This window comes from Rhinoderma darwinii, chromosome 11 (genome assembly GCF_050947455.1).
Source record: "Rhinoderma darwinii isolate aRhiDar2 chromosome 11, aRhiDar2.hap1, whole genome shotgun sequence".
Classification (NCBI taxonomy): Eukaryota; Metazoa; Chordata; class Amphibia; order Anura; family Rhinodermatidae; genus Rhinoderma; species Rhinoderma darwinii.
This window is the reverse complement of record NC_134697.1, coordinates 59,904,570-59,976,658: the sequence shown is the minus strand read 5'-3', so window position 1 is coordinate 59,976,658 and position 72,089 is coordinate 59,904,570. Positions and strand designations below refer to the sequence as shown.

General features: G+C 42.0%; 1 protein-coding gene and 1 pseudogene across 2 annotated transcripts; one reads left to right on the top strand and one right to left on the bottom strand.

Moving 5' to 3' along the window:
* Positions 1–13,197: 13,197 nt before the first annotated feature.
* On the bottom strand, positions 13,198–15,597 carry LOC142662960 (protocadherin gamma-B7-like; annotated as a pseudogene).
* A 5,673-nt stretch (positions 15,598–21,270) lies between these two features.
* Positions 21,271–63,900, top strand: NOLC1 (nucleolar and coiled-body phosphoprotein 1). Of its 2 annotated transcripts, none has more exons than XM_075841623.1 (20): positions 21,271–21,485; positions 25,961–26,016; positions 28,574–28,692; positions 28,813–28,931; positions 32,554–32,692; positions 34,656–34,747; positions 34,834–34,987; positions 35,737–35,865; positions 36,220–36,300; positions 38,127–38,282; positions 43,909–44,121; positions 54,086–54,178; positions 54,795–54,908; positions 55,156–55,281; positions 55,539–55,649; positions 56,739–56,906; positions 59,827–60,357; positions 61,027–61,121; positions 62,301–62,390; positions 62,758–63,900. In XM_075841623.1, the coding sequence occupies exons 1-20, from the start codon at positions 21,375–21,377 to the stop codon at positions 62,914–62,916; spliced, it is 2,856 nt and encodes a 951-aa protein (XP_075697738.1). In that variant the 5' UTR covers positions 21,271–21,374; the 3' UTR covers positions 62,917–63,900. The 2 variants fall into 2 exon arrangements, with proteins under 2 accessions (XP_075697738.1, XP_075697737.1); XM_075841622.1 differs by having other exon boundaries at positions 34,653–34,747.
* Positions 63,901–72,089: the final 8,189 nt, after the last annotated feature.

Genomic DNA, 72,089 nt, shown 5'->3' with positions numbered 1-72,089 from the left:
TGCTCTCCCAGCTGACACACGTCAGAAAGGGAGCAGCGTCTATCTCTGCTACTGCTCTCACAGCTGACGCACGTCAGCTATTCAAAGGGAGCAGCGTCTATCTCTGCTACTGCTCTACCAGCTGAGAGACGTCAGAAAGGGAGCAGTGTCTATCTCTGCTACTGCTCTCCCAGCTGACACACGTCAGCTATTCAAAAGGAGCAGCGTCTATCTCTGCTACTGCTCTCCCAGCTGACACACGTCAAAAAGGGAGCAGCGTCTATCTCTGCTACTGCTCTCCCAGCTGACACACGTCAAAAAGGGAGCAGCGTCTATCTCTGCTACTGCTCTCCCAGCTGACACACGTCAGCTCTTCAAAGGGAGCAGCTCCTATCTCTGCTCCTGCTCTCCCAGCTGACACACATCAGAAAAGGAGCAGAGTCTATCTCTGCTACTGCTCTCCCAGCTGACACACGTCAGAAAGGGAGCAGCGTCTATCTCAGCTACTGCTCTCCCAGCTGACACACGTCAGAAAGGCAGCAGCGTCTATCTCTGCTACTGCTCTCACAGCTGACACACGTCAGAAAGGGAGCAGCGTCTATCTCAGCTACTGCTCTCCCAGCTGACACACGTCAGAAAGGCAGCAGCGTCTATCTCTGCTACTGCTCTCCCATGTAGGCAAGAATGCCGGTACTCATGTGTATTGGAGGTAGGTAGCAAGCCGTGCCCTCAACTTTCCCTGGAAAAAGCTGCCTGACGTCAGCGAAACGCGCGTCAGGATGAGCCCGGCTCTAGTTCAGGGATTGTACAATTGAGGGAAAGTTTAGGGCACGAATTGCTACCTAGCTCCAATACACATGAGTACCTGCATGCTAGCCTGCAGTGATCGCTAAGTGGGAGAGCAGTAGCGGCGTCAGATTCTGCTCCCATTGAATAGCTTACGTGTGTGTCAGTTGTTTGAGCTCACAGCTGGGCACTGACATGTTCGTTTACTGCGAACGCTTAGTGGGAGAGCGACAGTTGAGACCGCCGCTGCTCTCACTGAACAGCTGACGTGTGTCAGCTGTTTCGTTTACAGCCGGGTACTGGCATGCTCGCACACTGAATGAAATTGCCAAGCAGGAGAGCGGTAGCAGAGATCGCCTCTGCTCTCACCTAGTAGCCTACGTGTGTGCTAGCTATCTAGGTCTGCAGTCGGGCATCATCACTAGCACGGAGCTCGGTTTTCCTGACTCAGAGTTCACTGTGAGCCGGCCATTCAGAGCTTTCGTGCTGCTCGGCATGTGGACTGTGATAGATGTGCAATACAGGAACCCTTTCATGATCTTAGATGCTACACACTTGCCAGATCAAAGCCACAAACAGGACTGTCTGGCAACTTAGTATACAACTGAAGTTCATACACAAGAGCAGCTAGACCTGCGAATAGGAGATATACTAATGTGTTTAAAACAGAAAAATATGAATTAAATATACACATTATAGCTTCAATTGAGAGCGTTCTCATCACAATGATTAAGATCAATGAACCCACCCTTCCCTTTTTATTCCCATTCAATTGTTTATTATAACCATTTCCTGCCTAAAACAAAAAATCCTAAAATTGTTACTTAGCAGTGGAAGAAAAATTAATAAAAAATATTAATATACTAATAATTTAAAAATAAATAATAAATGGGATTTGGAAACTCACAGTAGGCTGTTGTAAACCAAGGGACCGCTCACCCTATATCCCTGCTAGGCAACTTATGCCTACTAAGTGCTGGCATTATTAATTAAAGAGATCTAGAAATCCAACCACTTCTTTGCCCTCCTTTACTCTCATCCATATTCCCTTTTCTAGGGATATGCTTTCAGCAGCCACATGGACCATAGGAACATGCGAACAGGAGGGAAAACATTGACTTCTATGGGAGAGTTCTCTAGACATGATCTGTGACCTGTGCACAGAGCCAGTTTTAGACAAAATGTGGCAATGGGCAAAGTTAAAAGGGGGGGGGGGCAAATGCTGAATTACTGTATTAATAATGCAGTCAATTCAGAAGTCGATGTGCAGAGAACTGCATCGCTGATTTCTAGCATGTCCAGGAGTGTTGCAAGCCCCAAAGCATATGTTCCCCCACACACAAAATAATTATCTATATACATTTACAGTTATTAAATCAACTATACCATATGAAATATTACCTGCATACTGTTACTGAACACAACTCACTATTATAAGACCAATATTACCAATAATAATACAATGCAAGGTCCAAATAGTACAGCCACACCATAACCACATAGTGACTGAATAATACCCCCATACTGTTACTGAACACAACTCACTATTATAAGACCAATATTACCAATAATAACACAATACAAGGTCCAAATAGTACAGCCACACCATAACTACATAGTGACTGAATAATACCCCCATACTGTTACTGAATAATACCGCCACACTATAACCACCTAGTGACTGAATAATACTCCCATACTGTTACTGAATAATACCGCCACATCATAACCACATTGTGACTTAATAATACCCCCATACTGTTACCGAATAATACCTCCACACCATAACCACATACTGTTACTGAATAATGCCCCCATACTGTTACTGAATAATACCTCCACACCATAACCACATAGTGACTGAATAATACCACCATACTGTTACTGAATAATACCGCCACACCATAACCACATAGTGACTGACTAATACCCGATACTGTTATTGAATAATACCACCACACCATAACCCCATAATGACTGAATAATACCCCCATACTGTTACTGAATAATACCGCCACACCATAACCACATAGTGACTGAAAAATACCCCCATACAGTTACTGAATAATACCCCCACATCATAACCATATACTGACCAAATAATACCCCATACTGTTACTGAATAATACGGCCACATCATAACCACATAATGACTAAATAATACCCCCATACTGTTACTGAATAGTACCACCACACCATAACCAAATAGTGACTGAATAATACCCCCATTGTAATGACAAGGTAGGGAGACAGACAGGTGAGCCCTAATCTACCCGCCACTCAGTCCCTGCCTACTTGCAACGACCCGTCCTAAGCGACGGGGTACAACTGGGCGACGGTCCCTACGCTCAGTAAGTGCAAGACAGACAAAACAGACAGGGGTACACAGAAGCTAGGGAAACGGGGCAGCTTCCCACGGAGACACCGTGAGCAACAAGAGTGGTGAACGAGCCGAGTCAAACCAGGAGTGAGCGAGGTACAAAACGCTGAGCAGGAGAGTGGTCAGAAAGCCAAGGTCAATAACAAGCAGAGGATCAGTAGTACAAGCAGCAGCAGCAAGCCAGGAAACAAGCATAGAAGAATCACAGGCAAAGGAGGAACAGGAAAGGCAGGTATAAATAGACAGTGGGCGGGAACTAGCTCCGTCTGGCCAGGCTGTGATAGGCTGTCCCACTCCTAAGCCTGCCATCCTGAGTGGTGGAAGATGGAGTCAGTCTCACAGACATAGGAGCAGGTGCAGACTGATTGCCCACGGGCGTCGACACAGAACCTGTGTCTGGCAAATCCTTTACACCCATACTGTTACTTAATAATACCACCACTCGAACATATACATGGTGTGGTGGGAAGAAAATAATACATTTTTCCGCTACATTCTTTACTTTGGAAGATATATTGACGACATCCTTATTATATGGAAAGGACCCGTCTCAGAAATCTCCCACTTTAAAAAATATCTGAATACCAACCCCCTAAATTTTACATTTGAGACCTAATACAGTAAAAAAACAGATCAACTTTCTCGATCTAAGGCCTCATGCACACGACCGTATTTTTTCCCACCCGTAAATACTGGCGTAAATACGGGTCCGGTGTCACACGTATTCGACCCGTTTTGCACCAGTATTTATGGACCCGTGCCCGTAAATACGGTTCCGAAATCACCCGTACTCCACCCGTTTTTCCGGGCACGTTTTCGATGCAAAATTGCACTGCACTAATCGGCAGCCCCTTCTCTCTATCAGTGCAGGATAGAGAGAAGGGGCAGTCCTTTCCGAGGTAAAAGTAAAAGAAATTCATACTTACCCGGCCGTTGCCTTGGTGACGCGTCCCTCTCTTGACATCCAGCCCAACATCCCTGGATGACGCGGCAGTCCATGTGACCGCTGCAGCATGTGATTCGCCTGTGATTGGCTGCAGCAGTCACATGGGCTGAAACGTCATCCAGGGTTGTCGGGCCGGATGTCGAGAAGGACGCGTCACCAAGGCAACGGCCGGGAGACCGGACTGGAGGAAGCAGGAAGTTCTCTGTAAGTATGAACGTCTTTTTTTTTCTACAGGTTGCTCTATATTCTGATCGGAATTCACTGTCCAGGGTGCTGAAAGAGTTACTGCCGATCAGTTAACTCTTTCAGCACCCTGGACACTGACTATTTACTGACGTCGCCTAGCAACGCTGCCGTAATGACGGGTGCACACATGTAGCCACCCGTCATTACGGGATCTCCATAGACTTCTATTGGCTGTCCGTGCCGTTATTACGGCCTGAAATAGGACATGTTCTATCTTTTTCAACGGCACGGGCACCTTCTCGTAAGAAAACGGGAAGGTACCCGTGGCCAATAGAAGTCTATGAGCCCGTTATTACGGGTTGTAATTACGACCCGTAATAACGGGAGTTTTTACGGTCGTGTGCATGAGGCACTGACTATAAACGAAACAGCAATACTAATTGAAACATATTCAAAACCGACTGATGCAAATAGCTATCTCCATTTCCACAGCAGCCACGTTACAAGATGGAAAACCAACATTCCATACGGGCAGTTCAATCGCAACAGCAGGAACTGCACCAATACGAATGACTGCATACACCAAATAAATAAGATGATAAAATCCTTTAAAGCACAACAATATCCAAGGAAACTACTATTAGGAGCAAAAAAGAAAACCCTAGAAGGAAGAGAAAACAAAAAAGAATTTACCAAGAATGTTTCTGACAAAACAACAGAAAAATAAAAAGATATCCATAAAAAAAACTAGAATAAAAAAAGGATGTGACCTACCCTTCATCACGCAATACTGCAACCAAGTGGGTACCATCAAGAAAATATTGGAGAAAAACTGGTCCATTCTACAAAGTGACCAAATCCTCCACCACAGACCCCCCGAAAAACCACGTATCATATAGAAAAAAGGAAAATCCCTAAAGAACATCCTAGCCCCAATGCTTAAATCAGATAAGAAAACACACAACGATAAGGGCTGCCACATAAAACATAAAAGAAACTGTATTACTTGCTCCCATATGCAAGAATCTATAAAAGAATACTCATCCAACACAATAAAAGAAAAACATCCTCTGGCTCAACACATGCTCATTAAACATCAAGAAAAAAATAAGAAATTACTGTCCACACAGCTTACTATTGAAACACATGAAGGGAACAAGTCACGCCCGCACAGCTTACTATTAAAATACATGTAGAGAACATGGCGGTCGCACAGTACAGCGCCTGCGATGTTCTCTTCCTTCAGTGACCGCAAAGCTCCTCCCTCCTTTCCTATTGCCACCAATGTTTCCACAGCAGCCACGTTACAAGATGGAAAACCAACATTCCATACGGGCAGTTCAATCGCAACAGCAGGAACTGCACCAATACGAATGACTGCATACACCAAATAAATAAGATGATAAAATCCTTTAAAGCACAACAATATCCAAGGAAACTACTATTAGGAGCAAAAAAGAAAACCCTAGAAGGAAGAGAAAACAAAAAAGAATTTACCAAGAATGTTTCTGACAAAACAACAGAAAAATAAAAAGATATCCATAAAAAAAACTAGAATAAAAAAAGGATGTGACCTACCCTTCATCACGCAATACTGCAACCAAGTGGGTACCATCAAGAAAATATTGGAGAAAAACTGGTCCATTCTACAAAGTGACCAAATCCTCCACCACAGACCCCCCGAAAAACCACGTATCATATAGAAAAAAGGAAAATCCCTAAAGAACATCCTAGCCCCAATGCTTAAATCAGATAAGAAAACACACAACGATAAGGGCTGCCACATAAAACATAAAAGAAACTGTATTACTTGCTCCCATATGCAAGAATCTATAAAAGAATACTCATCCAACACAATAAAAGAAAAACATCCTCTGGCTCAACACATGCTCATTAAACATCAAGAAAAAAATAAGAAATTACTGTCCACACAGCTTACTATTGAAACACATGAAGGGAACAAGTCACGCCCGCACAGCTTACTATTAAAATACATGTAGAGAACATGGCGGTCGCACAGTACAGCGCCTGCGATGTTCTCTTCCTTCAGTGACCGCAAAGCTCCTCCCTCCTTTCCTATTGCCACCAATGTTGAGCTGAGTCCTCCCTCCTGTTTCCGCTGCTACCAATGATGATCTGCTTCTGTGTGTAGGGGCATTCCGCTGAGATTGGAGAGACACACGCAAACAGTCTAGCTTGAGCAGCGAGAAGGCAGGAACCAGCATGTCTATGCCAAAAATGGTAGATGCTCTCTCATGTCCACAACTTGTTGAAAAAAAGTGTTCAAGGAGTGAAGTGTGGGCATATTTTACCTACATTGCTGATGAAGACCGACAGCCAACAGAAATGACAAAACCAGTGGGCAAAGGCAACACCAGCAACTTGGCTAAGCATTTGGCCAACAATCACCCCGAGCTGAAAAGTCGACAGGTTAGCAAAGTTACGCTTTCTCAAGCGATTAGTGAAATGTCAGAACGTTTATAATTTGAGGTTAAGCTGCACACCCCATGGTTGCTGCATTGTAAACACCAATATTTTATATTTAAAGTTAGCCCACATGAAATGTAACAATTATGTGGGCTATGTGCTTAATAGACTTTTAGCAATGGAAACACAAATATGTGGAGCATCATCATGAGTTCACAAAATCACATGGTAAGACGAATAATTAGAACTGTTGAGAATGTAACCGTTTTTTGGGTCAAGCTAATTATTCGTCTTACCATGTGCTCCACGTATTTGTGATTCCATTGCTAAGAGTCTATTTAGCACATAGCCCACATAATCGTCAAATTTCATGTGGGCTAACTTTAAAATGTGAAATATTGGTGTTTACAATGTAGCAATCACGGGGGTGTGCAGTTTAACTCCAAGTTCTGAATATTCTTCTCACACTTTATTTTCCTTACACAGATGCAGAATTCAACTTCTACCACTCCGTCAAGTTTATCCAGTCAGGCTACCATTGTCTCTATGCTAGACAGAAACAGAAAATATGGCAAAAACTCCAAAGAAGCTCAAAGGCTAAACAGAGCTGTAGCTGAGTACATCTGCATGGACCAAGTGCTTATGTTTACGGTTGAGAAAACTGGATTCAGAAATCTGATACAGCAGTTAGCAGTTACTGCATGCCGATTTTCGCGGTGATTTTCGCGCCGTTTTTCGCCCGCGGCCATTGAGCGCCGCGGGCATAAAACAGCAAGAAATACGCTTTCTCCTGCCTCCCATTGAAGTGAATGGGAGGTCAGAGGCGGAAGCGCCCGAAGATAGGGCATGTCGCTTCTTTTTCCCGCGAGGCAGTTTTACTGCTCGCGGGAAAAAGATGCCGACGCCTCCCATTGAAATCAATGGGAGGCGTTCTCGGGCCGTTTTTGCCGAGTTTTGCGACGCGGTTTCCGCGTCAAAAAACTCGGCAAAATACCCCGTGTGAACATAGCCTAAGGCTTGTACTACAGACCTCTGGACAAGCAGAGCTACAGTTGCATACATGGCTGTCACCAGTTTGTAACAGATCGATGGGAAATGCAATCTTGGTGTTTAGGCTGTACAAGCTCTGCACACAGATCATGCTGCGGAGAGTTTACATGAGGCACTTCAGGAAACAATAACTGAAGAGTGGAACCTCGACATATCCAAAATGGCTGGAATAACAACAGATAATGAATCTAACAATATCAGAACATTTGAAGAATATAACTGGGTCCCATGGTTCGGCCACAATTTGCACCTGGAAGTAGACAAAGCCTTAGATATTGACAGAGTGGCAGCATGTCTGTCCAGACTACATAAGACGGTCTCAGCCATCTGCAGATCAAATAAGATGAGCAGAGCACGAAAAGAGAAACAGAAAAAACTTTGTGTCCAGGTATCTTCACTCGTTCATGATGAGCCAACCAGGCGGAATTCTATTTATGACATGGTAGAGAGGTTCTGTGAACAGCAGCAAGCTGTCTGTGCTGTTCTGGCACAGAACCCCAAAAAGTGGCATCTTATGCTGAAGGACACAGATGTCACCATTCTGGAGACAGTCAGAGATGTACATGCACCGAGATGCTTTAAGTGGTGAGAAAGACCCCACTCTTTCTTCAGTTCTTCCCTTGACATGGAAAATATATGCATGTGTAACAGAGGTGGAGTCTGACCGCATTCTTGCAAGAGAAATGAATTATGTTTATAATTAATGCAAAGGAAATTCCATTATTAAATGACACATGGAACCATAGCATAGATGGATCATAGCATAGATGGATCATAGCATAGATGGAGAATACTGCTAGTGAATTAAAAAAATGCCCAAACTATATAATTTTGCACATTTCTATGATAATCTGATTCATACCTGGATATTGTTGTTTGTAGACAAGTTGGCATTTATAGGATCAATTCTAGGAACTGCTTCTTCAGTGTCTATGAGATTCTCTGTAGTGACGTTCTGCACTGGTTTCAGATAAGCAATTTCATTCTGCTTTAAGTCCATAGTCACACACACATCATATGAGAATGGAAAAAGTAAACTTGTATCACTGATCTCAGAAGGACATCCCAGAGTGAACTGAGGATACACATTGCTATTAAAAGCTGAAAAAGATGTTGGACTATGAGATTTCCTGCATTTAAAAATGACTGTGATCAACACTGTCCCAATAAATAACAGAGAGATCAGGGCTATGGCTATTACAAGGTAGAAAGTTGTATTAGAAGCCGTTGCTGAGTTATTGGGTTGGCGTCTTATCTCTGGTACAACTTGTTGAAAATTCTCAACCACAACCAGGTTCAAAGTAACTGTAGATGACAGAGACGGGACTCCATTATCCTTCACCAGAACCACAACTTTTTGCCTCAAAGTTTATAAATCTGGAAGATCTCGTCCAATCCCATTATATAGGCCAATTGTTAATGAAGATGGATCAGGGACTTGTAGTAAGTGATAAGAGAGCCAGGCATTGTGTCCAGAGTCAGCGTCCACTGCCAGGGGCGTAGCTAAAGGCTCATGGGCCCCGATAAAAAAGTTCTTATTGGGCCCCCCCCCCCCCCCCCGCAAACTCCTCATGGCCGACGGTCCGCGGCTTTCATCTGCTTCGCTGGGTCTCCTAAGTGACAACAATGCAGCACTCGCAGCCGGGGCGTCACTAAGGCTGGGTTCACACACCCTATTTACGGACGTAATTTGGGCGTTTTAGCATTGAATTATGTCCGAAAATGCGGCTCAAAAACGTTGGCAAACATCTGCCCATTCATTTGAATGGGTCTTGCGATGTTCTGTGCCGACGGTAAAAAATTTTACGCGCCGCTAACAAAAGGCGGCGCGTAAAAAAGACGAACGCGTCAAAGATGTGCCTGTCACTTCTTCAGACGTAAATGGAGCCGTTTTCTATGGACTCCATGGAAAAACAGCTCCAATTACGTCCGTAATGGACGCAACGAAAGACGCCTGCACATGCCTTTACGCCTGAAATTACAGTGCTGTTTTCTCCTGAAAACAGCACCGTAATTTCAGCCGTAACGGACGCTGCCGTGGGAACATACCCTCAGGGCTTAAAATGTCAGGGGAAATAGCCCCAATACATATGTGTCCGCCCAAAAAAAATGTGTGTATAGGAGACAGCATAGCATATCTATAGCACTACGACCCTATAAACTATGGATAGGATTAGATACATTGGCTCAGCAGACAGTATCACACATGATAGGATTAGATACAGTGGCTCAGCAGACAGTATCACACATGATAGGATTAGATACAGTGGCTCAGCAGACAGTATCACACATGATAGGATTAGATACAGCGGCTCAGCAGACAGTATCACACATGATAGGATTAGATACAGTGGCTCAGCAGACAGTATCACACATGATTGGATTAGATATAGGGCCCATCAGACAGTATCACATATGATCGGATTAGATACAGGACTCAGCTTGCTGACATTGCGGCTCCAGCGCTGGACCCAGGAAAGGTAAGAATAATAATTTTGCTTCTTTATGTGTTACTGATTATTTTTGTGTGTTTGTGTTTTTTTTACAGGTTCGGTTGTTGGACTTCGGATTTGAGGACTTCAATGACTGCGTTTTTTTTATTCTCAATAAAATGGTTAATGAGGGTTGTGTTTTTTTATTTAAATAAAATATTTTTTCTATGTGCTTGTATCTTTTTAAACTTTATTATCACCGCCTTAGTAATGGCCGCTGGCTGATTGACAACCTCCATTACTAAGGCGGGGCTTATTGTTAGCAGGTGCAGAGGCCAACACTAAGCCCCATTATTACCCCGATACCCACCGCCACCAGGGGTACTGGGAAGAGCCGGTTATGAACCAGTACCCGACCATCTGTAGTGACGGGCAGGCACCGGGGCGTCCGCAGGCTGGTAGTATTAGGCTGGGAAAGGCCAAAAACAGTGGCCCTTCCCACCCTGGTAATGCTGCCTGCTGCTGCTGCGTTGTATCTGGCTGGTTATGAAAATTGGGGGGGACCCCACATCGTTCTTTCCAATTATTTTTTATTTAATTTTTTTTTAAATGACGTGGGGTCCCCCCATTTTTCGTAACCAGCCAGATACAATAAAGCATCAGCAGCCTAGCATTACCAGGGTGGGAAGGGCCACTGTATCTGGCCTTTCCCCTCCTGATAATACCAGCCTGCGGTCTCCCCAGTGCCCGACCATCACTACAGATGGTCAGGTACTGGATCGTACCCGGCTCTTCCCAGCATCGGCTAACACTAAGCCCCGCCTTAGCAATGGATGCTGTCAATCAGCCGGCGGCCATTACTAAGGCGGTAGTAATATAGTTTAAAAAAAAACGAAGACATAGAAAAAATATTTTATTGAAATAAAAAAAAAACACACAACCCTCATTAACCAATTTATTGATAATAAAAAAAAAAGCCGTCATCGAAGTAGTCCTGGAATCCGCCGTAGTCCAACGACCGAACCTGTAAGAAAACACAAAAAAAAAAAACGATTAGTAACACATGTGTTAGGCTTAGATACAGGGCCCATGTGTGATACTGTCTGTGGGACCCTGTATCTAAGCCTACCACAAGGTAGGCTTAGATACAGGGTCCAGCAGACAGTAATCTTATACAGTATAAGATTACTGTGTGCTGGACCCTGTATCTAAACCTACAGTGTGGTAGGCTTATATACAGGGCCCATCAGACAGGATCACACATGGGCCATGTATCTAAGCCTACCATGTGATTGGCTTAGATACAGGGCCCAGCAGACAGGATCACACAATCTGTGATCCTGTCTCATGGGCACCCTAAGCCTGCTACATCGTAGGCTTAGGGGTTGTGCAGTCCCTAAACATTGATGGCCTATCCACAGGATAGGCCATCAATAGCTGATGTGTCGGGGTCCGTCTCCCGGGACCCGCCAATCAGCTGTTTTGAAGGGGCCGCAGCTCGTACGAGAGCTGCTTCCCCTTCATTTCACTACTCGCTCACACTATGAATCGCCGACACCGATTCACAGTGTGACCGGAATGAAGTGACCGGAATGAAGTGACCGGAATGAAGGGGAGCAGCTCTCGTACGAGTGCTGCGGCCCCTTCAAAACAGCTGATTTGCGGGTCCCGGGAGTCGGACCCCGCCAGTCAGGGATACTAATCTTACCTTCCTCTTCGGCCGCGGCGGGAGTTCTGTCGTCTCGATGCTGTGCGCGGCGCATAGCGCTGTGACGTCATGCGCTGCGCACAGCGCTTGACGTCAGGACCTCCGCTGCGATCCGGAACCAGGAAGGTAAGTACAGTCTGTTACTATAGTAACAGGGGCCCGCGGCCCGAGTTACTATAGTAACTTTTTATTGATGTGGTGCGGGGGGCCGTGGGCAATTGCGACCGCTGCAACCCCTATAGCTACGCCAGTGTCCACTGCAATCACTTTGGTGACTAGATAACCTTTCTCAGCAGAGTGAGGAATAAATTCATATAATGCTGATCCCTCAGTGTCTGGAGATGGGTAGAGGATCTTAGGACCATTATCATTCTTATCAATGATACAATTCCTCACTGTGACATTACTGCTTAGAGGAGGAGATCCACTGTCTTTAGCCATCACCTGGAACTGAAATTCCCGCAACTGTTCATAGTCAAATGATCTCTGAGCATAGAGAACTCCAGTCATTGAGTTGATGGAAACATCATATGGAAACATATGATGTGATGGGAATATTTCTGTTAATGATAGAATATGTCTAAAACAAACTATGTAAGGATGCACTCCAGAGTAAGATGTGATTGTGCTGTACAGGTTTGGGTTTGGAAACCCACACTATAAGTCCATAGAAAAACCTTGCGCACTCTAAGAACACAGCAGAGGAAGCGTGATCTCGTTGTAACCTGTCATTTACAGCGTAATCTCGCGGGATTACGCTTCCTCTGCTGTAACTACCATAGAAACAGTAACGAAGTGCAGGAATTATGAATAGACATCCTGTGGAATGTCTTTTCACTGTCTAAACACTTCAGTATTGTTAATGTGTTAGTATAAGACAGAACATAAGGATCTAACAGGATCCCTATGCGCTGAGTAAATGAATGGAGAGGAGTGCATGATGCTGATAGGTCAGCGTCATACACTCCTCTGTACAACGCCCACTTGGTCTAAAATAAAAATATGCCCACTTGGGCATTAAGACACTCATTAGCATAAATCTAAAATCGCTAAATCTAAAATAAAAAGCATTACTGTCACCTACATTATAGCGCCCGTCTCCTTATGTAGGAGATAGGGCACTTATAATCTGGTGACAGAGCCTCTTTAAATAAATAAAAAATCGCCTGTTCAAAAAAATCCAATATTTGGAATAAAGCAATATTGAAAAATCATTATTATTTGCGCAAGGTTTTCTATGGACTTAATGATATAATATGTGACCCTAGCATTCTCATTTTCATCCAGGTCAGATGCATGGACACTATGTATTGATGTTCCTGCTGGGGTGTGCTCTGGAATATAGGAAATATAAAGGGGTTTTATCAAAGATTGGTGCATTGTCATTAATATCTGAGCTGGTAATGTAAACGGTCTTCTCAGTTACCATTGGAGGAAAGTCTTCATCTTCTGCTATAATTGTGATGTTATATGCTGAGGTTCTTTCTCTGTCAAGTGGTCCGGAGGTTATACGTTTATAATAACTATTGGCTGATGGAACTAACTTCAGTGCCCGTGAATCGGTTATGTGGCAGTTCACTTCTCCATATTTCCCAGAATCCAAATTCTTCACATTAATTAATGCCACTAGCGTCTCAGGAGCAGAATCCTCTGGAATTGCTGTAGACAGTGATGCAATAGTTATCTCAGAAGCATTATCATGAACTTTGTGCAACTAGTCCTCCACCATCAGCAGCTTCCACTGTCATCTCATAAGTCTGTGTTCTTTCATAGTCCAGTTCACCTTTAATCTGGATGACCCCAGTCTGAGAATCCATTGTGAATACTTGCCGAGCATTTTCAGGAATATGACTGAATGTATATGAGATTTCTGCATGGGCTCCTTCATCTTTATCATTAGCATTTATATGAACAACTATATATCCAATTGGTACGTTTTCATTTAAATTCACTTTATAATGATTTTGACTGAACACTGGATAATTGTCATTGGCGTCCTGAACCACAATCCTGACTGCTGCAGTTCCAGATCTTAAAGGTTTTCCTCCATCTAGAGCAGTCAAAGTCAATTCATATTTTAGCTGTTTTTCACGATCCACTGACTGGACTAAGGTGAGTTCTGGATATTCCCTTTCTGACTTTTCGACCAATGAAAAATATGGATTGGGAGTAAGATTATAACCATGTAAAGAATTTGATCCTAAATCTGGATCTCGCGCATTCCCAAGAACAAATGGTGCTCCAGGCGAAGTGGACTCACTTATTCTCACAGTAAAACTATCTTTAGAAAAACTTGGTGGATTTTCATTTATATCTTGTATTTCAATATTTAAAGGAAAAACAATTACTGGATTTTCTGCTAAAGTTTCAAGATCCAGAAAGCAGCTCTGCTCTGAACTACAGATCTCCTCCCTGTCTCTCCTGTCACTGACATATAAATTGCCATTTTCTGCACTGATGTTGAAAGAATTTCTGTTATGATGAGAAACAATTCTTAATTTTCTTATTTTAAGGTTGCTGCTGCTGTTTAAAGAGGCTCTGTCACCAGATTTTGCAACCCCTATCTGCTATTGCAGCAGATAGGCGCTGCAATGTAGATAAGAGTAACGTTTTTATTTTTAAAAAAACGAGCATTTTTGGCCAAGTTATGACCATTTTTGTATTTATGCAAATGAGGCTTGCAAAAGTCCAAGTGGGCGTGTTTAAAGTAAAAGTCCAAGTGGGCGTGTATTATGTGCGTACATCGGGGCGTGTTTACTACTTTTACTAGCTGGGCGTTCTGACGAGAAGTATCATCCACTTCTCTTCAGAACGCCCAGCTTCTGGCAGTGCACAGACACAGCGTGTTCTCGAGAGATCACACTGTGTCGTCACTCACAGGTCCTGCATCGTGTCGGACGAGCGAGGACACATCGGCACCAGAGGCTACAGATGATTCTGCAGCAGCATCGGCGTTTGCAGGTAAGTAGATGTAGCTACTTACCTGCTGATGCTGCTGCAGAATCAACTGTAGCCTCTGGTGCCGATGTGGCCGACACGATGCAGGACCTGGGGCAGGAAGTGAGTGACGTCACAGCGTGATCTCTCGAGAACACGCTGTGTGTCTGCACTGCCAGAAGCTGGGCGTTCTGAAGAGAAGTGGATGATACTTCTCATCAGAACGCCCAGCTAGTAAAAGTAGTAAAAACGCCCCGATGTACGCACATAATACACGCCCAGTTGTACTTTTGCAAGCCTCATTTGCATAAATACAAAAATGGTCATAACTTGGCAAAAAATGCTCGTTTTTTTTAAATAAAAACGTTACTGTAATCTACATTGCAGCGCCTATCTGCTGCAATAGCAGATAGGGGTTGCAAAATCTGGTGACAGAGCCTCTTTAATCCTAAATCTTCAGCAACATTCCCAATAATAGAGTTTAGCTTCATCTCCTCTACAATTGAGTAGTAGAACTGATTAGAAGCAGCCATAGAAAAGAAATAAAAGTAGAAAAATAGTACTTGCCATGCCATGTCCTGTGTATAGAAAAATGCTTATTCCGTGCAGCTGTTCTCTTAGTATCCAAATAAAGATGAAAAACTGAAGATTATTATCCAAAACACAATCTGAAGGAGACATACAGGAGTAGGCGGAAGCCGAAACGCGTTGGGGCAGGTCGCCAATCCTGAGTTCCAGCCACATGGGTCAGTACTTCACTCCCCATCTTAGATTTTCTCTTAAACTTTTTTGCACTAAGCACTTTAAAACCAGTACTTGTAAATCAAATGGAATAGTGATATAGGCTCTATACTAGATTCCCCATAGGGACTGCTAACAACATAGGCCTAACACATATGTAGTTTATACTATGCATATTATGCCTGATCTCTTTTTTGCACTATGCATTTTGGTGGCCTGTATAATACGTATTCTGGTATATCCAAATATCTGCTGAATACTTACTATTGTTTGGTGATTCTCTGTGATTCATTTTTAATATTGTGTATATGTAATTGTTATAATTCATGGAATAAAAAGACGTTTTTTTATATTTGACTTATAGACTCTGTGGGCTCTCTTTTTTTTTTGGTGTTATATTGTATATTAGGAGTACAGTCGTGTTACTTGGGAGGATTTATCATGTAGAATGATGCATATGTATGCCCTATATATAGGTTCTATTATACAGGAGTATTGCCTGGCTTCTTGTTCAAATCTGCAGTGCATGTGTATTAAAAAGCAGTCACTAGCTCCACACACTGTTCAGATTGCTTCTCTGTAGAGTTAGGCAACAGCACCATCATGAGGATTTAATTAGGTACTACAAATAAACTTTATTCAATAAGAAACATTAAAATATGTTTGTAAACAATGTATTCATATCTCCGTATCTAAAAAATTTATTTTCCAAAACTATTTTTTTTAATTCAATGTATTAGTATTAACCCCTTAACGCCCAGCGTATAGTGTTTTTACGTCGGTCATTTAGGGCAGTTCTTCTGAAGTGTCGGCTTTTCACGTTGGCACTTCAGAAGAACTTTTCTGGCATTGTGCGGGGATCTACTGAAGACCGGGCTGTTAGTAACAGCCTCGGGCTTCAGGGCAACGATCGGAGACCACTAGCAGTGGTCTCCGATCATATTTAACACCTCAGATGCGGCACTGAATAGCAAGTGCCGGCCGCATCTGAGTGGTTTTGGAGGGAGGGGGCCGCATCGGAGCGGTTTTCGCGGGGATCTCCTGAAAGAGAGCAAAATATGGGGTTAAAATCTACAAGCTCTGTGAGAGCGGTACAGGCTACACATTTGCCTTTAGAATCTGGGAAGGCAAAGACTGTGATATTAACCTCCGAGGATGTCCCAGTGAGCTAGGATGCAGTGGCAAAATAGTCTGGCCCTTGATGCAGCCTCTGCTGAATAAGGGTTATCAGTTATACATTGATAACTTCTATACCAGCGTCCCCTTGTACAAGCACCTGCATGCCGCTGACACTAGGACTTGCGGAACAATCCACAAAAACAGAAGGGGCTTGCCACAGGATCTGGTGAGACAACGACTGAGAAGGGGGGAATCGAGTGGTTTTTGCAGTGGAAACCTTCTTGCAATAAAATGTAATGACCGCAAGGATGTGTTCATGCTAAGCACTGTTCACACAGACACAAAAGTGACAGTGAGGGAACGTGGTGCCACCTCTGACAAAGAGAAGCCGGTCTGCATCACCGAGTATAATAAATCCATGTGGGCAGTGGATTTGTCTGAAAGGCTTTACAGCCATACCTGGTGCAAAGAAAATTCCGCGCCTGGTATAAAAGGTGGCCATTCACCTTATTCAGATGGCAGCATTCAGCGGCTTTGTGCTGTACAAGAAATCAAATGGGCAAAACACTTTTTTAAATTTCTGGAGAACATAATTGAGCACCTTTTATTTGAGTCCCCTGACCCCAGACACAGCCATGAGGCAGAAGATGTCCGACGGCTTGTGGAACGTCACATTGTACACCCTGTGTTGGCCACTGAAAAGAAACAATATCCCCAAAAGCGATGCAAAGTGTGCAGCAAAAATGGCATACGAAGGGACACTCGATTTTATTGCCCTACATGTCCCTCTAATCCTGGTCTCTGTAACTATCCGTGCTTTGAAATTTATCATACAGTCCCACATTATTAACTTTCACAGTTTTTGTAGGGAGAACCAAAAGGGAAGGTTACTTTATGGATAATGTTTCACTGCAAAAATGCAATACTGTATTTTCTGGAAAAACCAATTTTTTATTTCTTTCCACCTATTAAAAATACTCACTATACCCCTAGATGAATATTAGCAGGACATTTATACTTGTCAAAATGACCTGCAGTACCACGGAAAATATAGCGCGGTTCCCTAAACTCAGCTCTGGCGGATAAAGCCCTCCAAAAGCCAAAATGGACTCCTCCTATGATATGCCCTATAACGGGTCCGTATAACAGATTAGACACACATATTTGGTATCCCCGTACACGAGAGAAGTAGCAGAATGTGGAAAGGTGTCACTTTTACCAGTATGTCATATGGTGTTTCGAAATGGCTTAAAGGGAAGGTGTCGTGAAAAAAATAAAATTTATATAAATTTGCTTTTAGTATGTTATTAAAATACATTTTATTTATTTGTGTTTTTGTGTTTAACTTTTTCTTCACTATGGGGGCTGCCATTTTTTTTTTCATCTCTGTATGTGTCGATTAACGGCACATACAGAGATGGAATACGGCACATACAGCCCCATAGAGAATGCGAACGGGAGCCGTTCCATGCACTATAGTGTACGCTGTCTGTGTGGGAACGGTGCATGCGCCGCTCCCACACAGTCCAAAAGGAAGGTCTTCGGCAGAGCGACATCCGGCGCCCTTTTCATGTGGACCGGAACCCGCGGCCAGACAGTAAGATGACTACTTCCGGTCGCGGCTTCCGGACATATGTTCCAGGCAGCGAAGACGCGAGATGTAGGATCGGAGGCAGCAGCGGCGGCAGGAGCAGGTAAGTTATGTTTGTGTATGTGCTGTGTATTATGTTCGTGTTATACTGTCTGATTACCACTGTATCTAATCCTCCTACACGGTGTGCCACCATTTTCTGAGCGAATGCACAGTGTAGGAGGATTAGAACATTCAACCCCCTCCTTTCTCCTGGCACTAGCCAGGATAAGGGAGGTGGGATTGTGTGAGGACACTAGAGCGAGTGTGTCTACACCAAATTTGCAGCATAAAGCAATGAGGTTGCTTTACCACATTGCAATGCTGCAATTTTGGGAATTCCTCCCTCTAGTGACCAGCACATGGAAATGTTATAAATTAGAATCTAATTTATAATATTTCCTGACTTGTGAAAAAAATAAAAAAAATTAAAACAATGTTTAATCACTTAAATACTAACTGTTCAACTGGAAAAAAAAATAATAAATTCTAGCAACACATTCCCTTTAAGAAAAGTGCCACTTTTGGAAAAAAAAAATGCAATTTACATTTTTTTGGCCCAAGTTTGGACAAATTCTGTGAAAAGTGTGAAGGGTTAAAACGGAAATTGAACCGCTAGAAATACAGTAGACTTTAGAGTGTCTAGTTTGTAGAACACAATGTTTTTTTACCATTATTTATTGGACTTCATGTCCATGACCCATACATTAATACCATGGTGTAAAAAACGAAATTAAGACATTTTAGTGCGCAATTGAAAAAAGGGGCACTTGTGTTTTATACTATATTTCTGGTCAAAAAAAATAAACTACACCTCTAAGTCAGGTGTCCTTATGATCAGGATAAATGAAAGAATATATTTCAATACATTTGTATGATACAATTACTTTTATTTTAAAACTGTTACAATTTAAATAATGAAAAATCAAAATGTTTCTTTTTTTTCTGTCTTTCCACGGCTATAAAAAAAAGTAACAAAAATGTTACCTATACATATATACCACAAAAAGGAAGCACTACATGTCCCAAGAAAAATGCAAAATTCACATCGATACATAAAACACATACAGAGTTATACTGCGTTACATCTGTGAATAGCAAAACTGTGAAAATTGCTCTGGTCACTAAGGTTTAAAACACCTTCGGCATTAAGGGGTTAATTGCACCCACATCATGTGCTGTGAAGGCATGTACATCTCCTGTGCTCTGCGATCGCCGTCAGTCCCAAAGACAACGAATGAAGCGGTACTGCGCACACTCGGCTACCACTCCATCAACATGATGGACTTGGGGACGCTCATTCGCATGATCGGTGGTGGTCCCAGAGGTTGGACCCCCACCGATCAGACCTTTATCACCAATCCTATGGCTAAGGGTATGTGCACACACACTAATTACGTCCGTAATTGACGGACGTATTTCGGCCGCAAGTCCCGGACCGAACACACTGCAGGGAGACGGGCTCCTAGCATCATACTTATGTACAATGCTAGGAGTCCCTGCCTCGCTGCAGGACAACTGTCCCGTACTGTAATCATGTTTTCAGTACGGGACAGTAGTTCCACGGAGAGGCAGGGACTCCTAGCGTCGTACATAACTATGATGCTAGGAGCCCGGCTCCCTGCAGTGTGTTCGGTCCACTACTTGCGGCCGAAATACGTCCGTCAATTACGGACGTAATTAGTGTGTGTGCACATACCCTTATGGAAAAACTCCTCTAAGGTAACAAATTCTGTTCTGACATCGACCCGAACTAACAGAATCCTAAAGATCTACGCTTTAAGGCCCCATGCACACGAACGTAAAAATGCCCCTAATCACGGGCCGTAATTACGGGCCCATAGACTTCTATTGGCCACGGGTACCTCCCTGTATGCTTACGGGAAGGTGCCCGTGCCGTTGAAAAATATAGAACATGTCCTATTTCAGGCCGTAATTACGGCCCGGCAGGCCCATAGAAGTCTATGGGGCTCCCGTAATTACAGGTGGCTACGTGTGTGCACCCGTAATTACGGGAGAGTTGCTAGGCGACGTCAGTAAATAGTCACTGTCCTGGGTGCTGAAAGCGTTAAACGATCGGCAGTAACTTTTTCAGCACCCGGGACAGTGACTACCGATCACAATATAGAGCAACCCGTAAAAAAAAAAAAGACCTTCATACTTACCCAGAACTCCCTGCTTCTTCCTCCAGTCCGGCCTCCTGGGATGACGTTACAGCCCATGTGACCGCTGCAGCCAATCACTGGCTGCAGCGGTCACATGGACTGCCGCGTCATCCAGGGAGGTCGGACTGGATGTCAAGAGAGGGACGCGTCACCAAGACAACGGCCGGGAAAGCATAAATTTCTTTTACTTTTATTATGGAAAGGGCTGTCCCTTCTCTCTATCCACCACTGATAGAGAGAAGGGGCTGCCGATTAGTGCAGTGCAATTTTGCAGCGAAAACGTGCCCGTAAATACAGGTGGAATACGGGTGTCACCAAGGACCCGTATTTACGCCAGTATTTACGAGAGGGAAAAAATACGGTCCTGTGCATGGGGCCTTAGGCTGGGTCATTAGCCTTGTGGTTGGGACAGGATTTGTGGCTGTAACATACTTGTCAAACCTGCCTTTTTGACAACATGTATTTCGTGTGCATATCATGCAATTAAAATATTAGCTCAGATGTACTGTATAGATGGAGTGTGGGCGTTCAGAGTCATCTCATCTTGTGGCCCTAAGGAACCCCAGTTCGACACTGTCCAATTACAATGTCAAGCAGCACTTGCCGGATACTGGACACTGATAAACAGTATATTGGATATTGTATTTATGCCTGTGTTGTTTCCTATAAACGTGTTTCCTCCACGCAATGGTTTGTGTTAGGCCGCGCTCTACACGTGGGATAATACTAAAGTATTTGCGGCAGGAAAACTCCGCCTTACTACACCCACGTTCTTCCTCTACAGCCTATTCCGGTGACGTCATTGATGTGCGACGAACCGCGGGCCGCTCTTTCCTGTTTTCCACGTGATAGCTGTGGTGCGGCGTGTTCTAGGTCGGAGCTTCAAGCATGGCGGATCAGTGTGTACTGCCCAGTGATCTGTTCCCACATGTGCTGCGGTTTCTGCGCGATAACCAGTTCACGAATGCAGCTAAAGAGTTCCTGAAGGCCACAGGAGTGGTGAGTTATAAAAACCGCGGGGTGACCGGGTGGCCTGGCTATATGTCTGTAGTAGGCACGGGATAAAATCACTTGACAATTGGGAAACTTGGTGCTAGAGTAGCTGTGACCCTCATCACTTAATGGGGGGTGCTGGAGCTTTCTTGGTTGTGTGCCGGTAACAAGGTGTTCAGACTATTGCAGAGCAGCGTTTTCTAGACGGATATTAATGTCATATATCAAAGCTTTATAAGCTGCGTACATCAGCGGTTATGCGAAGATTTGGGAATAGGGTAATGTGCTTGTGAGATGGCCTAATATCTAAGTGTCTCCATAAAATGTATGGAGGGTGACGTGTCAGCGTATCATGGGGTTAAAATAAAGCACCGTGCTGAAAATGAAAAATAAACTTTGCTTAGATTTTAGAATTCTTAACTGTCGTCTTGTTTGTGTCTCGTGCCACGTCTATTTACGTGGCTGAATGATGTGTCCCCTGTAGGGGTGACATATCACATGAGTGGGCTCTCATAGCCGCTGTAGTGACTTCTTTCTAATCGCTGGTGGCCGCCCCACCTCTGGAGCCCCCTCAGAGCAGTGGTCCTGAAGTTGTCAACACTTATTCCCAGTTGAGCTCACAAGCTAAACTTCCTAGATGTATATATTTTTATTTTTTTTGTGTGGAAGGAATGTTTGCAAACTCTCACCAACATGGGGAGAACATACAAACTCCCTACAGATGTTGTCCTTGGTTGGATTTGAACCCAGGACTCCAGTGCTGCAAGAAAACAGTGCTAACCATCTTTAAAGAGGCTCTGTCACCACATTATAAGTGCCCTATCAACTACATAATCTGATCGGCGCTGTAATGTAGATAACAGTGGTTTTTATTTTGAAAAACGATGAATTTTGAGCAAGGTATTCACAATTTTAGATTTATGCTAGTTACTTTCTTAATGGACAACTGGGCGTGTTTTTACTTTTTTACCAACTGGGTGTTGTAAAGAGGAGTGTTGGTCACTGATTGGTCAGCGTCATACACTTCTCTCCATTCATTTTTAGCAGTATTCGCAACACCGCGAGATGACGCTGTGCAGTCACATACTCCCACATTAACTTTACCGAAGTGTCTTGGGAGTCAATAGACATCACCTCCAGCCAGGACGCGATGTCTATACACACTCCCGACACTTCGGTAAAGTTTCTGTGGATGACACAGAGATCACTTGTGCTGTCATCCACAGAAACTTTACCGAAGAGTCGGAAGTGTGAATAGACATCGCATCCTGGCTGGAGGTGATGTCTATTGACTCCCAAGACACTTCGGTAAAGTTAATGTGGGAGTATGTGACTGCACAGCGAGATCACGCGGTGTTGCGAGTACTGCTAAAAATGAATGGAGAGAAGTGTATGATGCTGATTGGTCCGCATCATACACTTCTCTTTTTACAACGCCCAGTTGTCTATTGAGAAACCAATTAGCATATATCTAAAATTGTGCATAACTTGCTCAAAATTGATAGTTTTTCAAAATAAAAAACATTGTTGTTTACATTATAGCGCCGATCAGATTATGTAGGAGATAGGGCACATATAATGTGACAGACTCTTTAATGAGGGGACTGGCAGCTATTTCCACAGGGTGGAAATTGTGGGTAGGATTATAAGAGGTTTCACTAGACGTCATCCTGAACCCACTAGTACCGCTACGTAGAGTACATCACATGGGGATGCAACCACTCTGGATTATGTTTTACCTGATTGGCCAAGCGATTGCTATAAAAGGGAAAGTCTAGCTCAAACTGGAGTTTCCTATTGAAATGGATTATGACTGAATTTATAAAATGTAATCTGTCTATTCTGTTAGCTAAGGAGTGACCTAATATGTTCATTGTGTTGCATACCAGAATCAGCCAGGCCCTGTGGGGGACTTTTAGATTAGGGTTGCTCGATGCATTGAAATATCGATTACTAGTTTAACGCCGTGCACCCTCAACTGTTCATTACCGTTAAAGGGTAACTGAACGTTCAAAAAAACGAAAGATATTTTATAGTTACATGTCAGAAATTTTATTGTTAAGGGTCCGAGCACGGAGACCCCACTAGTCCTTAAAAGGAAGCGGAAGAATTGCTCGTGTGAGCACTGAGTCGCTTCGTTTCTGTTCAGCTTTTTCCGGAAATCAATCTAGCGGTGTACGGTCTCAGTAGAAAGTCTGAGCCCGTACACCGCTACATTGGCTTTCCGGTAAAAGCTGAACAGAAACGAAGCGGCTCGCACGATCACTTCTGCTGCTTTTTAACGATTGGTGAGGGGTCTCGGTGCTCGGACCCCCACCAATCAAAACTTCTGACATGTCAGAACTAGGGATGTTACGATACCAGAATTTGGACTTCGATACCGATACTTCGTATAGTATTGTGATTTCGATACTTTAGAATTTAACCTCCACGTGCCTCACATTAATAGTAATTAACCCCATCATGTGTCTCAGTCATAATGGGTTAATATGTAAGGTACATGATGGGGTTAATTACTATTAATGTGAGGCACATGGAGGTTAAATTCATCATCACACCTCGTGCCTCACAATAATAAGTGATAGAAAGCAGTTTTTATTTTATTTTTTACAGCGTACACATCATAAATGATGCAAAAAAAACAGTTGCGCCGGTTATTACGGCCACGCCAATACTGAATGTGTATGTTTTATGTATTGAGACTTGATTTAGGCGGGATTCACACGGCCATTCTGCCCGGCCGGTTTGCATAAAGTTTTGCATCCGTGCCGGGCCGGGCAGATCCGGACAGTGACATCAGCGGCAACTCCTGAAGGGGAATCCCCATGTGTTCGGGGATTCCGCTTCAGGAGTTTCCCCTGATGTCACTGCCCAGATATGGACAGAGACATCAAGTGCTCTGTCCAGGAGCGGAATCCCCGAAAACACGGGGATTCCGCTCCTTCAAGGAACTAAAGTGCGGCTAGCACATAGCAGAGCGGGGAGATACCTCCCCGCTCTGCTATAGTGGCGTCGCTACAGTAGTAGCAGCCGCAGCTGCTAGCGGCGCCATCGAAGGTGTCGCCGGGCCAGGGTGATTTTAACAAGCAGGGGAAGGGAGCCAGCGCAGCGCTCCCTCCACCTGCTGTACACCCCGGCCCTGCCACACAGTGTGCAGCGATGCCATTCGTCAGAATGGCATCAACTCCTCCTCCTCACATGCACTCTGCGCTGTGAGGAGGAGGAGATAGAGCGCAAGCTCCGGAAAACCCGGCCATCACTCGGGACACATCCCGGTGATGGCCGTGTAATACCCGGCCCCATAGACTTCTATGGGAGCCGGGCGGCCGGGTACCCAGGCGAAGATAGAGCATGTCCTATTTTTTGACGGCCGGTCTTCCCGGCCGTCAAAAAATCGGTCGTGTGAATAGCCCCATTAGGGGTCTATTATTCCTAATGCAGCCGGGTGCCGGCCGATTTATGAACGGCCGGCACCCGGCCGGGAAACCCTGCCGTGTGAATGAGGCCTTTATGTTTATTGTCAAAGGTGTATGTGTATTTTTTTTTAATTTAACATTGCTTTGTTTTTACTTTTTTAAACTTTAATATACTGGCATAGATCTATAGTACAGTACATTAGCCTGTGCACTGATAGAACACAGGCAGCTGTTAGGACATACCGAAGTATTCAAGGGGAAAATGAGAAGGGGGATGCCCCTTGGATCACATCACAGGGAATCCCTGTGATGGGATTGAGGGACATACCATATATGGGAAGACAGCCCAGGGTCCATTGAAGGACCCCAGGGCTGTCTGACCATAGTTCCTGTTGTTAGGGCATACTTTGTACACAGGCAGTTGTTAGGACATATCTATCAGTACACAGGCTAATGTACTGGCATATAGATAAATGCCAGGAAAATAAAGTAATGTTAAAGAAAAATGTGAAAACACACTAATTTTTTACAATAAACATTAAAATAAGTCTCAATACATAAAATATACACAAATTCGATATTGTCGCGACCGTAATAACCCGCACAACAAATTTATAGTGTCATTTATGATGTGTATGCTGTAAAATTCAGTAAAAACTGCTTTCTTTCACTTATTAATGCGAGGCACGAGGTGATAGCCATTTTGAACATCCATGAGCCTCACATTAATAGTAATTAACCCCATCATGTACCTCACACGTTAACCCAATGTTGCCCATCATGACTGGGAGAAACTTGATGGGGTTAATTACTATTAATGTGAGGCACATGAAGGTTCAAAATTCATCACACCACGTGCCTCCCATCAGAAAATGAGAAATATATTTTTTATTGTTGGCAAAGTATCATTTTGGAATCGTAATACTACACGAAGTATCGGTATCTGTGTCCAAATTCTGCTATCGTGACCACCATAATGTAGATATTAATGTCACCCTCATTTACTGCAAGGGTTGGTGGTATGTGTCTATATTCACTGTCAGAACTTTTTTGTTCCTATAACAGAAGGATCAGGACGCTAACCAGACCTCGCTTCTGGATATATACAATGATTGGATAAAGTAAGTTACCTTTTCTACTTTCTGTCTGTGTATCTTTGTTTAGACAATTCACCTGTCAAAAGAAAAATAATAATTACCTTGCGGAACCCTCATTTCTCATAGAGTATGAGTGGAGTAAATACTGTAGATTTTAAGAGCTTGTTTGACTTTTCTAGCCTCCAGGCAATGGGAACTTGTATGGGCATCGATCGAAAACATCCCAAAAAGTTAAATTTTATTTACATATGATGGAATTGACTGAACAGATGAGCGCATAATATTTAAAATTTTGCATTTAAATATTTTAGAATATTGTGACTTTTCTTTAAGGGTTTGTCCAAACAAGATTACCCTGATCTATATGTCCTATTAGGCCTGGGCTACATGGACTTTTTGTAGCGATGCTGATTGATTCTTAACTATTGAGCTTCAACGGCAGTTCAAAAGAATACACTGAGTTGCATGCAATCTTGTGGACTTCAGCCATCACTTGATCGTTAAAGAGTCTCTGTCACCACATTATAAGTGGCCTATCTTGTACATGATGTGATCGGTGCTGTAATGTAGAGTACAGCAGTGTTTTATTTAGAAAAACAAATCATTTTTGCGTTATGACCTATATTAGCTTTATGCTAATGACTTTCTTAAAGCCCAACTGGGCGTGGTTTACTTTTTTTACCAAGTGGGCGTTGTGGAGAGAAGTGTATGACGCTGACCAATCAGTGACCAATCATCGTCATACACTTCTCTCTATTCATTTATACAGCACATAGCAGCATTGTGTTCTTACTAGATCACTATGTGCAGCCACATGCACACACATTAACGTTACTCAAGTGTCCTGACAGTGAATAGACATCACTTCCAGCCGGGACGGGATGTCTATTCAGAATCCCGACACTTCGGTAACGTTTGTGTGAGATTTACAGCAAGGCAGGCGTAATCTCGTTTTAAATGACAGTTTACAGCGTAATCTCACGAGATTACGCTTGCCCTGCTGTAAATCTCACACAAACGTTACCGAATTGCCAGGACACTTGAGTAACGTTAATGTGTGTGTATGTGGCCGCACGTAGTGATCTAGTAAGATCACTATGTGCAGAGTAAATGAATGGAGAGAAGTGTATGATGCGGATTGGTCACTGATTGGTCAGCGTCATACAGTTCTCTCCAACGCCCACTTGGTCAAAAAGTAAAACGCGCCCAGTTGTCTATTAAGAAACTCATTAGCATAAAGATAATATAGGTCACAACTCCGTCAAAAATGATTGTTTTTCTAAATAATAATAATACTAATAATAATAATCTTTATTTATATAGCGCCAACATATTACGCAGCATTTTACAATTTAGAGGGAAACATGAAACAAACAATATCAGACATTACATAGTGACAAAGTTCATTTACAATTCAAACCTGGGGAGTGAGGACCCTGCTCGCAAGAGCTTACAATCTATGAGGACATAAGGGAGACACAAAGTGTAATAGTGTTTGTTCTGTACAATGGTCCGGCCAGTTTTATACACATGCGGTGGTAACATAAAGCTGCACGAGCCGGTCACCAGCCAGTATCCGTGTATGACGGACATGAAGAGAAGGAGTGTGAGGGAATCTTATTCTGATGACTGATCTATAAGGGGGGCCATGGGAAGGAGTCAGATTAGGGAATGTTATAGGCCGGTCTAAATGTGTTTTCAGGGCACGTTTAAAACTGTGGATATTGGGAATTAATCTGATTGTCTGGGGTAGCACATTCCAGAGGACGGGTGCAGCACGAGAGAAATCCTGGAGACGGTAGTGGGAGGTTCGGATTATGGAGGATTTTAATCTAAGGTCGTTGGCAGAACGTAGAGCCCGAGTAGGGTGGTAGACAGAGATGAGGGAGGAGATGTAAGGAGGTGCAGCACTGTGGAGAGCTTTGTGGGTGAGAGTAATAAGTTTGAATTTTATTCGGAAGGGGATGGGCAACCAGTGCAGTGACTGGCACAGATTAGAGGCGTTGGTGTAGCGGTTGGTCATAAAGATGAGCCTGGCTGCTGCATTGAGGATAGATTGGAGAGGGGAGAGTTTAGTGAGGGGAAGACCGACTAGTAATGAGTTACAGTAGTCAAGACGAGAGTGAATCAGAGCAACAATGAGAGTTTTGGCAGTTTCCTCCGTAAGAAAAGAGCGGATTCTGGAGATGTTTTTGAGGTGAAAATGACAGGAGCGTGAAAGTGATTGTATGTGAGGAGTAAAGGAAAGATCTGAGTCAAAAATAACCCCGAGACAGCGGGCGTGCTGCTTAGGAGTTATGATAGTGCCACACACAGAGATGGAGACATCAGGTTTAGTAATCTACATTACAGCACGATCACATCATGTACAAGATAGGACACTTATAATGTGGTGACAGAGCCTCTTTAACATCAATCAGTAGCCCTACAAAATGTCTGTGTAGCCGTGACCTAAGGGGTAAATTAATATTTTAAATGTGCTCAGGACTATATCACTAGTATTTCAAATGCAGGCTCATTTTCCCTCATGTCATTTGAAGCAGTTCATATGTATTTCATGAAACATGAAAAATAATTTCAGGTCCCCAGATTCAAAGAAACGGAAACATCCCGTCAATGGTCTGCCTGCTAAGAAATCTGCTGATGAATCCAGCAGTGATGAGAGCTCAAGTGAAGATGAGCCACCTGCAAAAAAACAAGGTAAAACCTGTGAGAAGGATGTGGTTAATTTCTTAGCACTTGTGGAGCCTTCGTTTCAGGTAAACTTTGTATTTATTAAATGCAAAAAGTATTAATCATTTCCTATAAATTTTATTTTAGCTGTTCCAACAGGAATAAAGCCCATAGCCAAAGTGCCTCCACCAAAGAAAGCCAAAAGCAGCAGTGAAGACTCCAGTGATGATTCCGACTCTGAAGAAGAAGCTATGAAAGCTCTCCTGGTATGTTAGACTCCTTAACGACCGCCCACCATCTTTTGACGGCAGGCGGTGCATGTCCTGAGTCTACAGTGACGTCTTTTGGTGTCGCTGTAGAAGAGGCTGATGAGCGCTCCTGTGGACGCTCCTCCTCTAAGCAGGAGCTGTAACTAACCGCTCCTGATTTTAGAGCAGCCTGCTGAATACAGCTGTGGTCGGAAAACAGTCTGACCCCAGCTGTTTGACCCATTGATCGCCTCGGTCCGTGACTGCGGCAAGATCAAAGGGAACTCCCTGCTTTGATCTAGTCATCGGAAACCCGGTGACCTGGTCAAACACCGGGGAATCCCTTTGCAGTCAGCCCTGGCGACCTACAAAGGACCCCAGGGCTGTCTGTTCTGTTTGCCTGCTGTTCGGATACACTGTGCTGCCCTAACAGCAGCCTGTGTCATAGTGACACAGTATAATATATTAGTATACAGGAGTATGCTAATACATTACAAGTAAAAAATAAAGTTATCCCTTAACCCGTTAGTGACCGCCAATACGCCTTTTCACGGCGGCCATAATGGGCTTTATTCTGATGCATACGCCTTTTCACGGCGCTGCATTAGAATAAATAAACAGAGCAGGGAGCCGTTAAATCTCCCTGCTCTCAGCTGCCAGAGGTAGCTGGGGGCATCCCTGCTCGAGCGGGTGAGATTGATTATCTGTGTCGATCTCACCCGTTTAACCCCTTAGATGCGGCGCTCAATAGCGAGCGCCAAATCTGAGTTGTTTTGGAGAGAGGGAGGGAGCTCCCTCTCTCCGACACCCGGCGACTTCTATGGCAGCCGGGCGGCCTAATAAAGGCCCCCAGGTCTGCCTGTGGTGAATGTCTGCTAGGTTATGCCAGAGGCATGGCCTAGCAGATGCCTGTCCATTTTACACGGACAGGCAGTAATACACTGCAATACAGAAGTATTGCAGTGTATTATAAAAGCGATCGGATAATCGCATATTAAAGTCCCCTAGTGGGACTAGTAAAAAAGTTTAAAAAAAAAAGTTTACTACAGTTAAAAAAAAAAAAAATCATTAAAAACACACTTTTTCCCCTTACAAAATGCTTTATTAAAACAAAGTAAAAAAAAAAAAAAGTTACACGTATTTGGTATCGCCGCGTCCGTAATGACCCCAACTATAAAGCTATTACATTATTTAACCGTCACTGTAAACAGCGTAAAAAATAAAATACAAAACAATGGAAAAATTGTGGTTTTCTGTGAATCCTGGCTTAAAAAAAATGTGATCAAAAAGTTGCATCTACTCCAAAATGGTGCCGATAAAAACTACAAGTAGTCAGGCAAAAAAAAGCCCTCCCACAACTGCATCGGCAAAAAAATTAAAACGTTATGTCTCTTCAAATATGGAGACACAAAAACAAATAATTTTTGAAAAAGTGTTTTTACTGTGTAAAAGAAGTAAAACATACAAAATCGATACAAATTTGGTATCGTTGCAATCGTAACAACCCGCTGAATAAAGTTATTGTTATTTATACCACACGGTAAACGGCGTATAATCTATTGATTAAACTTTTATGTACCCCAAAATGGTGCTATTAAGAAATATAACTTGTCCCAAAAACAAGACCTTACACAGCTATGTCGACGCAAAAATAAAAAAGTTATAGCTCTTGGAATGCGACAATTGAAAAACGTAAAAAATAGCTTGGTCATTAAGGTCTAAAATAGGCTGGTCATTAAAGGGTTAATGGGATTTAAAACATAAAATAAACAAAGTCATTATTTTGCATTAAATATATTTTATTGCCCCTAAACTAAATAAAAACAAAAAACCTACACATATTGGGTATCTAAACGACCGCAATAACCTGAAGAATTAATCTAACTGGTTATTTAGCGTGAAACGTAAACGGGATAAAAAAATAAACAAGAAAAACTATGCAGAGAATCGCTTTTTCTTATATTAACGCCGTAAAAATATATATTTTTTTCTACCTCCAAAGTATGAAAAAAAAGAGTACAATTTCTACGCATAACACAAGGCGTCATACGGCCACGTCAATGAAAAAAAAAAAAAGTTATGGCTGCTGAAATACAGAGAGGTAAAAACAGAAAAATGTAGCTGGTCATTAAGACCTTTTCAGGCCCGGTCATTAATCCCTTTGCGCACCTTGACGTGCAGTTACTTCTGTGCTTTGACAGTTAACCGCCGCGCGGCGCTACACTGCAGTGGCGGTTAACTGTGCAGGGTGTCTGCCCTGTTGGCGATCAGTGGCCCATGGCCACTGATTTCTGCAGTTAACCCCTTAAATGTGGCGTTCAATTTTGATTGCCGCATTTAAGATGTTTAGCGCAGATCGGCTGCCCCCACGTGAAATCACGGGGGCTGGTGATGGTACCCACGGCAACCGGACGCCAGACAATGGCTTCCGGGCTGCCATGTACAGAAGCCTATGGGGACCAGCCTCTGCCGGTCCTCCGAGGCTTCCTGTCAGAGTGACTGTTACGTCACAATGACAGTTGGAATGCATTACACTACGTGTGTAGTGTAATGTATTCCAGCAGCGATCAGAGCTGCAAGTCTAAGTGTCCCCTAGTGGGACAAGTAAAAAAAGAAAAAAAGATTACATTTTTTTTTTTAAATGTTTAAAAAAAAAGTGTAAAAATAAAAGCTATAAGTGACATAAACAAGAACTGATTTTTTTCATAGAACACGTAAAAAAGAAGTACACATATTTGGTATCACCGCGTTCGTAACAACCCCAACTATAAAACTATAATATTTTTCCTTCAAGGTGAACACCGCAAATAAAATACAATGTCAGAATCACTATTTTTTGGTCACCACCCCTCCCAAAATATACAATAAAAAGTCGCATGTACGCCAAAATAGTACCGATACAAACTACAACCCGTCCCGCAAAAAACAAGCCCTTACACAGCTTTTTTTGACTGAAAAATAAGTTATGGCTCTCAGAATATGGGGACAAAAAATAATTTATTTTATAAATTAGTTATTTTATTGCGCAAACGCTGCAAAATGTAAAAATAACGCTATACATATGGTATCGCTGTAATCGTACCAACCCGCATAATAAAGTAAAATGTTCATTTATAGCCAAGGGTGAACGCCGCAAATAAAAAACATTGTCAGAATTGCTTGTTTTTGGTCACCTTTCTTGCTGAAAAATGGAATAAAAAGTGATCAAAAAAATGGCATGTACCCCAAAATGGTACCAATGAAAATTACAGATTGTCCCGCAACAAATAAGCCCTGACAGCGCTCCGGTGGTGGAAAAAAATAAAAAAGTTCTGGCTCCCAGAATATGGCGCTGCAAAATGTGTAGTGTTCCAAAAGCGGATAAGATCAATGTTTTGTTATTGAATTGAACCGCAACCTTTCTTACTAAAATGTTACAATTGAGGCTGTTTGATGAACATGTCCATCTCTTTTCAGCAAAATCTCTTGGTTGGGATGCACTTCCCAATTGTAGATAATTCTGTTCATGATTAGGGAAGCAGCTTGATGAAGGACCTCTTTATTTGATGCTGCATCTGCATAACTTGTGGAAAATAGTCTTATTCTTCATACTTGCATTTTTGGTAATATCACATTATTTTTATTTTCCTCCTTTCATTAGAAAAAGACCACACCCCAAGTAAAGGCCGCAAGTGTCAAGAAGCCACCTCTGAAAAAAGCAAAGGACTCCAGCTCTGATTCTAGTAGTTCTGAACATGAATCACCGAAGAAAAAGCAGCTTCCGGCTGCCAAGTCCCCAGGTAATACCATTTGTCCCTTTTTAAGTTATTGCCTTGGCGAAGCACATTTAAGAGCTGCTGAATTGATAGCGAGTTTAGAAGATTACCGAGTACTGTATGTCTCTTTCTGGAGAATACCAACGCCTAGGGATTTGCTCTTTAGTATTTGTAACATTGAATTCTTTGCAGTGTACAAAAGATGCTTTCAAATAAATTTGCACAAAATTTAATTCTTTGTGTCTAAAGTAACGGTCCTGTGAAATTGCGGTCCGTCTGTGTAGGGGAGTCCACCTCTCTTACATCAATATTCCCTATTAAGGCAGTCAACCCCCTTCTCGCACCTCAAAGCCAGCGGTTATATTTGGGGATTGCCTTTTGTTATCAGATGTATGGGACTGAAAACTAAACTGGTTTTGTAGAATGCTTCCTAAAAATGCCATCATTAGGGCTGGCTTCACACGTTGCAGTAGTGTTATTGTGGCCAAAAACTTTACGGGAAAACCTTTACCACGAATTGATGCAGTTTTGCTATGTCGTTATTGGCTGTGCGGTTTTTACAGGTGTAGACGTGTGAAGACTGTTTCTGACCGCGCAGCACACTATTGACTATCATTGGCTCTGCGTGTGGAAATGGATAATTTTTGTTAAAGTTGGGGAGGGATAAGCTTCTTTCTTGTAATTGGGAGAAGGTGCAGAGTACCTTTTTTAGATATAACTTGTCACTTAAAAAAATTATTTTATTTTTTTTTCCCTTTTATATAATAAGCGTGATATTTTCGGTGCAAATATGCAGTAGATTCTGCTGTTCTGAATATATTAAAACGCATGTTTACCCTTTGAACACTTTTTTAAAAAATAAATTATCTGCATAAAAAGTTGAAGAATAAAGTTGATCAATCTATTACGTTACTAATCTTGTACAGATCTTGAGTTACAGCCTGTATTGTAGTTCAGGGCTTTCCTGTTGTTGGTAACAGTCAATAAGTTTGTTGACGGACACGCTCTTGCTATGCTCTTATTATAGAGTGAAATTTTTTCTTAAGTTGCAAAGTTTTTGGTTTTTTTAAACTCGTTTTATTGAAAGAATTTGCACAATACAAATGTCCGTAGTAAAGAACAGCAAAGAAACACATTTAGGTAATCCTACATTACATGAACATAGAGGCATAGTAGTAATGGTAGTAATTAACAGGTCATGACACATTAGATCACATATTTAACCTTCAATAAGGACATCCCAGCGGGCACCATACATTTTAAGGTCAATTTTCAAATTATTTCAGACAAAATATAGAGATCCTGCAAGTAGCCATTCGTATGTCATCAGCCCTCCTCAAGGTTGCAGCAACTGGTCCCTCAGATCTGTGAATCTATGCGGAGTGTACAGAGTGCATGATGAGTCACACCAAATCTGCCATATTTTATAAAATTTACTAATACACCCTCTTTTCTTATATAAAACTCGCTCATGGAATAATGGAATTGATCAGCGATTTCCATTTCGCCACCCTAGGAGGTCTCTGATCCATCCACCGAAGTGCGATGGTTTTCCTTGCCATAAACAATACCTCTTGCAGTAGAATACGCATGTGGAATGGCCACTGATCCTCAGGCAGCACCCCAAATAAACAGACCTTTGGTGAAAGGGGGATCGGCTGCTTCACCACTTCCTCAACCACTCATCACATCCCCCCAAAAGGAGGCCACCATTGGGCAATCCCAGATCATATGCCAGAAATCAGATCTGGGAAAACGGCATCTATGGCATTCAGTGCTAGGGTATCTACCCATTCTATACAGTCTCACCGGCGTGAGATAGCTCTGATGAACTATGGATAGCTGAATCATTTTGTTATTTGCCGCCGGTGAGACAGAGATAGGAGATGAGAAAGTTGCAAAGTTTCTTAAAGTTCCATTTAAACTGCTAAGAGATTCATCTAATGGACTCCCAAATGACTTTGACAATGTGTTTTCATGTTAGCAGCAAAGACTACTCCAGTGGCAAAGACTGCTGCAACAGCTAGAAAACCTGATAGCAGCAGCAGTGAAGAGTCAGATGATAGCACGCCAGCAAAGGTGGAGTACAATCCTATTATTCAATGGTTTGTAACATTATACCCATTCTAGTTTTAAACTGGAAATGTATTCCTTACATGCTACAGACAGCTGCTGTGAAGACACCACTGGACAAGTCCCCGGCAGCTGCTAAACCTCCAGTTAAGAAGGCAACTAAGGGAAAGCAGAATCCTAGTAGTGATGACTCTTCTGACAGCTCTGAAGATGAAGCCCCAGCTGCAAAGACTAAGCCAAAGTCAGGTAGGATCTTTCTCGCAGTCACCATTAAATATGGCTCATCAGTGGCTGTGACCACTCCATCCACTTATTCAGCTCTTTTTTGTTGTGTATCCAAAACTATTAGAAGAATTCTAGTGTTCTTAACTTGAAATTTTTGGCACTGATGCGCAACTTTGGGTACTGGCCAAATGGTAGAAACCTTGTTATATTTTAGCTCCAGACAGACGGCACAAAGAGGTTGAATAAGAACTGTACTTGGAGAACTAGCAGAAGAGTTCTAGAAAAACCATTTAACGTACATTAAAATGTGAAACTGTTTCATATCTTTTATACACAAATATGATCTTTTAAAATTCAAAGGCTTTAAAGACTTTTGTTGTACTCCAAGGTGAGTCTTATGAGATGTTCTCTTCCGATTTTCTGACATCAATATCTTCAGCCTACTAGGCTTGAATAGTAGAAGTCATGTATGTATATGTGGGGACGGGTATATTGAGAACTACACAAAGTCTTCATGACCGCACTGCACCTGACTGAAATAAGAACCGGAAATTATCCAAATGATCAGAATCTCTGAATTTTGGAGCTCTGACTTTAGGCATGTAATCTTAAGTGATAATTTCTCAGCGTATGGTTGGCATCAAAATCTGTGTTTTTATTAGTTTTCCTGTGTTTTTGTGTTGGATTATTTTGTTTCAGCACAATCTACCCATAACTATTTAGAGCTAACTGGTTCCTTGTGTTTTTTTTTCTGTTTCTATGAATTTAAGGTGCATACAGTGCTGTGCCGCCCCCTGCTGAGCAAAAGAAAGCAGGTGGAAAAGCTACTCCAAAGGCTAAAAAAGAGAGCAGCAGTGACTCTTCAGATAGTGATAAAGAGGAACCACCAGCAAAAAAAGGTATTTATATATTTTTTTTCATGGAAATGCTGCCTGAATATCAAATTAAATGGTGTCCTCCGGTTTTCTAATTTCAGGATTTTTTTTATCATATAATTTAGACATGTCAGAAGGTTGTGCTAGTGGGGGGCTGAAAGCTGCTTTCCCATTCGATACCTGGAATGAAGCGGTCCTGGCTCTTGGAAAACAGCTGGACCGCTACATTTCAGGTTTTCGACTTCTGCACTTGGAATGGAATATAAATGCTGTTGGCTTTAGTAATGGTCTTTCACTAATGGTGGAAAATCTAAAATAAGGATTTCATGAGCTGTGGTTTGTTTGTGTTCATTAGTTTTGCCCCTATTTTTTTGGTAGGTAAGACCACTCCAGGCAAATCCCCTGCACCAGCAGCAAAAACAGCGGCTAAAAAGGCGAAAGATTCGTCCAGTGATTCAGGTTAGTCTTTCAAGCTACATGGGGCCTAGGCTATAATAGGCTTTTCCTTCTGTAAAGCACACTATTAATATTTCATACAGAAAGGTGTAGTATACAATATGGCCGCCCTTGCCATTTATAAGAGTTTTTTTAATTCTGTTGGCATTCAAGGTGACTTCAATACATATTTCAGTACTAAATCCACTGGGGGGGAACTTTATTAAGTCTGGCGTTCTATACACCAGACTTAATATAAAGATCATCTTCGTAAAATGCACCTACTAATTTATTAAAGGGGTTATGTTGGGACAGAAAATTATTAGCAGTGTACTCCCTGCAGTATGTGAGTACACTGCTAATATACAGTACATTCCGTCTAGTGGTAAAGTCTTCCTTCATGACGACGCGACTCATCGTCATATGACCGGCCCCGCTGTACTCTATGTATAAGCAGTAGTACAGCGATTACATACCGTACAGCGGGGCCGGTCACATGCCGCCGAGTCGTGTCATGAAGTTAGACTGTGCCGCTAGACTTCCGGTCTCCTGGCAGCGCTGTAGAAATCGATTTTAAAATCTCATAATCAGCGTGACGGGGGACCAGAATGTATATTAGCGAATGTTCTCACGTACTGCAGTGACGGCACTGCTAATAATTTCCAGTCCCCACATAACCCCTTTAAGAGGCGCACGCCTCTTAGTAAATTAGGCGCATATCTGACTGCTTCAGAAAGGGATATCTACGCCAGCTGGCTTAGATTTCCCCTGTCGTTTCTGGCGTAAACGTCTGGCTGCGGATGGCCGTGTCCCTACATCGAAGCTCCTCACTTCGATTAAAAAAAAAAAAAAAAAAGGTGCCGCGAGTGGCTTAAATGCATTAAGCTGCAATTTTTTGCACAACTACAACTTTTGATACATTCGCGTGTTTTTTTTTTTTCAACACCAGAAAACTGGTGTATAAAAGTTGATAAATTCCCCCACTTAACTTTTGATTGTGTAATAGACTTGTCCAAGGAAGTTTTTTTTTTTAGTTTTTTTTTAATATATTAACTTAACAGACTAATCATGGAATGGGATCAGTGTCCAGCCACAGTCATGTTACCCATTCTTGATGGAAAGAGGGCTGTTTATACACTCTTGCTTTCCATTAAAATAAGTGTGAGAAACTAACTTTGGTCGGATTTCGTTTTTGATTTTTCTGTTTTCAAAAGCCCGGACTGCTTAGACGTTTTTTTCATTTTGACTTATTTTTAAACTTTAATGTACTGGCATACATCTGTATGCCAGTACATTAGCCTGTGTACTGATTGTACACAGGCAGTTGTTAGGGCACACCTAGGTATACCCTAGCAACAGTAAATACGGTCAGACAGCCCTGGGGTCCTTCAATGGAGCCTAGGCTGTCTGCCCATATCAGGTATAGCCATTGATTGCGTCACAGGGGTTTCCTGTGACACTATCTCAGGGGAGACACCCTTCTCACTTTAATTTTGAATGCCGCGATTTAGCTTTGATCGTGTCATTCAAGGGGTTAACGGCGGAGAGAAGAGGTTTCTCTTCTCCGCCGATAGAGCGCGGCTATGTGTTACAGCTGTTGCCCCGCTCATCGTGGCGTGTGGACACTGGCTGTCACACAGGACGTGAATACTCAACCTAATGCGCCAAGTACCTGCCGCTCAGGATGAGTATTCTCGTCCTGTCGGTAACCAGTTAATGTAGTAAGCAGATCGTTTTGTTTGGGTGGAAATTTATGTTGTACATTTATTTAGTTATATGTTGTTAATGGCATCACTTGTAGAGTTTCATGTACTCAAACATTTTAAGGGGATTTCATTCTCTTCACTTAGATTCTAGTGACGAAGATGAGAAAAAGTCTTCTAAACCAGAACAGAAAAATTCTACTGGTAAGAATGTCACCACTTCAGCTCAGAAAAGTACACCTGTAAAGAGTGCTGTAAAGCCTGCACAAGCCAAGAAGGACTCCAGCTCTTCTGACAGCTCTGGTGAGTCTTTGCCATTTTGAAGTTTAGTAGTTTCAAAGAGACCAATATCTACGCTTGCTATTTACTAGAACATTAATGGATATAATCGGCCGTTTCAGGCTTGGCAGAAGCTGACGATCAGCGACCTGATAGGTTTCCTTTTAATGCAACCATTCATGTTGAAAATGCAGTCTGATCTGTCAGCAGGATATTACAGAGCAAGAGGAGCTGAACAAATTCATATATGGCTTTGTGGGGAAAAATTGAGTATAACATGTAATTTATTGATCGAAGTGTCTGCTCGTTCTGGACTTAGGAGTGCAGTTGGCAGTCTCACGCAATGAATGACAGCCGTCTCTGTATGAGTGGTCACACAGACATAGCTGTCAATCAGTGAGACTGAACTCCTAAGCCCAGAATGAGCAGAGACTGTTATACTGAATCTTTTCCCACAACATTCTACATCAATCTTCTCCGCTCCTATAAAATGCTGCTGACAGATCAGACTGCATTTTTAGCATAATATGTTCCCTTTTATGCAATTCTTCTGCGTTTCATTTGCACCAGTTATAAGAAATCCGCACGCTACATGTGATTTTAGTTGTATGGTCCATATCCTCCTAATCCTGGAGAATTTGTTTAACTTCTGTCATGCAACATAGATTTAATGTTGTTCAACTAATAATAATTAACTTTGAGCAATCAAATCTGACTTGTAGTATGATATGGCAGTGCGGTTTTACAATCTTAACCAAATTAAATAGGGTATTATACCCTTTGCCTCAGGATTTCTATTGCTGTGCACTGTGAAGCAGATGTTGTAAAGTGTTAAAGAAACATGGCTGCTTTCTTCTAGACACAACACCACACCTGTTCATGGGTTGTGCCCAGAATTGGCGATCATCTGAGTTGAACTGAATTGGGCTGAACTGCAATACCACACTCAACCCGTGGATAGGTGTGGCACTATTTTTGTAAGAAAGCAGCCACGTTTTTCCAGTCCTAAACAACCCCCATCCTGCCCTTAGTGTGTGTTAGCTGATATGGTTGTGTAACCCCTTAGATGCCATGGTCAATAGGAACCTGCAGCATCTAAGAAATTTGACAGAGGGAGGGGGCTCCTTCTGTCAGACCATCAGTGCCCCCTCAATGCGATCATGGGGTGCCAATGGATTTCTGCGGCAACTGGGGACCTAATAATGGTCCCCAGGGGATACCTGTCAGTGGGATACTTTAAAGGCAAGAATAATACATTGCACTGCATAAGTAGTCCAATGTGTTATGTGAGCGATCAAATGATTGTACATTCAAGTCTCCTTGTGGGACTAATAAATATTGCACATAAAAAAATAGAACATTTTGTTTAGGTATAAAACTAGTAAAATGTAAGTGAAAAACACAAATTGCATTTTTTACAATAATTGAAAAAAATAAATAAGTGAAAATTTCAGAATTGGGTCTTGGAATGCGGCGACACAGAATTTTTTTTCTCGCTCATGTTATTGGGGACACAAGAGTGTGGGTATAGGCTGCTGCCACTAGGAGATGAGTCAAGTGTTCGCTCCTCCTAAACCTGCTATACCCCTCGCGCAGTCACTGCACTAATCCGTTTCGGCTAAGAAAGCAGGGAGGTCTGCCTCCTATGGACACTGTTTTTTATTTTTACTTTCTTTAAATCAATATCCCTCTAGGTGGGAAACAGGGACAATGCTGTCTCCCTGTTATCCCCGTCCTGAGAGGAGCAAACTGCGTCTACTGCACCATGCTGTTGAGACCCTGTTTAAAATAAGTGGGACTAGAGCTTCTCTGTCGCCCATTAGCTTTAAGGGGCTCATGCACATGAGCATTGTTTTCTTCAGTGTCCTATCCGTTCTCAAAATTATAGAACTTGTCCTATTGTTGTGCGTTCGTCTCACCCATTCTAGTGTGTGGGTTTGCAAAACGGAAACGGTCGTGTGCGTGATGACTAAGGGTCACCCAGGTTCCCATCTGCTCCCCAGCAGTGCTCCCTCTCACCAGAGTGAGGTACACGGAAGGGGCCTGCTGGCCTTACCTGGGAGTTTGAAAGAAGGGGATCCAGGAGAGTTGAGTATTCACCAAACCCCTTCTATTTCACTCCAGACTTTTGGTCAACGTGCCTTCTCTGGCTGCTCCTCCAGCACTGGTATCACTGCTGGGAAGAAGAGGCAGTGTCTAGCTATCCCCTTCACTCTCCTGGGCTTTCTCAAGCCGTGTAGCAGTCCCTGGAAGACGGGCTCCTCCTGTTTCTGGAGTTCTGACTCAAGCACGTCTCCCAACGTCTGCTTTTTGAGGGGGTTTCTGCAGTCTGTGTCTTCACGTCTCTAGTCCAGGGATCCGGGGTGAAGACAAAAGTTGGACTTGTTTTTTTTCAGTTGTCTTTAAGGATTGGGACCATTTTCATGCCACAGGGCAAGTACCTCTCCTCCGTGGTTATAGAGGACGTACAATTCCACATTCCAATATGCCTGACCCATCAACGTTTCCTCAGGCTTGCCATCTAGTCCCGCCACTATAAATTGCGGCTCTTCCTTCCGGCCTCTTCTCATGGCTTCATCAAACTACTAAGCCATGGTCCATGGCACAGTAATTAACTACCTGGTTGTCCTCTTGGTCCATGTGCCTTTCCAGGCAGACCTCTTGGACAGCTCTTCCCTCCTACTGGTGGGTTTTATGTTTATTTCAAACCAGACCATACTTTTTCACTCACCCACTCCAATGGGTGATCCTATTCTGTAGATTGATCCATATCCTCGCTAAACCGTTCCAGCCTGATTCTCTGGAACGTGTTTTCACTTCATTGTTGCATCTCTTCTCCGACCATACTCTAGGGGCGCCCCTTTCAGGGTGTCTTCTAACATCTGACTTAGCACAGAATTTGATCACTTAAATGAACTTTTTCCCTGTATTGGCGCTGGGGCAATCTATCTTTACCTTTTCCATTATACTTCTAAACCATCAAAATCAAAGTGGCACTCACAGCCCAGTGGTGATATCAGTCAGCAATGTCCTGTAAATTTTTCCCTTCTATCCATATCCCCTGTGGAGTAGACAACTGGATATCAGAGTTCCTCAATCCAGAGTCTATAAACCTACGAGTGCGGTCTCTGCAGCAGGATGGGTCTGACTGACTCTTAACCAGATAGGGGACTCTAGATGTGGACCTACGTGGGATCTTCTAGCTCAGGAAGTGGACGCTCTGGTCACTCACTGGAACCTGATTCAGGTTCCTGTATATCTTCTCTCTCCTGGACCTTCAGGGGCATCAAGGCTGAGAATATTATGGTGGTCCTGACAGGTATGGTACTCCACCGTGGTCTATCTGCTGTGCGCAGTCCCCTGGTCTTCGTGGCTCAGATACAATCTTCTTCAGGAACCAATCTTCCTCAGGCAGCTAAAGTTTATTTTCTCTCGGTACAGCTGTAGAAACCGCTGTCCTGAAGATTTGCGGTTTCTCAGTCTGTTGTCCTAAGGGTATGTTCACACAGGCTGAAAAATCTGAAGCAGAACGCCTACAAACATCTGCCCATTGATTTCAATGTGAAATACGGCCTTCTGTTCCGACGGGGCGTTATTTTACACCTTTTCAAATAATGGCGCGTAAAAAGTACAGGTCACTTCTTGAGCCGTCTTTCATTGACTCCAAAAACGGACAGAAAAAACGCTAGTTGCTTAAAAAACGGCTTGAAATAAGGAGCTGTTTTCCCTTGGAAACCACTCCCGTATTTTCAGCCGTATTCCGTTATATGTGTGAACATACCCTAATAATGTCCAAGACCGGGTACCCTTCTTTCCTTATTTGCATAGGACCTGGAAACGCCACTTTAGCTGTGTGCGGGAGCATGGTGTTGTACCCTTTTTCTGTTATTTTTTATCAAGGGTCTTGGTTTCCTTTTTAGGGGTGCATTGGCCTGAATTCTCTTTATGGTAAGTTTTCCGCTCCCTATCCCCTGTCAAATGCCGTCTGCTTCCAAACTGGAATGTGTTGTCCAGCTTCCCCCCTCTGTACCGGCACGCAACTGTTCCTTGGTACCTCAGTTGGTCCTTCATGCTCGGCGCTCCTCTCCTTGGAGATTCCGCGTGATGCCTTTTTCTTCACCTTCTCTCCTCGAAGTTGGATGTTCTGCTGGCAGACACTTCCTTTCGAATAATGTCAGAACTGGTGGCTCTTTAATTTTGTATCTTTAAACAAACAAACATAATGTTCCAGAGTCAACAGCTGAAATAAAACGTCCGCTCAAGTGTATTCTGCACAACCAACTACATTTTCAAGAAAATGCATGTAAAGAGTCATACACTTTTCACACACCTGCTGCTCCCTGAAGCCCCCCTCGCGCGCCCGCCTGCCCATGTGTGGAGGCGGGGCTTCTTAACCAGTCAGACTTGTCAAAAATAAAGGATATAAGTATTTACTTGTTTTAAGCCATTGAACCAGGGTAGGGGTAGCTGTAGACTTCCAAGCCATTATTATGTTTTTGGGAGCGCAATACAAGAGGGACTGATGGTGGTTTTATCTGCTCTTCCCTCTTTCTGCCCCTCTCCTCCCAGACATAGGGTCTCTATATCATCTAAATGTGGTTAGAGCCATTCGGATTTACTTACCAGACAGTCTTGGGAACCCCCGTTCCGAGTCATTCTTCAGGCATTTATGGGGCTATTGTAGACCTTGTGGCGTCTGACTTGTCTATTCTTTCTCACATTTGGTTTTTATTGATGCATGTTTGCCTCTTCTTACTGCTCCTACTGCTAGTGTCCAAATTGATGAGCTCCGTGCCTGCTGGAGGAGCTAACCGTTCTGGCTTAGGGATGCCACCTAGTGGCAGCAGCCTATACTTAAAACACTCTTCTGTGTCCCCAAATAAATCTGACGAGATGGCCCCCCATTATTATATAATATTTTTTTTATTTTTTTTTTCTGACTTGCATAGTAAAGCACACCACAAATCTCCAAAAGCAATTGTGGACTTGCTGGTTTTTTTTTGTCCACCACCAAACCCCCTCCCCCTATAAAAAAAAAAAGAAGTATAAGGGTTATACATTTTATGTACCTTTTTAAAACGGTGACACAAAAAATAGAAATATAATGCGCCCCAGCAAAGAAAAAGTCCTTATGTCAAATGAAAAAAAAAAAGTTATGGCTCTTTGGAATGAGGAGATGGAAACAAGATGAGCGAAAGAAAAATCATACTGCCCTGAAGGCCAAAATAGGCCATGTCCTTTGTGTACCTTTTTTGAAGGCTGCTTATTATTTATTTATTAATTTTTTTAAATAGATTAGTCAGTGTGTTTAGTGTAACTTTGTAATTAGTCTTTATTAAAAAATATTTTTAGTTTTGGACATACAGCTGTTCTGTATTCTCTACAGAACAGCTGTATCTAGCGCTCTTCACTGAATCAGTCAGTCCCACGGACCTGACAGATTCAGTGTCGGCGGGTCCTGTGTGTCGGACACACAGGATCCACCTGTAAACGATTACATCTAAGTTCATAACTATTTTAAAAAAAAATATATATAGCCTTTTAAGGGGTTAAAAATCCCTAGTGCTGCCTATAAAGTTAGAAGGATCAAAATGGGGACTATAAACTCAGGCTGAATGGTATTTTACATTTATAACTCCTTTATAAACAGACTCGAGTGATGAAGAAGATAAGTTACCTGCAAAGCCTGCTGCAAAAACTCCACCGGCAAAGCCTGCTGCAAAACTGACCCCTGCAAAGCCTGCTGCAAAACTGACCCCTGCAAAGCCTGCTGCAAAACTGACCCCTGCAAAGCCTGCTGCAAAACTGACCCCTGCAAAAGCTGCAGCAGCCAAAAAGGGTTCAAGCTCTTCTGACAGTTCAGGTGAGATGAATTTGTTTTGGTATGTCACCCGTTTCAATCCCTTAATGACCGGGCCTGAAAAGACCTTCATGACAGCTACATTTTTTTTAGTTTTTACTTGTCTGCATTTCAGCAGCCATAACTTTATTTTTTTAGTTCTTTTTCATTGACGTGGCCGTATGAGGCCTTGTTTTATGCAGGAAAAATTGTAATTTTTTTTTGCAGTTTGTGGGTAGAAAAATAATATTTTTACGGCGTGAATATAGGAAAAAGCGGTTCTTGGCATCGTGTTTTTTTTTTTATCCCGTTGAAGTTTTCACGCTAAATAACCTGTTCAATTCTTCAGGTTATTACGGTCGTTTAGACACCTAATATGTGTGGGTTTTTTGTTTTTATGTAATGTAGGGGCAATTCAATATATTTTATGCAAAATTCCATTAAGGGATAACTTTATGTATTAGCATACTCTTGTATGCTAATACATTACACTGTGTCACTATGACACAGGCTGCTGTTAGGATACACTATGTGCTGCCCTAACAGCAGGCAAACTGAACAGACAGCCCTGGGGTCCTTTCTAGGTCCTCAGGGGTGACTGCAGAGGGATTCCCTGCTCTTTCATCATGTCACCGGGTTTCCAGTGACACGATCAAAGAGGGGAGTTCCCTTTGATCATGTCACGGACTGTGGCAATCAAAGAGTTAAACAGCTGGGGTCCGAATGTTTTCTGACCCCATCTGTATTCAGCAGGCTGCTCTAAGATCAGGAGATGTTAGTTACAGCTCCTGCTTAGGGGATGAGCCCTCACAGGAGCGCTCATCAGCCTCTTCTACAGCGACACCAAAAGACGTCGCTGTAGACTAAGTACCTAAACCGCCCTCCGTCAAAAGACGGTGGGTGGTCGTTAAGGGGTTAATATAGTTTTAGGCTGGATTCACACAACTTTTTGACAAACTTTAGTTAAAGTGAAATATGCTACATACATGTCGAATTTTGTGGTCTGTGGCATTTTTATCATGTAGCTGTGGTTTGGGTTTTTTTCTTTTTGGGTTTTTTTTTAATGGTTCTCCAATTTAAAAAAAAAACAGTACCAAAATATGGTGAAGGTGCAGTTACAACAGACATTGAGTCCAAGATCCATCGAATACGTATGGAAGTGTAAATGTTAATACAGATGTGCACCCGGTTTAATTTTTTTTTTACCAGGACTAAAGGTCCTATTACAAGGCCTGATATGGGCCGAGAAAATGAGCACTGATTAATGAGACAGCTCGTTTGCTACTTTCACTAGAAGCAACAATTGCCAAGTCTTTAACCCCTTCCCGACATTTGCCGTACATATACGTCATGGAAAGTACTGACTTCCCGCATCTTGCCGTACATGTACGCCAAATGTTTGGGACCGGCTCAGAAGCTGAGCCGGTGCCATCATCACCGGATCTCAGCTGTATCTTACAGCTGACATCCGGCTGTAACGGCGGGGACCGAAATTAGCTTCGATCCCCGCCATTAACCCCTTAAGTGCAGCGCTCAAACGCGATCGCTGCACTTAAGGTGTTTGCAGCTCATCGGAACCCCAGTAATGAAATTGCCGGGGTTCCGGTGGCTGCAATGGCAACCGGAGGCCTAATACTGGCCTCCCGGTCTGCCTAGCACCGAAGCCGGTCAAGATCCGCCCGGCGGCGGAGCCTGATCGGCTTCCGTAGCTGCCGGCAAGATGGCGCCGGGTCAGGAGCTGATCCGGCGTCATCAGCGGTGGAAGTCAGCTGTACTGTACAGCTGACATCCACCTGTAACGGCAGGAACCGGAGCTAGCTCCGATCCCTGCCATTAACCCCTTCGATGCAGCAATCGAAAGCGATTGCTGCATCGTAGCGGTTACTAGCAGATCGCCAGCCCTGACAGGCAATCAGGACTGGCGACTGCGGTTATGGCAACAGGAGACACAATGGTCTCCTGCTCTGCCATTACGGAAGCCGATTTAGGCCCCGCCGGGAGGCGAAGCCTAATCGGCTTGCTGTCAGTGAATGACTGACAGATCTAATACATTGCACTACATAGGTAGTGCAATGTATTAGAAAAAAAAATATCTGACCGTTGGACCTTCAAGTCCCCTAGTGGGACTTGAGAAAAAGTGTAAAAAAAGTATTAAAAAGTGTAAAAAAAAGTGCACAAAATAAAAGTTTGAAAACAGTAAAAGTTTCAAGTATCAAATAAAACACAATCCCCCTTTTACTCTTAAGTCCTTTATTATTGAAAAATAATAATAAACCATATGTATTTGGTATCGCCACGACCGTAACGACCGGAGGTATCAAACTATTATATTATTTATTGCACGCGGTGAACAGCGTAAAAAAAAACGTAAAAGACGTTACCAGAGTTTCTGTTTTTTGGTCACTTTGCCCTACAAATATTAGAATAAAAAGTGATCAAAAAGTCGCACGTATCCAAAAATGGTACCTATAAAAACTATAGCTCGTCCCGCAAAAAACAAGCCCTCATACACCTCCGTCGACAAAAAAATTAAAAAGTTATGGTTCTCACAACTTGGCGACAGAAAAAATACATTATTTTTACAAAAGTAATTTTATTGTGCAAAAAGTTGTAAAACATGAAAAAGTTCTATAAATTAGGTATCGCTGGAATCGTACTGACCCGCAGAATAAAGTTAACATGTAATTTATAACGCAAGGTGAACGCTGTATAAAAAAAACGAAAAAAGCTGTGCCAGAATTGCGTTTTTTTGTTTACCTGGCATCCCAAAAAATAGGATAAAAGGTGATCAAAAAGTTGCACGTACCCCAAAATGGTACCAATAATAACTACAGCTCGTCCCGCAACAAACCAGCCCTCATACCGCTACGTCTATGAAAAATAAAATTAGTTAAGGCTCCAATAAGTCAGGAAATAAAAAAATATGCAGTTGTGCCCGAGGGGAACATTTCTTCTGTTTGAAGAGGCGATTTTTCAAGGACCTAAAATTAGGGAACCAGGAAAGGGAGGGCCCAAACATATCTGCTGGAAGCGAGGGTGCCCGTATTATACCAGGACAACACTTCCCAGCAAAATTCCCCAAACTACAAAGGTGCGGAGTGTGGACCAAAAGGGGGATAAGAAATGACACCATTTATCATTGCGACACCGGCCTGTGCGGAAAGGATTGCTTCACAGCGTAACACACATCTGTGGATCATTTTTTTTTTTTTTACCCCGTTATTATACCACCTGACTATGCCCCTTATATACTCCGCCCGGCTTACATGTACCCCTACATTATACACGGAAACACCAGTAAGACTCCAAACAAAACTACTACCAAGCAAAATCCACGCTCCAAAAGCCAAATGGCATTTCCTCCCATCTGAACCCTACAGCGTGCCCAAACAGCAGTTTCCTTCCACATATATGGCACCGTCATACCCGGGAGAACCCTTTTAGCAATTTTTGGGGTGTGTGTCTCCAGTGGCATAAGCTGGGCACGACATATTTGCCACTGAATGGCATATCTAGAGAAAAATATAAATTTTTAATTTGCACCATCCACAGCGCATTCATTTATGGAAAAGATCTGTGGGGTGAAAATGCTCACTACACCCCTTAATAAATGCCTTGAGGGGTGCAGTTTCCACAGTGGGGTCACTTCCCAGGGGTTTATTTTTATTATTTCACATCTGAGCCTCTGCAGTTGTGAACCAATACTTTGTAAATCGCCAAATTAGGCCTCAATTTTACATGGTACGCTTTCACTCCTGAGCCTGGTCGACTGTCCAGGCAAGAGATTAGGGCCACATGTAGGGTGTTTCTAAAACCAGGAAACCCAGCATAATAATTAGAGAGCTGTCTTGTTATGGTGGCACAAGCCGGGCACCACATATTGTCCACATATCTGTGGAAAAAATCCCATTTTCACTCTGCAACATCGAGTTCACACTAATTTCTACAAAACACCTGCAGGGTTAACATGCTCACTACACCCGTAGGTAAATGCATTGAGGGGTGTAGTTTCCAAAATGGGGTCACTTCTGGGGGGTTTCCACTGTTTTGGGCCCACAGGCGCCCAGAAACCAATCCAGAAACATCTGCACTCCAAATGGCGGTCCTTCCCTTCTGAGCCCTGCCGTGTGCCCAAACAGCAGTTTATGACCACATAATTGGTATTGCCGTACTCGGTAGAAATTGCTTTACAAATGTTGGGTTCTTTTTTTCCTTTATTTGTTGCGAAAATGAAAAAATTTGCGCTAAAGCTACGTCTTATTGAAGAAAAAGGATTGTTTTTATTTTCACTGCCCAATTCCTCAAGAGGTGTAGTTTCCTAAATGGTGTCACTTTTTGGGCGTTTTCATTGTTTTTTTCCCCTCAGGGGCTTTGCAAATGTGACATGGCCGCCGCAAACCATTCCTGCTCAATGTGATCTCCAAAAGCCAAATAGCGCTCTCTCCCTTCTAAGCCAAGCCGTGTCTCCAAACGGCCGTTTATTACCACATGTGGGGTATTGTTTTACTCGGGAGAAATTGCTTTACAAATTTTATGGTGCTTTTTCTCCTTCAGTCCTTGTGGAAATGAGTAAAAATAAGCTAAACCTACATTTTCTTTAAAAAAATGTAGATTTTTATTTTCAGGGCCTACTTCCAATAATTTCTGCAAAAAACCTGTGGGGTCAAAGAGCTCACTATACCCCTAGATAATTTCCTCAATGGGTGTAGTCTCCAAAATGGGGTCACTTGTGGGGGGTTTCCACTGTTTTGTCTCCTCAGGGACTTCGTAAATGTGACATGGCCTCCGCAAACCATTCCTGCTAAACTTGAGCTCCAAAAGCCAAATAGCGCTCTTTCCCTTCTCAGCCCTGCCGTGTCTCCAAACAACCGTTTATTACCACATGTGGGGCATTGTTTTACTCGGGAGAGATTGGTTTACAAATTTTACGGTGCTTTTTCTCCTTCAGTCCTTGTGGAAATGAGAAAAAATTAGCTAAACCTACATTTTCTTTGAAAAAATTTAGATTGTCATTTTCAGGGCCTATTTCCAATAAATTATGCAAAAAACCTGTTGGGTCAAAACGCTCACTATACCCCTAGATAATTTCCTCAATGGGCGTAGTTTCCAAAATGGGGTCACTTGTGGGGGGTTTCCACTGTTTTGTCCACTCAGGGGCTTTGTAAATGTGATATGGCCTCCGCAAACCATTCCTGCTAAACTTGAGCTCCAAAAGCCAAATAGCGCTCTTTCCCTTCTCAGCCTCGCCGTGTCTCCAAACAACCGGTTATTACCACATGTGGGGTATTGTTTTACTCGGGAGAAATTGCTTTACAAATTTTACGGTGCTTTTTCTCCTTTAGTCCTTGTGAAAATGAGAAAAAAAATCGCTAAACCTACATTTTCTTTGAAGAAATGTTGATTTTAATTTTCACGGCCTACTTCTAATAATTTCTGTAAAAAAGCTGTGCGGTCAAAATGCTCACTGTACCCCTAGATAATTTCCTTGAGGTGTGTAGTTTCCCAGATGTGGTCACTTTTGGGGGATTTTGACTGTTTTGGCACCGCAAGAGCCCTTCAAACCTGACATGGTGCCTAAAATTTATTCTAACAAAAATAAGGCCCCAAAATCCACTAGGTGCTCCTTTGCTTCTGAGGCCGGTGCTTCAGTCCAGTAGCACGCTACGGCCACATGTGGGATATTTCCTAAAACTGCAGAAACTGGGCAACAAATATTGAGTTGCATTTCTCTGGTAAAACCTTCTGTGTTATTAAAAAATTGTACTAAAAATTTATTTCTGCAAAAAAATATGAAATTTGTAAAATTCACCTCTACATTGCTTTAATTCCTGTGAAATGTGTAAAGGGTTAAGACATTTTCTAAATGCTGTTTTGAATACTTTGAGGGGTGAAGTTTTTAAAATGGGGTGACTTTTTGGGGGTTTCTAATATATAAGGCCCTCAAAGCCACTTCACAACTGAACTGGCCCCTGTAAAAATGGCCTTTTGAAATTTTCTTGAAAATGTGAGAAATTGCTGCTAAAGTTCTAAGCCTTGTGAGGTCATAGAAAAATAAAAGGATGTTCAAAAAACGATGCCAATCTAAAGTAGACATATGGGGGATGTTAATTAGCAACAATTTTGGGTGGTATAACTGCCTGTCTTACAAGCAGATACATTTAAATTGAGAAAAATGCTAATTTTTGCAATTTTTCGCTAAATTTTGGTGTTTTTCACAATTAAATACTGAACATATCGAGCAAATTTTGCCAGTAACTTAAAGTCCAATGTGTCACGAGAAAACAATCTCAGAATCGCTTGGATAGGTGAAAGCATTCCGGAGTTATTACCACATAAAGTGACACATGTCAGATTTGAAAAATGAGGCTCGGTCAGGAAGGTCAAAAGTGGCTAAAGAGGGAAGGGGTTAAAATAAGAGGATAGCGGGCTTATGGATGTGTTTATGTATGCTCACCTTTTTGGTGTTCTACTAAGAGCATCGATTGATGTGTGTGTGTGTGTGTGTGTGTGTGTGTGTGTGTGTGTGTGTGTGTGTGTGTGTGTGTATATATATATATATATATATATATATATATCACACACTGACCTGAGCGTTTTGCAACTTCAGCTGTGATCGTTTATCTAAACCGATCCAAACTTCTGATGGTACTCTATGACAAATCAAACTTCTTTGGAAATTACAGTTATTCTTTTTAATAGCTGTCGGTAGGGCTGGGCAATTTTGCCCAAAAATAAAATCTAGATTTATTTTTTTTTCAAGTCTATGGCCGATTTTTCCATTTGAATCTCAATTTAAACGCCCGAAAAATCCAAACATCTGCCCATTGATTTCAATGGGAAAACGGCGTTCTGTTCCGACGGAGCGTTTTTCGTGCCATTTTTTTAATGCATAAAAAAAACGGCAGCGATGAAGAAGTGCAGGACACTTCTTGGGACGTTTTTGGAGCTGTTTTCCATGGACTCTATTTAAGCTATTTTCAGCCGTTTTTTAGTAAGCGTGTGCACATACCCTTAGTGTTAAACTGAAAAAAATACCAAGAGATCATTTTATGAATTTTCTTTATATAAATAACTTTTTAACATATATTACTATAATTGTACGTAACGTCACAACTTTTAGCCTCTGCAAATACTTTATCAGAAATACTATTGGAAAAATGTATATTTAATTGATTATAAGTTCTGTGTTCCCCAGCAGGGAACAGGTAAACTGAATCTATAATCAATGATGCGCTGCTTGCACGAACACCCCCCTCTGCCCGTCACCCCCTCAGCTGGTCTCCGACATTGCAGACGAGAGTAGTGTAAAGTGCAGCAGGGCCAGGCAGAGAGCGCCGAGCGGGCACTCTGGGGTGAGATTACATTATAGTGTGTGAACCCTGTGCAGTACCGGCCCCATGATGGAGGATTAAATAAATGACATTAAGGCCTGATTCACACGACCGTGAAAAAAATGGCCAAAAAAACTGTTCAATTGGCAGTTTTTTTTATGTCCGTTTTTGTATCCGTGTCTCAAAATGGATTCCATGTAGATAGTGCCACCCAACATATAGTGCCACACACCATTGCAGATCGCAACATCACCCCCATCCCTTGTAGATCGCAGCCTCACATGTAGAGCACCCCATCCTACTACCCACAAGGGGGGTGCTATCTACTTTGTGGGGTAATATCTACAGGACACATTGTCTGTATACTAGGAGTCTCTGCTTCCCCACGGAACTTCTGTTCCGTACTGTATCTTGTTCACTACACAACAGCAGTGCCGTAGGGAAGCAGACAGGACGGGGAAGACTAGGCAGTGTCGAGGCGGCGGGGCAGAGCTTCCTCCTGCAGCACGGCGACACTAAAGAATCTATGGGTTCTATTAACCCCTTCGGGGTGAAGCCATTTTTAGTTTGTTTTTCATTCCCCGCGTTCCAGTGCCATAACTTTTCTTTATTTTTCTGTCAATACAGTGGTGTGGGGGCTTATTTTTTACGGGAGGAGTTTTAGTTTCTTTTGGTACCATTTATAGTTCCTTATAATGTACTGGGAAACTGAAAAAAAAATCTTTGCGGGCTTAAAGGAACAGTGTTACCACAATTTTTTTTTTAATATGTTAAAGATGTTAGTGCTTTATTAAAAACGTTTGGATTAATTTGTGTGTTTGTGTGTTACTTTTTCTTATTTTTACACTTCTTCTTCCCTATGGGGGCTGCCATTTTTTTTTTCCATTTCTGTATGTGTCGATTAACGACACATACAGACATGGAATACGGCAGCTCCAGTCCCATAGGGACTGCGAACGGGGCCCGTTCCATCCACTAACATGTACGCCGCTGTGTGGGAACGGCGCATGCGCCGCTCCCACACAGTTCAATTTGAAATGCGCGCCGTCCAGCGCCATTTTCCTGTGGACCGGAAGTCGCGGCCGGCCAGTAAGATTACTACTTCCGGTCGCGGCTTCCGGACTTGTGCAGATGGAGCAGCGGCAGCAGACGGAGCGGATGGACCGGAGGGAGCGGCGGCGACTGGAGCAGGTAAGTTATTTCTATGTATGTTCGTGTTTTACTGTGTGTTTACTACTGTATGTAAACCTTCTACACTGTGTGTTAGCTCAAAAAATGGCGACACACAGTGTAGGAGGTTAGACCGTTCAAACCCCTCGTTTCTCCCGGCACTAGCCAGGATAAAGGAGGGGGGATGCTGAGAGCTCACTAGAGCGAGGGCTTTTTACCCAATTTTGCAGCATAAAGCAATGTGGTTGCTTTACCACATGCAATGCTGCAATTTTGGGAATGGCTCCATCTAGTGACCAGTGCTGGGAAATATTATAAATTAGAATCCAATTGAATCCAATTTATAATATTTCCTGACTCGTGAAAAAAAAATAAAAAATTAGAACAATGTTTCATCACCGATACACTAATTGTTTAACTAAAAAAAAAAAAAATCATGTTTTGCTGGCAACACATTCCCTTTAAGTTGGGAAAAACTCATTTCTCAATTGTTGTTTGGGTCTCTTTTTTTTTACGGCTTTCTCCGTGCGGTAAAAACGTCTCTTTTTATTCTGTGGCTCAATCCGATTACAGTGATACCAAATGTATATAGGTTTATTTATTTTTTAACACTTTTATTGATGACAATCTTTTTGTTAAAAAAATAAATAATTGTTTTGGATCGCCTCATTCTGAGAGCCATAACTTTTTTTATTTTTTTTCACCGATTGAGCAGTGTGAGGGCTTATTTTTTGCGGGACGAGCTGTCATTTTTATCAGTACAAGTTTCTTGGTACGAAGAACTTTTTGATCGCTTTGTATTACATTTTTTTTTGAGAGCTAAATTGACCGATTTTGGTATTTTTTTTATTTATTTTTTACGGCGTTCACTGTGTGTGCGTTAAATAACGGACGCAGCTATACCAATTTTGCTTACTTTTATTTTTGACATTACTTTAGGGGGAAAATGGGAAAAGGTGTTTTTTATAACTTAATATTTTTTTTTATTGTCCACTACTAAACTTTTTTTCACTTTTTTTATTTTTTATTTACACACTTTATTAGTCGTCACTCCCCGATTTCACTGGCGGGGGGGCCCATCTGTCGGATGCGGGCCGCCCCCTCTTTTTTTCTTTTTCAACGCCTCAGATGCTGCGATCATGATTGACTGCAGCATTTGAGGGGTTAAACAGCCAGGAACAGCACAATCACTGCTCCTGGCCGTTAGTCCTGGGTGTCCGCTGTAAAATACGGCCGACAACCGCAGCATATGGAGCGCGCTTCAAACATTGCGCCCCCCCCGAGCCAGGACGTAGTAGCACGTCTGGGTGAGCGAAGGGGTTAAAAAAACAGAATTATCAGAGGCCTTGAGGGCGAATTAATCAAATTAATTTGGTTAATCGCCCAGCCCTTGTTGTCCTTCCATCAATATTTTACTCAGCTCACTTTAATATTGGGCCTTGGATATTTAATCCTAAACTTATTATTTTTATTTTTTTTAAACACAGACTCCAGTGATGATGAAGAGAAAGTAACTGCAAAAGTAACCCCTGCAAAATCTGCAGCAACCAAAAAGGATTCGAGCTCTTCTGACAGCTCTGGTGAGATGACATACTGTACATTATAGAAATATGGACCATTGGAGTGGGAATTGTACAGAAGGTGTTCAAAAACACCCTATTTAAATTAGTCGTACTAAACACATAAGGATTTGCTATTATATAGTACTTGAGGCGTTCCAGTGAACTGTTTTGAAGAATTTCAAAATGAAATGTGTAAATAAGGGCCCAGTCTGCATGTACATATAGGTATTTATGGCATATTCACGTGATCTGACATAATCGTCTGATCAATGCGGGTGCCAGCTCTGGGACCTGCACCAATGTTGAGTATTTGGTTCCCCGTCCCACCGGGTGAGGTGATCGCCGCATCCAGGTGGAGAAGGAATGGAGCAGCTCTCGCCATTCAGTTTTATGAGTTACGGAAATAGCCGAGCTAGCGTGCCATAAATGTCTGATATGGAATAACACTTTAAGAAGTGTTGTAAAGATATTGGATTAACTCAAATTGTGGCCATTAAGAACAAAGTATAACCTGCCCTATTGCCTTCATTATTTAGGTTCAGGCGACATTCATGTGCGTTTGGCTACTTCTACTGTCAATTTTACGCATGTGAGGCGGTTTGGTATTCATTACCGCTTTGGTTTTTTCTTTAAGATTCAAGTGATGAAGATAAGAAGAAGAAGCCCGCCAAGACCACCCCAGCCAAGACCACCCCAGCCAAGAGCACCCCTGCACAAAAGAAGAAAGATTCCAGCTCTGACAGCTCTGGTATGTGCAGCTATAACCAGGCAGTAGGGTTTGAAGCCACTGAATGATAAAGCCACTCAAAATCGTTTTTGTTCAATTAAGGGTGTGTTCACATCAGCGTTCGGTTTCCGCTGATTGGTGTAACCTGCCCTATTGCCTTCATTATTGAGGTTCAGCCGACATTGATGTGCGTTTGGCTACTTCTACTGCCAATTTTACGTATTTGAAGCGGTTTGGTATTCATTACATTTTTGGTTTTGTCTTTAAGATTCAAGTGATGAAGATAAGAAGAAGCAGCCAGCCAAGCCACCAGCCAAGCCCACCCCAGGCAAGACCACCCCAGCCAAGACCACCCCTGCACAAAAGAAGAAAGATTCCAGCTCTGACAGCTCTGGTATGTGCTCCTTTGTACTATATAGAGCAGCTATAACCAGGTAGTAGGGTTTGAAGTCACTGCCACTCAAAATCATTTTTGTCCAATTAAGGGTGTGTTCACATCAGCGTTCGGTTTCCGCTGATCTGTCTAACCTTCCCTATTGCCTTCATTATTTAGGTTCAGGTGACATTCATGTGCATTTGGCTACTTCTACTGCCAATTTTACGTATTTGAAGCGGTTTGGTATTCATTACCTTTTTGGTTTTGTCTTTAAGATTCAAGTGATGAAGATAAGAAGAAGCAGCCAGCCAAGCCACCAGCTAAGAGCACCCCGGGCAAGACCACCCCTGCACAAAAGAAGAAAGATTCCAGCTCTGACAGCTCTGGTATGTGCAGCTAAAAGCCACTCAAAATCGTTTTTGTCCAATTAAAGAGTCTCTGTCACCACATTATAAGTGCCCTATCTTGTACATGATGTTATCGGCGCTGTAATGTAGATTACAACAGTGTTTTTTATTTAGAAAAACAATAATTTTTGACGGAGTTATGACCTATATTAGCTTTATGCTAATGAGTGTCTCAATGGACAACTGGGCGTGTTTTACTATATGACCAAGTGGGCGTTGTACAGAGGAGTATATGACGCTAACCAATCAGCATCATACACTTCTCTCCATTAATTTACACTGCAAATAGCGATATAGCTATATCGCTATGTGCAGCCTCATACACGCACACTAACATTACTGCAGTGTCCTGGTAATGAATATACATTACCTCCAGCCAGGATGTGATGTGTATTCAGAATCCTGACATGTCTGTAGCGTCTGTGATTTACAGCACAGCATGCGTAGTCTCGCGAGATTACGCTGTAAACTGTCATTCACAGACAGATCTCCCTGTGTTGTAGTCTCACAGGAACGTGCAGAGAAGTGGTCAGGATTCTGAATACACCTCACGTCCTGGCTGGAGGTAATGTATATTCATTGTCAGGACACTGCAGTAATGTTAGTGTGTGTGTATGTAGCTGCACATAGCGATATAGCTATATCGCTATCTGCAGAGTAAATGAATGGAGAGAAGTGTATGACGCCGATTGGTCAGCGTCATACACTTCTCTCCACAACGCCCACTTGGTCATATAGTAAAACACGCCCAGTTGTCCATTGAGAAACTCATTAGCATAAATCTAATAAAGGTCATAACTCCGTCAATGATCATTTTTCGAAATAAAAACCACTGTTATCTACTTTACAGTTCCGATCACATCATGTACAAGATAGGCCACTTATAATGTGGTGACAGAGCCTCTTTAAGGGTGTGTTAACATCAGCGTTCGGTTTCCGCTGATTGGTATAACCTGCCATATTGCCTTTATTATTTAGGTTCAGCCGACATTGATGTGCGTTTGGCTACTTCTACTGCCAATTTGAGGCGGTTTAGTATTCGTTACCATATTTGGTTTTGTCTTTAAGATTCAAGTGATGAAGATAAGAAGAAGAAGAAGCAGCCCGCCAAGCCACCAGCCAAGACCACCCCAGCTAAGACCACCCCAGCCAAGACCACCCCAGCCAAGACCACCCCAGCCAAGACCACCCCAGCCAAGACAACCCCTGCACAAAAGAAGAAAGATTCCAGCTCTGGTATGTGCTCCTTTGTACTATATAGAGCAGCTATAACCAGGTAGTAGGGTTTGAAGTCACTGCCACTCAAAATCATTTTTGTCCAATTAAGGGTGTGTTCACATCAGCGTTCGGTTTCCGCTGATTGGTTCTGTCAAACCTTTCCGTCGAAGGAACCCATCAACACAAATGAAAACCATAGCTTCCGTTTACCATTGAAATCAATGATAATGCAATGCTTCCGTTGCAAATGGTTTCCGTTTGTCTCTGTTCAGTTAGGTTTCAGTTTTTTCTACTGAATCAAAATCGCAGTCAGCAGTTTTACCCAAAAAACTGCGAGGCAATTAAGAATGTTATTGGCTGCACAATTTAACAATCCCTATGTTTTGAAATAATAATGTTCTGGAATTAACATTAAGGAGAAGCTCTCAAGAAGGTACCGCTACGGTACTTGGGAGATTCTGCTTCCGCTAAAATGAAGGCCTCTTGACATTTCTACACCCTGTATGCCAATTACATCACATACCGCCTTAATGCTCGGTGTTCTGCTGTGCAGGCAGTGTGGCAATGACAGCCGCTTTGCTTGGCAGTATTTGCATATAGGTTGCTGAAATAAGTACAATCTTGTATCCAGAGCATTATGTTCCAAACATTACATTATAAAATTACACCTTTGCATGCTATTTAGTCTACTGTGGGGATCTGTCCCCTTGTCTCACTTGTATTCAGTCAGTTAGATAGAAGTAGGGAACAGATGGATGGCAATATGACTTCAGGATCGTAACACACCGTTTTCTTGTAGTCTGTTACCATGGAAACACACAGGTCTGTTTAGGAACTGTAGATACGATTAGATATTTTTATTAAGACTATTTGCTGCTGCTTTAATTTTAGATAAATTAGAACAATAATTAAAACATTTGGTTGTGAAGGTGGATACTGCCTTTTAACCCTTTCACTACAAAGTATGTAATCCGCCATGGCTACAAGCGCAGCCATTTACGGTCATCTCTCCCCTTGTACATCATTCCAGTGACCCCAGGGGTGTGTTTATAGGAACTTTTCTTCGTTATCACCCCCTTTTACCAATCGGAGAGGGTATATGCTATCTGTGGGGGTTTATTTTTTCTGTCTACTAATGGGGTGAGAATATTGACAGTTTTACATTTCATCATAGTTTTGGTAAAGGTGTGCAACGTACTTCCGTGCTCTCACTGGGTGAGGCAGTGTGATTCTTTTTTGTAGACTGCCTTTCCTTATATCACAGGCTGGCGGTGCAAGGGAAATTTGGTATTTCCTCAGTATGTCTAAAAAGTATTAAGTAAAGAGAGCCTGTGCCAATGTGTAGTATACAGATTTTAAATGTGCAGTAAAGAAATGCTGTACACACATGGGGTAAAATGTGATCCTCAGATGTTGGTCCTGGGATCATCCTCCCTGTCTGTGGTCTGTAAATTGTCCTGTTGTATCACATTTCGTGCTGGTGAAGTGGTCGTATAGATCAGTTAGGCTTTGTATGTCCGTGAAAAAGTAACAGACGAGACCTCCGTATTGCGTTAGTTACTTTAAAAAAATAAATAAATTCCCATTTAAAAATGTTTCGCAGGGATCACCTGCAAAACATTCAGCTCCTGGTTTTATTTATGTATTCTTAACGGTCTTTTGATAACCTTTTTTTTAAATGGAGGGGTTAAAAGTAACTTTTACATCAGCTCTTTGGCCTACTAAGGCCATTTTGTCGGCTCCATAACGTGAATATTTACAACATCTGGATCTCAGATTTTTGCTTTCCTCAGTTCTGGGGGTTTTGGGAGGATATGTTCATGTAGACATTGGTATAAGTGGCGTGTATGAACTCTGCACGTTTTGATCTTTCCTTTTTAACCGATGTTGAGCATCTCCGGCTCTGCTTGGGTCAGACTTTTAGCTACAACATGAACTGTGGTGTATTTTTCTTTTACAAAACCTTCCACTTATAAGCACCATTATGCAACTTTGCATCTGAGTGTAAAGGCATTTTAACAATGAGCCAGGTATCGAGCTGTGTTTTTTTTACAGCAGGCAAAAAAACGCCCACAATGTACGGTAAATTGGCACAGTTTTGCACCAAATACAGGTGTAGCACATGGTTTTTAGATGCTTTACCTGTACTTGGCACGACACCACAGCAAATTTGCAATAAACCACGTACGGTTTTAGCCACACTCAAATTATTGCGGCTCCCCCGTATCGTGTATGGGCACCCTAAAACTTTTATATCTTGTAAATCTGGCAAATTTTGCCTCTGGTCTTAACCTTTTAGTCTAGCTGGTGTTCTTTTTGTTCAGGAGACGTAGTTCGTGCCATCCTTTTAGGATAACCGAAGGAGATTAGAAAGGGTTAGGCCGGATTCACACGGCCGTGTTCAGTCTGTGATATACGGGCCGTTTGTCGGCTGTCTTTCCCGGACCGATCACCGTTTTGGGAGAGGTGCTTTTAGCATTAAAGATATTTATGATGGTCGAAGTCTCTGCCTCTCCGAAAATACTGTCCCCTACAGTAATCCTGTTTTCCTTATGGAAAAGTATTCCCGTGGGGACTCCTAGCATTATAGATAACTTTGATGCTAGGAGCCCGGCTCCCTGAACTGGGGTCAGTCCAGGAAATACGGCCGGCATACGGTCCTTGTATCACGGACCAAACGGGACGGCATGAATCCGGCCTTATAGTTTTAACATACTCTGTGTTCGTATGGCTGTTGAGCCATTATTATGTTTGGCACTTTGGAGGAAGATCTTAAAGTAATTGGTTAAAAGCCTTGAGATTCTTTTTACTGCAGAAATGTGAAAAGCTAAAGCAACGTAATATTAGTTTGTAGTCAGCGCTTCAGAATTTCTTTTGCATTTGATCTGTTAGCTTTAACTTAATTTCAGCTGCTAAGAGTAATCCTTTGTTTTTGTAGACTCTGACAGTGAGGAAGAATCTAGTAAGAAACCTGCCTCTAAACAGACTCCCACAGCAAAGGCAGATGCAGACAAGAAAGCCTTGAATGAGACTGCTAAAAAGACTCCTGCAAATGCTTCCACTCCTAAGACCGCATCTCAAGTTAAAGGCAAGCCTGCAGAAAGCAGCTCCGACTCTGACAGCTCAAGTAGCGAAGAAGCAGTAAAAGCTGTCAAATCCCCCGCTTCTGCCCCTGCTTCTGCAAAAAAAAACATTGCTGTAAATAAATCAAAAGCCAGTAGTAGCTCCTCATCGGACACTTCCAGTGACGACGAGGAGAAGCCTAAAAAACCTGCTGTGAAAAAGACAGAAAAGTCCGTCCCAGTGAAAAAAGCAAGTAGCAGTTCTGAGGACAGTAGCTTCGAAGAGGATGACGCTAAGAAGCCAGCTACCTCAAAGTCGAAAATCACTAACTCCACACCAAATGCGGCCGCCAAGAAAGCAGATGAGAGCTCGGAGGATAGTTCCTCCAGCGACGATGAAGAAAATGGTACGTTTTGTAACTAATACCACAGAAAGGAACATTTTGCATGTCTCTGGGGGCGGGGGTGTCTGACTTTTGTGATCCTTGATGATCGCTAGGACAAATAGCAGAGTGGCTAGAGAAGTGCCATGCCACTTCTCTTGGCTCAGCTCTTTCTGGAGGACACTTAGCCAACCTGTTATAGTCAGTGGCTGTCAATGCAGCCCCCAATGACACCGCTCATTCCCAGTGCCACTGCTATTTTCAGGTAACCATGCCTTTCATGAAGTAAAGTTTTATATGTTGTCCTTATCACGGCAGAAGCGGCTAGTGATGACTGGGCCGCTGTACATAAATGATCCTCCTGTGCAGTCTCGCTGTACACTGAGGCATGCTGGGGCCGACTCCAGCCTGGAATAGAGTAAATTCTTAGAGACCGAGCGTCTGGCTCTGTATTAATGTGGTAAAGCATTTATTTTGTTGTATTTGGGAAACTACTTATTTTGGTCTTCCTGCTTCCTCAGAAGTGATAGGTTCTCTTTAATCATTTCATAGCTTGGGTACTATCATGGATGAGCAATGTTAGGGATGTCTAGGAAAAATCAAAGCTTCTGTTACTGGAATTCATCCTTCTGATTTGAGAATGGTTATGTGTATTGATTTGTGTCTAAATGAAGCTTGACTTTGTGTTTTTAGATAAATCTGGCAAGCGGAAAACAGAAGAAAAAACACCAGCGAATAAGAAAATTAAAGTTTCAACTCCAAACACATTCCCCAAAGCAAACAAGAAGGTGAGGAAATAAGTGCAAGAAGAGTGGCTTCTGGCTGGGAAATCAATGTATGCCTTTATATTAAAGGTTTTATTTTACCTTGTATCTAAAAACATTGAATAAAATCCTGATCCTTTACATAGATGTTGTCTTTGTGTTTATTGCGCAAACATGGCTCCTACAAGTATTTGAATTGAATATAACCTGTCTTCGTTTGTAATCTATAGTAGATAGACTTCAAGGTCTGTCAAATTTAAGCTAGATATCCGGTTTGTGCTGTAAAATCTTTATAGGTGTCAATAGGCTTTAGAACACTGTGGTATAAAATAGGACTGCACTTCTTGGCCCAAATATTGATTAGAAGGGTAATGCTTTATTTTTACCCATCACATTGCTGCATGACAATCCGCGTTTGGGTTTCAGCTAAGCATTCCTGCATAGAGAATGAATGATGACTGCACAAATGAGTGGTTGAAAGATTTACCAAGTGGAAAAAAAAATAAAAAATTAATATATATATATATATATATATATATATATATATATATGATCGATCCATGCATGCATTGACCCTGTATGGCAGCGCAACGGTGTAACAATGGGATCTGTGTGAGAGAGAGAAACTTCCATGTGCCTCTACGCTCGGAGGCACACAGATGTACAGTATGAGCCCAGCGAATTCTGTGTGTATTAGAGGATGGACTCTCTTGGACCTCATAAGTACGTATTACCTGACTACTTTTTGCACATCATTAGATAGAATGGATGTCATTCAGGGGGTTCTTCTGCTTTGAAGGTTTCAGCTCGACCATGTATTACATGTCAATTTAAACTAAGAAAAGGGGCCGCTGTTTGCAGCTCGGGACATAAGTGCTTTTCTTTTTTTCTTTCTACAAGTTTCATTTTCTTCTCCCTACTTTCAAAAAGCAGCTCAAACATGCAACCTGTGGAGGAGAAATATTGTGGTTTGTTTACCAGGCCACACTTCAGTACCATATTCACAAATATCGACTGGTCCAATATATGTAGTGTATGGCACAGGCATCTTTTAGCCTTCCAGATGACTGGACTTCATGTATCCATTTGTACAGTGTTTGAAATGTGAGCTGTTTTATCTAAATTCACCAATACCTATCTGAAGCAACAGACTATCAGATTTGCCTTTTTGTATTGAAATTTGTTCTTTTGGGTGTGATGCAGGATGGTCTTAAAAATATCCCGTTCCGAAGAGTAGTTGAAGAAGAAGTAGAAATTGATCCTCGGGTTCAGAATAATTCATTCGAAGCAAAGGTACTGTTCAAATATTATATTCGCAACAATTCCAGCCATTCTACTCTAAGTGCACGTGTTGCCTAAAGGGGTCCTCTCACAACCATGGTCCAAATGCTCTTTTAGGGTTTATGGAGATCTTTGGAGGGGGGGGGGGGTCTGCAGGGGAGCTAAAAATGTTTTGTTTTTTTTAAATGTAGCTTAGATATAGATTGTTCTAGTTTAAATGCTGATGATTGAAAACTCACTGTTCGTGTTAATGAGTTTCAGATTAACTTGTTTTTCAAGTGGCCCATTTTAGACACTTTTTTTTTTTCTAAACACTTTACTTTGTTTCTATCTTCATCCTGGCTTTATTTATATCCCCCTCCCCCCTTTTTTTTTACAGAGAGGATCGACAGGAGACTGGGGTGAGAGAGCCAACAATGTCTTAAAATACACAAAAGGAAAATCTTTCCGACATGAAAAGACAAAGAAAAAGCGCGGCAGTTACTGTGGTGGCGCAATTTCCACATCGATAAATTCTATAAAGTTTGACAGTGAATGAACTAATCACAGTTACCTTTCCATAGATGTAGTTCTGAAGTAATACATCGTGTTTTTGGACTTTTGTTGCGTCCATTCAAGAAATGTTTATTTTTTATGAGACCGCTTTGAACAGAACTTTTTTTGAAAACCTCTCGTGTATTTATGCATTTTGAACTTTTAGGCTACCAACAGACCAATACACCCAAAATTCGCCTACAGATTTCACCGCAAGTTCTTATATACACATATGCGGATTTTGTTGCAGTGCATTTCACTCCTCATTGAAAAGAGTGAAAACCGAAATTGACATGTTGTAGATTTTAAAGCAGCACCGCTGGTCAATTTCTTTATGGAAAAATTCTGCGCTATGTAGATGCGATCTGTTCAAATCGGAACAGAAAATCCGCATAGATTAAGTTCATTTAAACCACAGCACTTTGCGCTAAAACCATGTGCATTTTAACCAACAACCGCACCTTAGCCGCAATGTATAAATTACACCCTTAGGCCTGATTCATACAAACAATGTATAAGTCAGTGTGCTGTGTATGAAAACAACGGACAGCATACGGACCTATGCAACTCAAAGGGGCTATTCAGACATGCGTGATTTTTCACGCATCGTGTTTCCTTTGCGTGAAACTCACTGCATGTCCTATTTTGGTGCGTTCTTGGGGATCCCTGAAGTCAACGGGTGCGTGAAAATCACGGACCGCACACGGACGTCTAACAAGGCCTGTCTGTGATTCACTCACCAGTTGCTAAAGAAGTGCAGAGGAAAAAATGTACATCAACCCTGACCTAAAAAACGGATGCCACACGGAACTGCAACGCAAGAAAAACGCTGCGTTTTTTATGAGTGCAAAACAGACATGTTCGTGTGAATCTAGCCTTAGACTTTTGACTTTTAAAATGTAATTGTAACCGGTTTAAATTCCAGAATGTAGTCTTCTGATTTTTGCAGAATTTGAAAACTAAATAAAACAACATTTCAAGTTTAAAACCTTTGGTTGGACTGAAATCTTTTTGCTGGCTTGAATATGGATGATGATTATGTGGATAATAAAATATTTCCGGTATTTTAAGGGACCTGGCATGAGAGAGACACTAATACACCTTATATAAATTAAAAAAAATAGTAAAAAGTGTAAGATAACCGGATGCAAAGAACTATACCTATGCTGCTCCTAAAAAGGGGTTTGTTTTTCTTCCCCGTCTATTTTTTTTTTCTTCCGTTTGAGGGTTGTGTACTGTGCAGGATATTCTGGAGTAAATCTGAAAATTGCTGTTTTAGTTCAGCTGCTACTCTCACTGGGAGTGTTGTCTTAATATTGAGCAGCTGACGTCAAATGTCCTCTTGAGCAGGATTCTCCCAAACTCTGGATCTCTGCGCTGTATTATTGCAGCTTGTAGCACCCACTTATTTGAAGGTTATCTATGATATTGCCGTAAAAGCTTAAAGAGGCTCTGTCACCAGAGTATAAGTGCCCTATCGCCTACATAATCTGATTGGCGCTGTAATGTAGATAACAGCAGTGGTTTTTATTTTGAAAAACGATCATTTTTGAGCAAGTTATGAGCAATTTTAGATTTATGGTAATGAGTTTCTCAATGGACAACTGGGTGTGTTTTTACTTTTGACCAAGTGGGCGTTGTACAGAGGAGTGTATGAGGCCGACCAATCAGTGACTAATCAGTGTCTTGCATTTCTCATTGTTCCAGCCCAGCATGATCCACAGCACAGTGTGATTGTGCAGTGAAAGAAGCTGGGCTGTAACAATGAGAAGTGTAGGACACTGATTAGTCACTGATTGGTCGGCCTCATACACTCCTTTGTACAACGCCCACTTGGTCAAAAGTAAAAACACACCCAGTTGTCCATTGAGAAACTCATTAGCGTAAATCTAAAATTGCTCATAACTTGCTCAAAAATGATCGTTTTTCAAAATAAAAACCACTGCTGTTACCTACATTACAGCGCCAATCAGATTATGTAGGAGATAGGGCACTTATAATCTGGTGACAGAGCCTCTTTAAAGTGCCTCTGTCTCGTGGTGTCGTTTTGACGGAATGAAGAGCGCAGTCTACTACGGTATTGATTCGGTCAAAACAACGGAACCCTTGCACAACGGTGACAAACAGAAACCATTTGCATCGGATCAGTCACCATTGAAATCAATGGTGATGCAAACAGAAATCTATGGTTTGAGTTTGGATTCCGTTCATGGGTTCCCCTGATGTAAAGCTCAGACGGAACCAACGAAAGGAGCGCTGACGCAGATGTAAACTAAGCCTTACTTTGTATTTTGCATTGTACTCTAGGGGATTTTTGTCGTGCATTCCTCCTATCTGAAACAAGCCTGTTTTTAATTAGAGCAGAATTAAGTTCATTTGCGTTATCCTAAATACATTTTAAGCGAAAAAATTAGGACAAGGAGTCACAGCGCCACAGATAATAGAAATAAGTACAATATTTTATTTAATACAATATCATACACGAAACAAACAGTTAAAAACAATAGCGAGGATCTAAAATACAATATAAGTGTGGACCAATCAAAGATAATGATATTGCCACGAGTATGCTGTATAGAGCACACAATTGAAACGTGTGTGCACCAGGCAGTAGCAAAAAACCATAAGTCCGTGATATGTCATCGCAGTGTCTCACCTGTACTATAGAAGTATATAGTTCACATAAGTGAAATAAAGTGCTAAGTAAAGCCCTAATATCATCCGTAAGGAGCAGAAGAGACACTAGGAGAAAACAACACACCGAACATGAGCTACTTCATTAGGTATGCATAAGTCAAAGAGAGGAAATATCCTGGCATGTTCTGTGGTGTAGGTCCGTCTGCCTGGGATCATAGATAACTTAGTAAGAAATAGTCTTACCCATGGAGGTGAAAACTATAAGGTGGTCCACTAAATCTAGCCAAGTTTAATGACGCCCCGACGCGCGTTTCGCTGGTATTGCTTCCTCAGTATATGTGAACTATACACTTCTATAGTACATGTGAGACACTGCGATGACATATCACTGACTTATGGTTTTTTGCTACTGCCTGGTGCACACACGTTTCAATTGTGTGCTCTATACAGCAAACTTGTGCCAATATCATTATCTTTGATTGGCCCACACTTATATTGTATCTTAGATCCTCACTATTTTTAACTGTTTCATGTATGATATTGTATTAAATAAAATGTTGTACTTGTTTCTCATCTGTGGCGCTGTGAATCCTTGTCCTCATTTTTTCCTTAAGATTTATTGGAGTTTTGCTACGTTGTACATATACCTTGGAGGTGCTTCGACATTGTGTTGGTAGCACCTAACCAGTGATTCTGACCTGTGTGTACGTATTTTGATATCCTAAATACATTTTGTAGGCCTAGGCCCAGGAGAGAATAGTCTTCTGTCCGTAGGTATTATTTTTAGTCTAGGAACCCCTCTGAATAAGGTTGGAGGTGAGCTTGCACAATTTGATTAAGAACTTCACATTTTAACCCCTTCGGGACTGAGCCGCTTTTGATATTTAGTTTCTCACTCCCAAGAGCCGTAACTTTTTTTTTTTTTTTTTTTTACGGGAGGAGTTGTGGTTTCTTTTGGTACCATTTCTATAGTTACATATAATATACTGGGAAACTGAAAAAAATTATTTGTGGGCTGAAGTTGGGGTTTCGTTTTTACGGCTCTTTTACAATCTTTATTCTGTGGCTCAATACGATTACGGTGATACCAAATTTATATAGGTTTTTTTTATATTTTGCTACTTTTATTGATCAACATTTTGTTAAAAAAAAAAAAAAAAAGCTTTGTCACCACATTCTGAGAGCCATAACTTTTTTTTTATTTTTTTACCGATTGAGCGGTGTGAGGGCTTATTTTTTTGCAGGACGAGCTGTAGTTTTTATCGGTACCATTTTTTGGTACGTAGATCTTTTTGATCACTTTTTATTAAAAATAAGCTAAGTTGCCCAAAAAATAGCGATTTTGGCGATTTACATTTTTATTTTGTACGGTGTTCACCATGTGTGTTAAATGGTTAACTAACACTATATTGTAATAGTTAAGACTTTTACGGATGCAGTGATATCAATTTTTTGTTTTCCTTTTTTTTTCTTTTACATGTTACTTGTTTTTTTTTTTACACACTTTATTAGCCCCCCTAGGGGACTTGAACCAGCGACCGTTAGTATACGATCGTATTTAAGTATATTGTCATTCTTACAGGCTTCTGAATGAAGGCGGTCTTGGGGGCCTTCATTAGGCACCTGGTCTGCCATAACCGTCGACAGCCCCCCCATCCCCTCTTTTCAACGACTCCGATACTGTGATCGCGATTTGACCGCAGCATTTGAGGAGTTAAACAGCCAGGAACAGCATGATCGCTACTCCTTGCCGTTAGTCCCGGGTGTCCGCTGTAAAATACAGCCGACACATGCAGCATATGGAACGCGCTCCAAATATCACCCCCCCCCCCCCGCACCTTGAAGTAATTGCACAACTGGGTGTACAAAGGGCTTAAAGTATAGTAAATGTAGCAGTAATGCAATTTGGGAAAGAGATTTGTTTCCATAAATCTTAGCGCCTGTAGGGTGTTTACTTTTGCATTGCAGTTACAGCAGATTTGCAGCTGACCAATTATTTCACTTTGGCCCTAATCAGCCTCTCATAACTTCACTTGGGTGTGAATCTGTGATGCTGTTGGTTCGGGTCTTACAATCCTAAGAAGCTGGGAAATGGTCTCCTCAGTGATACTGTCATGCTTTGTGTAGACTCTGCTTTCTGCCATGCTGGTCACAGAAGAAGCTATTTCTATTGGCTGCTCTGCTATGGAGCATGCGTGTTTACCAGCGCTTATCTCCGTAGGTGGATGTGTACATTGATATATACTTTGAACTCCACGTGGCACCATACTATGTTAGTAATTGTCAAATCTTAACTAGGTCGTTTTTTTTCCCTTATTTAATGTTGTGAAAGCCCATTCCTATATAAATGGGTCTGCTGCATTGTGGACTGTTTTCAGGGTAATCAGACATGTCTGGAATGTTGGCTAAAATCACTTAAAGGGTTCTTCCACTTTGGCCAATCCCTTTTTATTACAAATTGGCTGATTACAGGGAGTCCTGCTGCTTTGACACCCAGTGATCAGCTGTAATCCAATAAGCAAGTGTTCAACTTTCAGGCAGTTCGAGTAATTCACACAGACTGGGTCCTCCAGAGAGACACTTTGTAGCTTAATTCTGCGCTGGCTAATTGTTGGAGGTTATGAAGAAGCGACTATGTAAGAGGCTAGATGTAAATGGATTTTCCACACCAGACAACCTCCTTTTTAAGATCATATGAAGCCCACAATAAGCTGTTTTTAAGCTCCCACCGTGCTGGTACGCAGTGCAATCTCTTTTTGTACTGGAAATGTGGCTAACTCCTACACATATTTTGGGACTGTCCGATATATGCTGGCTTTTGGTCAGATGTATGGTGCATAAGATCGAAATTTACTGATTTTTGTTCTACCTAAATTTCTAAAAAAAAATAAAATTTCTCTCCATCCCTTCCCCCAGATTCTCCATTTCTTTTCCTGCTTTATTCTGTGTGCTTTGATGTTGAAAACACTGTTGGACTTGTTTCAGTTTTATTGCATTACTTATTTAGCAGTTTGTTTGCTTAAAATGCGGGTTGAGAGCCCAAAAAGTCAGAATTTCTTTTTCATGACTTTTGAAAAAACAAAACACAAATATTATAAAAGAATATCCAATAGGTAAATCCTTCCCGCTAATGGACGTTCTTGGTACGTCCTGAAGATTAAGCAGTTACAGGAGCTGTGCTCGCTTCATTTTCATTGTAATTGTACGTTTACATTGTAATATACAGCGGACCTCCTGCTGTAATGGCAGCAATCGCAGTTACCTCTGATTGGCGCCGTTTGACCTCTTCAATGCGCAGGTCAATAGCGACCGCTGCATTTAAGTGGTTGACCGAGGGGACTATCTCTGTACCTCATGGCCCCACCCTGTAAACGATTGTGGGGTGCCAATTGTTGCTATGGCAACCAGGAAGGCTAGCAACGGCTTCCTGGTTGTCCATGTACGGAAGCCCATTAGGTCCTGCACAAGGCAGGACCAAATAGGCGAACTGTCAATTGAAAAATGACATGTAGTGCAGTGTATTGTACAGGTGATCAGAAGATCAGATCTTTCAGTCCCCTAGTATGTGTAAAAAAAAAAAGTGGAAAAAGTAAAAAAAATAAATTAAATGTTTAAGAAAATTAAATAAACGTTTTGTGTAATAAAAACAATCACCCTGTTTCCCTGAAAGTCCTTTTATAATTGGAGAAAAAACTATACGTAATAGGCATCGCCGCGTTCAGAACAGCCTGACCTATAAAAATATGTTGTTTTTACCGCTTGGAGAACACCGTAAAAAAAAATGAAATAAAAAACAACAGAATTTATCTTTTTTGGTCACCTTGTCCCAATAAGAAAACGTAGAAAGCGATCAAAAAGTCACAAGTACCCCAAAATGGTACCCTCAAAAACTAGTCATGTAAAAAACAAGCCTTCACACATCGATATCAACTGAAAAATAAAGTTATGGCTGTCAGAAAATGGCGACACTAAAACACGGTTTGTTTATTTTTTAGGAAGAGAGTTTTTTTATTGTGGGAAAGTAGTAGATCGTTAAACCACACAATATAAATTTGGTATCGCTGTAATTGTATCGACTCACAGAATAAAGTTAACATGTTGTTTATACTGCACGGTGAACACTGTAAAAAAGGGGGGAAAAAAACGTTGCTAGAATTGCTGTTTTTTGGTTTATTCGTCTCCCAAAAAATAGAATAAAGTCATTTTAAAAAAAATTGCATGTACGCCAAAATGGAACCAATAAAAATATCAAACGAAAGAAGTATTCGGCACACATTTGTGATTCTTGAAAATCCTTTAAATTTTTATTTTATCATTAGTTGATGCCAGAGGTTTTAGTGCGACGTTTCGGTCGAAATTTAGACCTTCATCAGGCACTACAGAAGTAAAATACATTGTAACACAATTAGTTAGCATCATGTAGATTAATATAAAATTAGAAGTGAAAATAGGGAAAAGAAAAAAACGAAAAAGAAAATAAATATCAAACGTATGTATTTATTTTTTTTTTTTTCTTGAGCCGTTTTTCAATGACTCTATAGAAAAACAGCTTGAAAAACGCGAGTGGCTTAAAAAACTTCTGAAAATCAGGAGCTATTTTCCCTTGAAAACAGCTCTGTATTTTCAGACGTTTTTGAGTTTGTGTGTGCACATACCCTTACTGTACCCTGGAGAACCCGTTTTAAAAATGTATGAGGTGTGTCTCCAGTGGCACAACATATTGGGGAATTTCTACTGTACTGGTACCTCCGGAAACTCTGCAAATGTGGCGATGCGCCCGGAAATTCAGCAAAATATGTGCTCTAAAAGCCAAATGGAGCTTATTCCCTTCTGGGCGGTGCCGTCTGTCCAAACAGAATTTTGCTATCGCATATGGGGTATTGCTGTACTCGGGAGAAAATGCTTTACAAATGTTAAGGTGCTATTCTACTGTAGTCTTTGTGAAAATGCAAAATTGTAGCTTCAAGTCCCAATTTTAATAAACTCTGCAACAACTCGTGGATTCAAAATCCTCACTATTCCCCTAAAGTAATTCCTCAAGGGGTGTAGTTTACCAAATGGAGTCACCTTTCAAGGGTTTTCACTGTACTAATCCCTAAGGGGCTCTGTAAATACACCATGCTGCCCAGGAATAAATCCAGCAAAATCTGTTCTCCAAAAGCCAAATGCTGCTCCTTCCCTTTTGAGAAGAAGTTGCTTTACAAATGTTGGGGTGCTTTTTCTCCTTTATTTGTTGAGAAAATGACACATTTTCAGCTAAAGCTACTTTTTATTGGAGAAAAAATTGTTTTTCATTTTCACTGCCCATTTTTAACAAAATCTATGGAACACCCGTGAGGTCAAAATGCTCACTACACTCCTTGATGAATTCCTTGTGGGGTGTGGTTTCCAAAATGGGTCTTTTTTGGGATGTTTCCTTTGTTTTGGCGCCACAAGATGTCTTCTAACCTGACGAGGTGCTTAAAATATGTTCTAGTAAAAAGAAGGTCCCAAAAGTGCTCCCTTGCTTCTGAAGCCTGTGTTTCAGTCCATTAGCGCACTAGGGCCACATGTGGGATGTTTCTAAAAACTTCAGAATCTGGGCAATGAATATTGTTTTGTGTTTTTCTGTTAACGTTGATGTGTTACAGAAGAAGATGGATTCAAATAGAATTTCTGCAACAAAAAAATATGAAATTTGTCAATTTCACCTCCAATTTGCTCCAATTCCTGTGAAAAGGATTAAGAAACTTTCAAAATGCTGTTCAGTATTTGAGGGGTGCAGTTTTTAAAATACGGGAATTTATGGGCCTATCCCAAAATATAGGCCTCTCAAAGCCACTTCACAACTGTACTGGACCCAATAAAAAAAAGCCTTTTGAAATTTTCTTGAAAATGTGAGAAATTGCTGCTAAACTTATAAGCCATGCAAACAAAGTAGAGATATGGGAAATGTTCTGTCATTTAGCCCAAAAGTGGCTGCAGTGAGAAAGGGTTAAAATTGTAAAATAAAAACATGTGTTTAACTGTTGGAGATTGTGTGAATGCGTGTTTGCGGAGTGATGAGAAGTAATTCTGAGTGATCAGCTTGGATTCAAGAGGGGTCATTATTTGGGTAGTGTTTGCATCTTTGTGTTGCACATGGCAACCAATTGGATGCTTGCATTGATTTACCGTCGTCCTTGACGATGGCATTTGTAATTTGGTTGCTCTAATCAGCGCTAATTCCAATGTAATATGCCAGTCCGTTTTATAGGGACAGTCGGGCTATTTGGCCATAGGCTCACGGTTATGGCAGGTTATTACCGGTCCCAGTTGTTGCAGCAGGATGTCTATGTATATTACAGTGGACGGCAGCTGCTGATCATTCTGAAAATAAAAAAAATATTGGCTTATGAGAAAGCAACCTGTCTGATTCTAGCTGTATTCTGTGAGAGGATCATGCAAATATGAAATTTCTTGCAGCCTAGGAATTTGCGGTACTTTAACGGCTTTCCCCTATTGAAAATAGTGTATAAATATGCAGCGTTGATTTTGTTTGTTTTTGGGGGGTTTTTTTGC

Bases quoted from the DNA above. Each gene is read 5' to 3' on its own strand.
- NOLC1 (XM_075841622.1), top strand. From the start codon at position 21,375: ATGGCGGATCAGTGTGTACTGCCCAGTGATCTGTTCCCACATGTGCTG. The intron at 38,283-43,908 runs GTGAGTCTTTGC...CTTTATAAACAG, and splicing joins CAGCTCTTCTGACAGCTCTG to ACTCGAGTGATGAAGAAGAT. The intron at 60,358-61,026 runs GTACGTTTTGTA...TTGTGTTTTTAG, and splicing joins CAGCGACGATGAAGAAAATG to ATAAATCTGGCAAGCGGAAA.